We start from the raw sequence: 72089 nt of genomic DNA, 5'->3' as shown, positions 1-72089 counted from the left end.
TAACTTGTAGGAATCCCACATGCGTTCAGCTCTCACCCAGCAGGAAGTCAAAAAACTCCTCCTTTCACCCGAAAGGAGGAAAGAGAAGAACCCCACCTGAGACAGCTGTGCCACTCCATACAAGTTCACATTGGTCAGGAACTAACATGGCTAAGCTCCTCTGGCCTGGAGGAAGTCCTGTCTAACCTCCTGTGGGACACTCTGACTGAGAAGGGACTAACTATCTCAAGCACAAGCCATTACAAATTCAAGGGAAACCCCCAGTTATATCAAAGTCCATGCCATTTGGATTTCTCCTATTTTGGTCTTTTGAGGAATCCACTAATAGTTTGGGGCTGGTTGCAAATTTCCTGAACTGGAAATCTTACTTGGGTTAAATCTTGTGGCATTTGTGTGCTAAGAAGTCATTCCAACCACCTCCCTCAGCACCTGGGAACAAATTCAAAACAGAACATCTAAGGTATGGGGAAGCAAATGTCCACCACACTGAAGGGTGCACCATGCAGAACTGGAAGTTTTGTAGCTATCACCCCCGACCCCAAAATATTTAATCTTCCAATGTAATACAGCCTGGCCCCAATAGCTGCTGAGAGATGGAGACATCTGGCCCAGCAGTGGGTCTGTAAATTACAACACCATTTTACAATTGGACCTGCTATGCCAGAGACAAAAGGAACGGGATGAAATTCCCTATGTCCAGTTCTGTATGGCCTTATATCAGAACAAAGGCCTTCGAAAGGGATGCAGGCTCTCCTCCACTGAGGTAATACCAGTCCTTGACCCTCCTCCTGAGGACCTTCTAGATCTCTCTAACCCTCCTCTTGCTGCTCCCTCCCTTCCCCCTTCCCTCATATGTCCCAATTTGGGCCCCCACCATACCAGCTCCATCCCCCAGAACCCAGTCCTGAAGTGCACAAAGTAGGACTAATTACCAGCCAGGGTCCACCAACCCACCAGGAAAAGTATTCCCTTTGAGGAAAGTCCCTGATGGAGAAGGAGGGCCCATCCAGGTACACCTCCCATTTACCACTTCTGATCTGAAAGTCATAGTAAGGGGTTGAGAGAAGATTCAGAGAGGTTCCTGAATCTGATTAGGGGAATCTTTCAGACCCATGACCCCACCTGGGCTGACATGCAGAGCCTCCTCAATGTACTCCAAATGGGGAAGAAAAGGCCATGGCCTTTTCAAATGCCCAAGAGGAAGCAGACAAAGAGAACAGAAGCAATGTAGGTCCTACTATTTTCAGACCTGGGAACCAAGCAGTCCCAGATAACGAACCCAACTGGGACCTCCAAGACACTGGAGAAGCGGGTGGAACACAGAGGCTGAGCCATTATAAAAATATGATCCTAAACAGAATCCAGGCAGCTGGAAAGAAACCTGTCAATTGGAATAAGAGAAGGGAAATCAATCAGGAGGCAACAGAAAACCCCTTGGCATTCCTAGAGCACCTCAGGGAATACGTCCGAATCTATAGTACCACTGACCCCTGAGTCTTTGGGAGGGAATGTAATCCTGAAGTCGTACTTCATTTCCCAAAGTGCTCCTGAAATTAGGTGTAAATGTCAGAAACTGGAAATAGAATCAGATACCCGCACTTCTTGCCTCTTAGAGGTTGCCTATTGGGTGTTTCATAACTGAGAAATAGAAGAGAATTCAGAGGATAAAAAGGCCTAGAGACAAGCCCACCTACTGGCTGTTGCCCTCCAATGGCAACGGGTCAGCATGGGAATCTGGACTACCACCCACAGAGATTCTCGAATTCGGTGAGTGACCCCCAGCTCTCACTGAGGGCCAGCAAGCCAAAGAAATAGGACCCAATCAGCGTGCCATATAAAAACAAGAGGGACACAGGAAGGGATAATGCCCACACCACCCTTGAAGGGGGATGGAGATGGCAGATGTCCGCCACTACCCTCAAAGGCAGATGGTCCAAAGAGATGAAAAATGATGGGGCCAGGGGCTCCTAAGCTTGCATTCCAGCTGAAACCCAAGGAGCCCTGGCAGACATGAGACATAGAGGGAAAGCCTGTCGAATTCTTAGTTGACACTGGTGCCACTACTCAGTTCTGACACCAGATGAGGCAAACCTGGTCACAAGAGTTGTAAAATTATGGCGAAAGCTCAAGAACAGGTATTCACAGAACCATGAGAATGTAAACTGGATGACCACATGCTCACCCATTCCTTCCTACATGTCCCCGAATGCCCTATACCCCTGCTAGGAAGAGATATCTTACATAAATTTGGGGCTACTACCCACCCAATGGGAGAAGAACTGGAAACTGGCGTCCCCTTAGACAAAGGGCACGTGATTATTATGTCAATGGCTGAGGACAAACCTCTATGGACAGAACAAGTTGACCTCCCTGGACTAAATCCCATGGTCTGGGCCCAGGGACGGGTGGTCCAAGAGAAAACAGTACCCTCTCCATCGGGAGGCCTTGTTGGGCATCTCACCTGTTATACAGGGCCCAACTGACAAGGGCCTTATCAGACCATCCAATCAGCCTGAAGTACCCCCATTCTCCCTGTAAAGAAACCTAATGGGGAATACCTGATGGTATAGGACTGCAGGGTAGCCAATGAAGCCACCAAGGATATACATCCAGTAGTTCCTAATTCCTACACCCTGCTGGCCACTCCACTAGTGCCTTGGGCATAAAAATTGGACCTTGCATTCAGCCTGGAGACCCCAGTCATCATTGGGGAAAGTAGAGAGATCCATCCATTCAAACCTTGAAATGGGCCTTGGCCAAGCTATGTCAGAAAATTCAAAAAAATTGGATTAAGTTGCTTCCCATTGCCCTGCTCCACATGTAGTTAACCCGAAAGTATAAGTTAAAGTTAAGTGCATTTGAACTCATGTAGGGTAGACCCATCCCCAAGCTCAGAAGAAGGGACATCTTATCCGCCTTGAAATACAACAACTCAGGTGTGTCCTCCATGTAAGAGAAGACATGAAAGCTCTCATGGAATATGGTGACCAGGTGCAGCCCGCATCCACTAACCTGCCCCTCTACCCCTTCTGGCCAGAAGCCTGGGTGCACCCAAAAACCTGGAAAACTGGCAGCCCCCAAGATCAGCTCAGTCCTAAGTGGAACGGACCTCACTCAATGACCTTACCACTTACTCTGCCCTGGAGTCGCAGGGGTCACTCCTTGGGAACAACACACTAAAGAGGCCCCAGAGCCCCAACCTCTGGAAAGACAACCTGGGGCAATAGACCCCCCTGACTACACATGCAAACCACTCTCTGCCCTGAAGCTTCTCTTCTGAAAAACACAAGTGTGAGCAGGGAGATTCAGGCCACAGCAGTGAGCCTTGACATCAGCGCACACTTGCCTACAGACCAAAGACCGAGATACCTGCATTCTTGGGAAAAAGTTGAGATGTGACCACTGTTCTCTTGTTAATATTTAGGCCGCATATCTTAAATTGCCTGGTGTCCTTTGTCTCCAAAAGGATAGACAAATGGTAGTCACTCAAGGAGACGAACAGTCAGGGCCGAGGCAAACACATCTAAACACAGCTAAAGGCCACTGGCAGAAGTTCCACTCCTCCACCAGGGTTATAATGACACCCACACCCAGCAGGAAGCAGTCACAGAAGATGGACCTGCGCCTTCAGCGCCCCTCAAGAATTAGGAGCAGGACAAATGGTAGAGGAGGAATTTGTCACCAGCAGAGTCCATTAACAATTCCCAGGAAATAAAAATAGAATCTGGGTAATAAAGTCTAACCTTTTTTTTTTTTTTCTTTTCCTTTGTGTTTAGTCTAGTTTCACTGGCTCACAGGGTTCGCATGCAGAGGCCTCAGACCTGTCCCTTCAGCCTGGAGTTCCTGGCGCTAAATGGCTACACCGGCACCTCAGCTCAGGGCCGTGGGCAGATGCCGCGCACGACACTCCATCCAAGATGGTGTTGGCAGCGGGCTGTGCGCAGACGCTGCACTGGCACCGTGGTCTGGAGCCTGAGCAGCACAGCTGCGCCCCTTCCCCCTACAGCCCCGGAAGAACCCTGCCCCTCCCTGTGATAAGACCCTACCTAGTAGCCCCGACCCCTGCCTGTCAGGAGAGCCTGTGCTCTAGAGCCTGAGCTAGCCCCTCTCCACTCTCTGATCAAAGAGTCAAACTCTCCTTTGCTTCTGAACCCAACTTGGTCTTGTTCTATTGGCTCCAGCGACACTAGGCGGAAGGACACTTGCTGGGGTCCAACGCAGGAGGGTCAATAACAGTTTCACAGTCTCCTGCCAGAATCCCAAAGCTCGCACAAAAGGGCTTTTCTCCATGGATGGTTGCCAAATTATTTTTGTTGAAAAGAGGTGTGACGGGGGGGGGGGTCTTATTCAGCCATCTTGCTGAATCACTCTCATTTAAATGAGCATAAATTGCTTAAAATTCCTTTCTAAAAGACCAAGGTTCTCAAGTAAGGTTAAAAATATATGCTATCAACAAGAAAAATCAATGATAAAAATTTATAGGAAGATCAAAAATGTGTAAAATGTGTCCAAAAAATATAAATACAAAGAGAGCAGGATATAAATATAATAGCTAAAGTAGGATTCCAGGTTAAAACGATTAAATTCTTTAAATGTTAAATTTAAAGGAGTCATTTTCTGTTGATACAAAGTTCAATCTATAGTGATTATATAAAATTAGCATTTTATATAGCAAAAATGTATAAAAATTGTATCTGGTTTTCAGATGTTGGGCTTTCATAAAACTCAAACTTACTTTCGCACTCTCACATCCTAAGTCCCTTTTGTACTTTCATCTTTCACACAGCAGCTCTCTAATGATGATTTCAAGCTCCCCCAAAGTGGCACTGCCTGCCAGCCAGTGCTGAAGGGATTCCAGTCTTTGCCAAGAGAACGCGAGTGTTGCTAGGCGAGCACTTTTAGTGGCACCAGTTTCTGGCAGAGATGAGACAGCCCCCTTTACCACTGGTAGCATTTTCTAATTACCCATCAGTATCCCCCGTGAACTATAACACAGCCAGAGAATAAACAGTAGCAGCACAAAAATTACTTATGAACAAACCTATATTTTAGTCCCTAGATTGTTGGAATGCTGGGTTTTTTCTTAACTTAGTAACTGAAAAATCTGCTAAATGCTGAGTAAATTTGGGACTTGGGGAAAACATCATTATGCTTAAGTAAAAAATATTCTATTTACAGAAGTAGTCATTTGGAATGTGCGTAATAAATCTGCACTGTTAACAGTCAAATGTGTTGAACATATTATGTTCCACTGGTCTCCCCCTACCGGCAGGGGGCTTAAGCTTCTTGCGCTGTATGTCTCAGACATGGCTGTGTGCATTGCTATGGGCCGAGAGGAGGGCAGAAAGATGGCGGCAGTGCCTGCTTTGACAACTAGGTACTTTTCTCCCTCACAGTTACCACCAGTGTTCACACTGTAGCGGATACATTATTCGGGATCCCAGATTGAGGGCTCTGATGAAACTGCGCAGCACCTCCAGGCCAGCTCATCTATGCACATGGCATGGGCAGGAAATAAATTGTGGTCGCTATCTTAAATTGGTCAGGACAGCATACCTGCTATTTTGAATAATAAATTAAAAGATTGGCCCCCAGTTCAGACTAAATTAATAAATAATAAATTAAAAAATTGGCCCCCAGTTCAGACTACTGAAGGTGACTGACCCTTTCAGGCCTTCGACATTACTCAGAGTAACTGAACAGCAGCCACAATGCACTCCAATCTGTAGACAGTTTTAATTGACACGGCACTGCTTAGAGTGGTTTTGACCTTTGAGAGAGCTCTAGAATGCATTCATGAGGCACTAGGGGAAATACACACTTTCACATCTCATGCTTCACTTAGTCTGTAGTTTAAAAAAATTACAATTTGCTGTGCCCAGAATGTAAATTCGCTTTAAAGGAAAACATTTTCTATTGAGCTCTCCTTAGATTTTTATCTTCAAAGCAGAACCTCCAACTTTTAAAATTTTACTTTTATTCTTAATTACTTAGGTGACCTGCCACAATTAAAATTTAATATAATCTGGAAAGACAATGGTCACTTGTTCTATCAACCTTAGGTGTTAAAAACCATTCCATCTGGAAGCTGTCTTTTGAGAAAAAGACATGTTTTCTGGTTTAAATGTTCAGTATCTGAATTGTAAAATAATCAGGTGCACATTATCTTACAGGCTCAAAACAAAGTGGCTATTCTAAACAAATCCTGGCAATTAGGTGATGGTGGAGGCTGCATCACCTATTGGCTTAATATAGATAACTACAGACCTCTGATTTCCTGTATGACTCAAGTTCTTCTTTACACCACTCTGTCACATTTTCAAAGAACGTTCCCTTCCATTATAGTCTCAAAACAAAATTCTGAAATGGTTACCTGATGTATTATCACTACAGTTTTGCCATTAAAGAGCAATGTGACACAGAAAGATAAGATTTCTTGGCCAAGAATCCGGAACTATATGATGGGGCATAAAGGCAACACTACATATTTCTAGTCTAGTTCTTATATCTTAACAACATCCATATATTTTACATCTCTTCTTATTTTATTACCTAATTTCATAACTTTCTTTTGAAAATTCTCAGACTCACTGAGTAACAGCCAAACTTGAACTCCACTTTATTATATACCCCAACTAAGCATCTGTGACAGAATTTCATGTAAAGTAATTTGGAATGTTTTCAAGGATGTGTAAGAAATACTTGGGGGGGCTGGTCCAAGCATCACTTGAAATCTTAGTCACAGACTCCCAGTTCTTTCTGGAAGTACATCTCTTTCAAACATTTAACAGGCTTCCTATATAACTAATACCAATCTTTTTCATGTGCCTATAACCCTACTCAGAATTCTGGCTTTTTGACAGAGGTACCAAAACGGCTATATTGCTTTGCTTTCTTGCCTTCGCGTCTCTCTTGTAAATTAATGTCCAGGAGCTTTGAACTTTCAGGCTTGAGTAGAAGAACCAATATGTTGTGCTTCTGCCCTGAAGTCATTTTATCTAATTAAGAACCTTTATTTGGCCCCATTGTCTTAACTTGAACTTTGCCTTGAGGCACAATAATCCATTGAGGATAATTTACAGTAAGTGTGGAATCTAGATTCTTAACTTGGTCTTGGACAAAAGGTTGATCTTCAATAAGCAGTGGTGGCTCCAAGTGTTCTAAAGTGTTTCTCATACTCTCTTACTGTTTGGATTTAGAAAGCAGTTGCCTTTGTCAAGACCCATTTCTGAATATTCTCTTTTTATTTTCATTCTTGCTTGCAAATTGGCCAATTCTTTCTAACTTCACCTCTTTTGATGCTATGTTAAATGCAGTCAGCGGCACACAAGGCACATTCCTTGGCTGTAGCCGTCACTCCAATCTCTGACTCCATCTTCACACTGCCTTCTCTTTGTGTGTGTAATCTCCCTCTGCCCCTCTTTTTTCCAGTTTTACTGAAATTTTGGTAGAGGTTGCATAAGTCTGTAGATGGACATTTTAACAATATTAATTCTTCTGGTCCATAAACATGAGATATCTTCCCATTCATTTCTGTCTCCTACAATTTTTCATCAATGTGTCAAAGCTTTCCTTGTATAGATCAATCACATCTTGATTAAATTTATTCCTAATTAGAGTATTCTTTTTGATGCTGTTATAAATGGGATTGTTTTCTTAATTTATTTATTGGACAGTTTGTTGTTAATGTATAGGAACACAACAGATCCTGTATGTTGATTTATATCATGGAACTTTACGAAATTCATTTATCCCAATAGCTTTCAATGGAGTCTTTAGGATTTTTCTGTATGTTAGATTATGTCATATGCAAGCAGAGACAATTTTATTTCTCCCTTTTTGTTTGAATGACTTTTCTTTCTTTTCCTTGCCAAATTGCTCTGGCTAGAACTCCCAGTACTAAGTTCAGTATAAGTGACAAGAGTAGGCAGCCATGTCTTGTTCCTCATCTTAGAGAAAGAATCTTCCATTTTTTATAATTGAGTATGATGTAAACTATAGGTTTGTCGTGTACAGCCTTCATTATGTTGAGGTACATTTCTACTATACTTAACGTGTTTTGAGTTTTTATCATAAAAGGATGTTGGATTTTGTCAAATGCTTTTTCAGTGGCTACTGAGATGATCAAATCATTTTTATTTCATTCTATTAAGGTGATGCTCATATTTATTGACTTGCATATGTTGAATCATCCTTGTATCCCAAGGATAAATCCCACTTGATCATGGTATATGATCCTTTTAATGTGATACTGAATTTGGTTTGCCAGTAATTTGTTGAGGATTTTTGTATCCATGTTCAAAGGGCTACTGGCCTATAATTTTCTTTTATTGTAGTGTCCTTACCTGGCATTAATATCAGGGTAATGCTGGCCTTGTAAAATGAATTTAGAAGTGATCCCACCACTTCAATGTTTTGAAAGAATTTAAGAAGGTGTGGTATTAATTTTTCTTTAAATGTTTGGAAGTATTCTCCAGTGAAACCATCTGGTCTTGGACTTTTCTTTCTTGGGAGATAATTGATTAATGATTCAATCTCCTCACTCACTATTGGTCTGTTCAGTTTTCTATTTCTTTATGATTCAGTCTTGGTAGATTATATGTTTCTAATAATTTAACCATTTCTTCTAGGTTATTGAATTTGTTGGCGTATAATTGTTCCTAGTAGTCTCATGATACACTGTATTTCTGTGCTATCCGTGTAATGCCTCCTCTTTCATTTATATTTATTGAGTACCCTCTCTTTTTTTCTTGGCTAGTCAAGGATTTGTCAATTTTATTTTTTTAAAAAAACAACTCTAGGGGCTTCCCGGGTGGCGCAGTGGTTGAGAGTCCGCCTGCCGATGCAGGGGACCGTGCTCCGGTCTGGGAAGATCCCACATGCCGTGCAGCAGCTGGGCCCGTGAGCCATGGCCGCTGAGCCTGCGCATCCGGAGCCTGTGCTCCGCAACGGGAGAGGCCACAACAGTGAAAGGCCCGCGTACTGCAAAAAAAAAAAAAACAACAACAAAAAAAACAAACAAAAACTTTGTTTCATTAATCTTTTGTATTATTTTTCTGATCTCTATTTCATTTATTTCTGCTCTGAGTTTTTTTCTTTCCTTCAGCTAACTTGGGGCTAGGTTTGTTCCTTTTCTACTTCCTTGAGTTATAAAGTTAAGTTGTTTAAGATCTTTCTCTTTGCCTAATGTAGGCATTTATTGCTATAAATTTCCCTCTTAGAACTGCTTTTCTGTACCCCATGAGTTTTGGTATGTTGTGTTTCTATTTTCATTTGTTTCAAGATATTTTAGAGTTCCTTTTTGATTTCTTCTTTGACCCACTGGTTATTCAGGAGTGTACCGTTTAATTTCCACATATCTGTGACTTTTCCATGATTCTTCTTGTTATTGATTTCTAGTTTTATGTGATTATAGTCAGAAAAAAATAGTTTGTTTCTCTCTTCATACCTAGTAAAATTTATTTATATAATTAAGCACTCTGATGTTGGGTACACATATATTTAAAATTGTTACATCCTCTTGATGAGTTGACCCCTTTCTCACTATATAACAGCCTTCTTTATCTTTTGTTATAGACTTTGTTAAAATCTATTTTGTCCAATATATACAGAGCTACCCATGATCTTTTGTTTGTTTCTTGCATGAAATAATCTTTTTCCCTCCATTTACTTTCAGCTTATGTGTGTCTTGAAGCTGAAGTGAGTCTCCTATAGGCAGCATATAGTTGGGTCTTGTTTTATGTTTGTTTATGTATTTAGCTGCTCTATAAATATTGATTGAGAGTTTGATCCTTTTACATGCACAGTAATTATTGATAGGTAAGGACTTACTACTGACATTTTTTTCATTGTTTTCTGGCTGTTTTATATTTCTTTCTCGCTTTCTTCTTCTCTTTCTGTCTTGCTTTTGAGTTGATGATTTTCTTTAATGGTATTCTATTTTCTTTCCCTTTCTCTTTTATGTACCCACTATAGGTTTGTGCTTTGTGGTTACCATGAGGTTTATAAAATACATCTTATAAGTTAATTTTAAGTTGGTAACAACTTAACTTTGGTCACATTCAAAAACTCTACCCTTTTACCTCCTCCCTTATTTTATATTTTGATACAAAAATTTGTAACTTTTTATATGGTGTATTTATTAACAAGTTATTATAGTTATTTGTAATACTTTATTCTTTTAATCTTTATACTACAGTTAAGAGGGATTTACATACCACAACTACAGTATTAGAGTTCTGAATGTGACAGTATACTTACCCTTACCAGTTAGCTTTACACTTTTATTAGTTTTTATGCTGTCACATACATTCATTGTATTCTTCAGCTCCAGAATTTCTGGTTTTGGGTTTTTTTTTTTTTTATGATTTCCATCTCCTTGTTGAACCTCTCATTTTGTTCATATATTGTTTTTCTCATTTTGTTGAGGTGTCTCTCTATGTTCTCTCATAGCTCTCCAGCTTCCTTAAAACAATTATTTTGAGATCTTTGTCAGGCAATTCATAGACGTCCGTTTCTTTGGGAGTGGTTACTGAAAATCATTGTGTTCCTTTGGGGATATCATGTTTCCTTGATTTGCAGTGTTCCTTGAACCTTGCATTGCTGTCTTCATATTTGGAGAAGCAGTCACCTCCTCTAGTCTTTACTGACTGGCTTTAGGAGAAAATTAACTTCACCGGTCAGCTCAGCTAACAATTCTGAGGCTCTCTCAGACCTCTTCTATGGATGTGCCTGCTCTACACCTCTTGTTTCCTCTTGCAGGGGGGAGTTTTTAAGAGTGTATGCCTCCACTAAATCCTGCAAAGCCAGGCCAAGTGTTGAGAGCCTTCCGTGTGGGTCCCCTGGAGCAGTTCCCTGAAATGCTCAAGCTTGTGTGTATGCTCCCAGTTCTGAGCGCTGGCCAAGCTTTCTGCGTGTTCTCACACTCCACCTACAAAGGCTTGCTCCGACCATCTGTCGGGGTGCATGGGGGTCAGCCACGAGGCAGGAGGGGGTGAGGCACGTGGAGCATTAGGATTGCCCCTGGGCCAGCTGGGGGCTCCATGGGAGAGGTATCCCAAAAAGCTCATTGATGGTCTTCTTGATGGAGTCCGTGACACGTCCACAGTCCTCTGATGAGTTCTGAGTCCTGACTGCTGTGCTCCCAGCCTCTCCCAATCTCTCAGCTGTGCCCATCACCTCAATTTTCTTGGTGAGGTGAGAAAGAAATGGGCATCTTGGGCTGTGTCCTGCACACCTGGAGAGGCCAGGTGCTCACTCACAATGCACTCACTTTCCTCCGTGGGAGGAATTGGGGTCTGAGGGGGTTTCCCTCATCATTGAGCTGTGCTGCCTTGGCAGAGGGGTGATGCATGTAAAGTGAAATTATTCTTACCCTCTTCGACTGTCTTTTCTTGTGTTTTTTTTCTCCAATAGCATGCTATAACTTCTCCACTGGACTCCTGGACACCCACAAAAGTACTTTTCTACACAAGTGGTTGTCAAAAATTAATGTTCTAGGAGGGATAACAGTGGAAAACTCCTATTTTGTCAGCTTGCTAAAATCACTAAAAAATATCCCATTGGAAAGTATAGAATGCTCAGATGCACATATATTATGGGTATAACAGCAATGGTTTTACAATTCAACACCATTAATAATACGACTATAATTTTCTTAAGTTCTCATTTTTAATATTACATGTAAATATGCTGAATTATGTTTCAAAATTAAATGCACTCTTTTCATCTGCCAGTTCCTAACTCCTTATTTCTTTAAACTGAATTAAATAGAAGTACTCCAAAAGCTGTGACAGACATCACAATCAATATTTAGACATTATCCCATTTCTAATAGGCACTGTTGTCACATTAACAGGCAACTTCATTAGAGGCTTTGGAAATAAAATATCTGGGTTCAAATTTGCCAAGGAACCTGCTCTACAACTCAGAAATAATAATTGGAGGGGAGGTAACAAACAAATTAAGTGGTTGCTCAATAATAAAAGCATATGACATCTATCTGTATAAAATCTGACATCAAGTTGAGTAAGAGGGCAGAATTAAATAGTTAAATTCATAACAAATAATTGAAATCCACATAATCTTTCAAAAGTAACATCTTAGTTTCCCTGCTTTAACATTCACCTTCACCAACCTTGAAGATTTCCATTCCACACTTCCCATTAGATCCTCACTCAGTACTTGGGATAGTCTTTACGCCTATTTGATTTAATTCTAACGGACTCTAACATTTCTCTTAAACCATTTAGTGGAATAACTTATTCAAAAAGCATATAACAGGGCTTCCCTGGTGGCGGAGTGGTTGAGAGTCGTCTGCCGATGCAGGGGATGCGGGTTCGTGCCCTGGTCCGGGAGGATCCCGCATGCCACGGAGCGGCTGGGCCCGTGAGCCGTGGCCACTGAGCCTGCGTGTCCAGAGCCTGTGCTCCGCAACGGGAGAGGCCACAACAGTGAGAAGCCCACGTACCGCAAAGAAAAAAAAAAGAAAGCATGCTAAAAAATAAGAAAACAGCATGTATTCTATTTCTATTTGAAGTTTTCTTAAAGCCATTTGCATAAAGTCAGGGGGGAAATAACTCTTGAATAAAATAATATTCTATTCTTATTTCCATATTTTCAAATGATTGGTTTAGATGAATGACTTGCTTTCCATTCTCTTTTGGTTACAGGAATTTGTATCTTACAGTGGATAAATAACTAGTTTTTATTTTAAACTTTATAGGTTCAAAAATACTTGAAACTGTCAAACAAGTTCAAAAGCTACATTGGCATGATGTTAATGTTTAAAATACTTCAAAATGTTGGATTTTATAGAAAAATATCAAAGCAATATAAATTAATCCATTAAGGCAGGAGAAAATTAGGAGGATAGGGAGGAGGAAAGAGAGAAAGTAAAGAAGGGAATAGGTCAGGACAGTAGGTGAAAAGGAAGACAGGAGAGGAGGAAAAGGAGAGCAAGTAAATAGGATGGGAAGCAGGGCGGACAAAAGGAAGGAAAGAAACTAGGTAGCTCACCGGGATGACCTAAACACTTACACAGAGACTGTTACACTTTAAAAATGTGTCACGGACTCTGATGTATATCAAATAAAAATTTTAATCCTCTTAGCATAAAATTAAAAGTCGTGTCTTGACCGACTCCTGCCCATTTTCTAGACTCAGCTCTGAGCACTTGCCAATATAAACCCTCAAATCTAATGATAGCAAATTAGCTACAATTGATGACTACAGCAATCTTTCTCAGACCACTGGACACATGCCTTTTGGTCTTGCCTTTTTCTCCCTCCCTCTTCCCTTTTCATCTTCCTTCTCTAGTCTTCTAGTCCTACAAGCATTTCTCAGTGTCAGTTCCAACCTTGACTTCTCTCTTAAGTGTTCACTGATCTGTCCTGCTCTTCATCAGGAAATACTGTGTCCCCTCCTCAGTGCTCATTAGCAACCTGTGAAAACCACTGTTCTAGCACCTAACATGTGTATCGTGCTGTACACAGATATGAATTGCATGACTATAGAACTAACCATCACCATACCCTCAGTGATGAGTTCATTACTAAATTCTTAGAAAGTAATAAATGTTTACGATTATGAGAATTAGGAGATGTTAATTACTATGAGACTGAGTGACTGAGCAAGTTTCATTATGAATTAAATTCCCTTTAAAGAAAGTCATATAAATTAATTATGCTACTCACTTATACTGGTCAAATTTGCTTGATAATTTCCAACACTTTCCACAGTTTGTTGACTATAGTCCTAGACTAACATTTAATTATTGCAAAATGAACTTTTCATGAATTAGCCAGAATCCTGTGTATAAGAAGTCTACATAGAGTTCACAAAGTTCAAAAACATGCCAATTCTGTACAAAATAAGGTCTGTGCAGCTCAGGGTGCTGCTGCTGCAGAGGCTGCAGGAGCATTTGGTAATTAAACTGAGCTTTGGGGAATTTTAAATGTCGGCAAACACATTTTAAATTTTAAATCTGTTGTTTGAAGGGGCGTTGCTGGGTAGAGGTTATACTATAGGAAATAAAAGATGTTTCAGCTTAACTTGTACTTTTTATATGGTTAAATGAGCACAACAAATATTTGTGGAGATATAGTGTGATTTCAGTGAAATCGTGTTGAGAATTCCAGTGAATATAATATAAAACATTTCTGTATAATGATTTGATTATGCATGAGTTAGCTAGTAGCTATGAATTTGTTTTTAAATTTCTTATATTGGCTATTACTTAGTTTTGTCATTTTAACCTGGGATTCAATATGAGTAAAGTATAATAGTTATTTGGCACCATCTGTCTTAGAAATGCCTGTTCATCTGTGCATATTGACTTGGAAGCTACGACAAAATAGAACCAAATTAAGCAACTACAAGACAGGAAGCAATATGCAAAATACACAGTAAATGTAAATGAGATGCAATATATTCAACTAGGCATCTCAAAACCAGGAAGTTGGAAAAGACCTGAAGGAATTTCAGAGGGCACAGCACAACAGACTTGGGAAGAATGAGTAATTCATAAATTAGATTAAGTCCTTAAATATGTATGGCTTGAGTGAAAGGCATCTAAAATTGTGATCACTGACAACAAATATTTGAGAAGCATAAACATCAACAAGAAAAGGAAAAACTGGCATCGTCATAAAACTAAGCAGAAAACATTTAAAAACAAAACGACAATTTTAGCAAAGCTGGGTCAAATAACAATTGTTCAGTCTAACAAAAATCTTGGAGAATAGTACGAATCAAAAGCTAAAAAGTTTAATATGTAATCAAAGAAGTATAGTTGCTTATTTTTGGAAGGGACTTTGAAGGTTTTCTTTTTAATGTTATATCCAGTGCTTAATATGCTTGCAAACATAGCTTGAAGGCCTCCAGAGATATAAAGATAACCTACCAGTTGAACTCATGGGGGGGGGGGGGAGTTTCTAATTACTACTACCACTAATATACTGCTAGCAATAATGTATTAAAATAGACTTATAAATAAATGGTTACAATATAATGAGAACTTGCATGGCACTTCAGGACACAAGACTTCTTCCCTGGCACCATGACACTAGATCACTCCATATCTGCCAGAAACACACGCCGAGAAAACTGAGTGCCCTTTGACTCTTCACAAAAACAGCCCCACGCTTATTTCTGTCATAGCATTTCCAGGCTATTTTGTAATTTTTGATTGCCTCCTTCCTCCCCTCTAAATTTCAGCTGTGTGAACACTGCATTTTCATCATTTTATTTGTAGTACCTGATACAAAGCTTGGCAAACCATTAATTATTCAATAAATGTTTTTAAACTACAAATATGGGACTTTGAGAAGCTGAGCTCATTGGAAATTATAATATTCAGGAAAAGTATTAAGGAACTATTAGGGCTCACACAGATTCACAGGCATAGTTAGACGTGGAACAGTTAGAAGTAAATGAGGAGGGCGTTCCACATGAAGAAATCATAATAAAAAATGGTCAGATGTCTCTGGATTTTGTATGGCATTTTCTAACTTTAGCTACCATTAGCAAGGATAGCTATCTAAACTTTAAATGTTCTATTAATCTTTTTTCAAACTCTACTTATGTATTTATATTGAAATATAGTTGATTTATAATGTGTTAGTTTCAGGTGTACAGCAAAGTGATTCAGTTATACATACATATATATCTATTTTTTTCAGATTTTTCCTTATAGCTTATTACAAAATATTGAGTATAGTTCCCTGTGCTATACAGTAGGTCCTTACTATTTCATATATAGTTGTGTATTATATTAATCCCAAACTCCTAATTTATCCCTCCCCACCCCTTCCCATTTGGTAACCATAAGTTCGTTTTCTGTGTCTGTGGGTCTCTTTCTGTTTTGTATATAAGTTCATTTGTATCATTTTTTAAAGATTTATATCACACATAAGTGATATCATATGATAGTTGTCTTTCTTGGGCTAACTTCACTTAGTGTGGTAATCTCTAGGTCTCTCCATGTTGCTGCAAATGGCATTATTTCAATTTTTTCAGCTGAGTAATATTCCTTTGTATAACTATACCTCTTTATCCATTCAGCTGTAGATGGACATTTAGGTTGCTTCCATGTCTTGGCTATTATAAATAGTGCTGCTATGAACACTGGGGTGTAATCTTTTCAAGTTATGGTTTTCTCCAGATATATGTGCAGGAGTGGGATCATAGGGTATCTGTATTTTTAGTTTTTTAAGGAACCTCCATGCTGTTTTCCATAGTGGCTGTACCAATTTACATTACCACCAACAGCATAGGAGGGTTCCCTTTTCTCAACACCCTCTCCAGCATTTATTATTTGTAGACTTTTTGATGATGGCCATTCCAACCAGTGTGAGGTGATACCTCATTGTAGTTTTGATTTGCATTTCTCTAATAATTAGCAATGCTGAGCATCTTTTCATGTGCCTTTTGGCCATCTGTATGTCTTCCCTAATCTTTAAATTACAACATAAGCATAAAATTTTTTTCTGAGGATTCAGAAAGCTTCACTTTTTCTTAAACTGTTTAAAATAGAGCAAGCACAATTACAAATGAAAGTTTGACAAGATATTTTTCATGTCCTTCCCTACTTCCCCCCCCATTAAAAACATGAATAAGGAAGATTAACATGGGTAGCTGATAACTTATGCTAATACTAAGTATTCAGTTAATAACTTATTATTTAACTATTGTATGTAATAGACTCCTTCCCCTTACACACACACAAGGAAGAAGAAAAGGAGGAGGAGGAGGACAGAGGGGAAAAGAAAAATCATAAGATTAGTCTGAAAGGAATCCCACTCAAAGGATCTCAGCTAGGAACCTCTCATGGATCCCAGGTATCAGATGTTTTGGATCATGAGTGTCTAAGAAACATTCTTATGGGAGGGCCTTTACAGTAGTCTACCTGCACATTGATTCCTCGTGTACATTTGTTGAAGTCAATGCATTCTCCACAATTCCCCACTGAGAGTAAAAACATAAATGCTGTGATAGTAGAATGCACATGGAGGAATATAAATATATGAAGAAGGAAGATATAAAAATCAGGTCAGGTAGGGAGGAGATGAGGAAATTGGGTGAATAATTTTTATCAACTATTGGCAATCACCATGATGCATGTTTGGGATCAGCAAAGAAAGAAATTTCTAATAAATAGAGCTAGTCAAGATGAAACAGTTTCAGAAAGTAATGAACTCCGACAGCGGGAAATGCTCAAGCAGAAGCTAAGTGACCATCTGTCAGGGATGTTGTAGAAGGGAGACTCTCACTGAGTGGGAGGTTATGCTAAATTATCTCTAAGGCTATTTCCAACCCCTGAGATTCTATAATTCAATGAAGGTGAGCTTGAAGAAAACCCCAAAGAACTATTAAATAACTCTGTGTATTCAAACATATATATCAGCAGTTAATTTCAAACCAACCATTAACTTCATCTAAGAATTTAATTTGTCTCAGAAATTTGAAGAAAATGGTCATAAAAAGGAAACAGAAAAATCCCTTACCTGCATGGATGATCTATTTAATGGTTTTCAAATTATGCTCTTTATATATCTTGGGAACAGAGAGAAACCTTGCAGCTATTTCAGAGGCATCCTCAAGGCAGAAAGTATTGGAGGGCAGAAAAAGGAAGATAAGCAAGTGAGGTTTCAGATCCCCCAGATCCACTATAACCAGGGCAGTTCAACCTTTATCTCTATTTTATATATTGAATTTCTGAGTAACATATATTATTTGAATAAGATAATTCATGGCTTAGGAATTTTGACCAGAACTAACCTAGTTCATGCAAGAATAATACAATTTCTGGTTAAATCAGCATTAAAAAATAACATCAAATTACAGAATATTACAGATCCATTGTCAAAGTTATAGGAAAACAGTTTTTCCTCAGGGAAAAACTATGTAAATATGCTATTAATTGACTATTTCAAATAATCAACATTTTGGTCCACTAGAATGTATGCATCATGGGTATTTGAGGATATCAACAATTACATATTTTATTGATAAGTTCCCCAAATCAAGAAAAATACTTGGTATAGAGACAGTGATCATTAAAGTTTATTGGACTAATTAATTAATAGAAATGTCAGTGTTTTTCCAGTTTAGGCTAATTTCAAAAATACTACATTGAGAGTTCTGCTTTTAGCTAGGATGTTCACCAAAAAAAAGAAAAAATCACTTCTGCCTTAATTCTGAGAAAAGCCTAGATAAAATGAAATACTGTATATTTCTTTAAAGCCACTGAAGAACAGTGGGTACAAAAATTCCAGAGATGGATAAACTCTCCCTTAAAAGTAGCCACTTATAAGCATGAAATATTAGCTAATTCTGAAGGCCACTGAGCAAGAGTTAGCTTTCTTCAATCAGAAAAATTTTGCTGATAAAAGAACTAAGATAATTGTAATAGTGATGAATCTGCTGGTATGATGGATAGGAATCTGAAGGTATCTCAAATACAGAGTTGTCCTTCCTGTCCACTGATTTTACCCCAAAGAACATTTGTAGAAGAAGGCTGGACAGAAGGAGATGTGATCATCTAATAGTACAGGTGGAAGCAGTCTGCTCTCACAAGACACTTGAAAGCAGAGGTAAAATGATGGTCATTAACCCAATCTGGACTTGGTCCAAAACTTCAGTAGATCATAAAGATGAACCCCTCACTCTGGACACTTGGCAAAGGAAAGTGCACGAACTTTCAGAAAGAAAATATTATCTGCTTCAGTCTCTACCGTTCTTTCATATACGATAAATAACACTCAATAAAAATTTATGGCTCTTAGATAGCCTCATCCACCAGAGGGCAGACAGCAGAAGCAAGAAGAACTACAACCCTGCAGCCTGTGGAAAACCACATTCACAGAAAGATAGACAAGATGAAAAGGCAGAGGGCTATGTACCAGATGAAGGAACAAGATAAAACCCCAGAAAAACAACTAAATGAAGTGGAGATAGACAACCTTCCAGAAAAAGAATTCAGAATAATGATAGTGAAGATGATCCAGGACCTCGGAAAAAGAATGGAGGCAAAGATCGAGATGATGCAAGAAATGTTTAACAAAGACCTAGAAGAATTAAAGAACAAACAGAGATGAACAATACAATAAGTGAAATGAAAAACACACTAGAAGGAATCAATAGCAGAATAACTGAGGCAGAAGAAGGGATAAATGACCGGGAAGACAGAATGGTGGAATTCACTGCTGTGGAACAGAATAAAGGAAAAAGAATGAAAAGAAATGAAGACAGCCTAAGAGACCTCTGGGGCAACATTAAATGCAACAACATTCACATTAACGGGGTCCCAGAAGGAGAAGAGAAAGAGAAAGGACCTGAGAAAATATTTGAAGAGATTATAGTCGAAAACTTCCCTAACATGGGAAAGGAAATAGCCACCCAAGTCCAGGAAGTGCAGAGAGTCCCATACAAGATAAACCCAACGAGAAATACAAGACACATAGTAATCAAATTGGCAAAAATTAAAGACAAAAATTAAAGAAAAATTATTGAAAGCAGCAAGTGAAAAATGACAAATAACATATAAGGGAACTCCCATAAGGTTAACAGAGGATTTCTCAGCAGAAACTAAACAAGCCAGAAGGGGGTGGCATGATATACTTAAAGTACTGAAAGGGAAGAACCTACACCAAAGATTACTCTACCTGGCAAGGATCTAATTCAGATTCGATGGAGAAATCAAAAGCTTTACAGACAAGCAAAAGCTAAGAGAATTCAACACCACTAAACCAGCTCTACAACAAATGCTAAAGGAACTTCTCTAAGTGGGAAACACAAGAGAAGAAGAGGAGCTACAAAACCAAACCTAGAACAATTAAGAAAATGGTAATAGGAACATACATATCAATAATTACCTTCAACATGAATGGATTAAATGCTCCCACCAAAAGACACAGGCTTGCCGAATGGATACAAAAACAAGACCCATATACATGCTGTCTAAAAGAGACCCACTTCAGACCTAGGGACACATTCAGACTGAAAGTGATGGGATGGAAAAAGATATTCCATGCATATGGAAATCAAAAGTAAGCTGGAATAGCAATACTCATATCAGATAAAATAGACTTTAAAATAAAGAACGTTACAAGAGACAAGGAAGGACATTACATAATGATCAAGGGATCAATCCAAGAAGAAGAAATAACAACTATAGATATAAATGCACCCAACATAGGAGCACCTCAATACATAAGGCAACTGTTAACAGTTATAAAAGAGGAAATCAACAGTAACACAAAAAGAATGGGGAACTATTATTGGGCAGATCATCCAAGCAGAAAATTAATAAGGAAAAACAAGCTTTAACCTATACAATAGACCAAATAGATTTAATTGACATTTATAGGATATTCCATCCAAAAACAGCAGATTACACTTTGTTCTCAACTTCACATGGAACATTCTCCAGGACAGATCACACCTTCAGTCACAAATCAAGCCTCAGTAAATTTAAGAAAATATAAATCATACCAAGCATCTTTTCTGACCACAGTGCTATGAGACTGGAAATTAATTACAGGAAAAAAACGTAAAAAACACAAACATATGGAGGCTAAACAACACGCTACTAAATAACCAAGAAATCACTGAAGAAATCGAAGAGGAAATCAAAAAATACCTAGAGACAAATGATAATGAAAACACGATGATCCAAAACCTATGGGATGCAGCAAAAGCAGTTCTGAGAGGGAAGTTTACAGCTATACAAGTCTACCTGAAGAAACAAGAAAAATCTCAAATAAACAATCTAACCTTAAACCTAAAGAAACTAGAGAAAGAAGAACAAACAAAACCCAAAGTTAGCAGAAGGTAAGAAATCGTAAAGATCAGAGCAGAAATAAATGAAACAGAAACAAAGAAAACAATAGCAAAGGTCAATAAAACTAAAACCTGGTTCTTTGAGAAGATAAACAAAATTGGTAAACCATTAGCCAGACTCATCAAGAAAAAGAGAGAGAGGACTCAAATCAATAAAATTAGAAATGCAAAAGGAGTAGTTACAACAGACACCGCAGAAATACAAAGCATCCTAAGAGACTACTACAAGCAACTCTATGTCAATAAAATGGACAACCTGGAAGAAATAGACAAATTCTTAGAAAGGTATAACCTTCCAAGACTGAACCAGGAAGAAACAGAATATATGAACAGACCAATCACAAGGAATGAAATTGAAACTGTGATTAAAAATCTTCCAACAAGATTTCACAGGTGAAATTCTATCAAACATTTAGAGAAGAGCTAACATCCATCCTTCTCAAACGCTTCCAAAAAATTTCAGAGGAAGGAACACTCCCAAACTCATTCTATGAGGCCACCATCACCCTGATACCAAAACCACACAAAGATACTACAAAAAAAGAAAACTGCAGACCAATATCACTGATGAATATAGGTGCAAAAATCCTCAACAAAATACTAGCAAACAGAATCCAACAACACATTAAAAGGATCATACACCATGATCAAGTGGGATTTATCCCAGGGATGCAAGGATTCTTCAATATACGCAAATCAGTCAGTGTGATACACCATATTAACAAACTGAAGAAGAAAAACCATACGATCATCTCAATAGATGTATAAAAAGCTTTTGACAAAATTCAACACCCATTTATGATAAAAACTCTCCACAAAGTGAGCATAAAGGGAACCTACCTCAACATAATAAAGGCCATAAACGACAAACCCACAGCAAACATCACTCTCAATGGTGAAAAACTGAAAGTATTTCCTCTAAGATCAGGAACAAGACCAGGATGTCCACTCTCGCCACTATTATTCAACATAGTTTTGGAAGTCCTAGCCATGGCAATCAGAGAAGAAAAAGAAATAAAAGGAATACAAACTGGAAAAGAAGAAGTAAAACTGTCACTGTTGGCAGATGATATGATACTATACATAGAGAATCCTAAAGATGCTACCAGAAAACTACTAGAGCTAATCAATGAATCTGGTAAAGCTGCAGGATACAAAATTAATGCACAGAAATCTCTTGCATTCCTATACACTAATGATGAAAAATCTGAAAGAGAAATTAAGGAAACACTCCCATTTACCATTGCAACAAAAAGAATAAAATGCCTAGGAATACACCTACCTAGGGAGACAAAAGAACTGTATGCAGAAAACTATAAGACACTGTTGAAAGAAACTAAAGATGATACCAACAGATGGAGAGATATATCCTGTTCTTAGATTGGAAGAATCAATATTGTGAAAATGACTATACTACCCAAAGCAATCTACAGATTCAATGCAATCCCTATCAAATTACCAATGGCATTTTTTACAGAACTAGAACAAAAAATCTTAAAATTTGTATGGAGACACAAAAGACCCCAAATAGCCAAAGCAGTCTTGAGGGAAGAAAACGGAGGTGGAGGCATCACACTCCCTGACTTCAGACTATACTACAAAGCTACAGTAATCAAGACAATATGGTACTGGCACAAAAACAGATATATAGATCATGGAACAGGATAGAAAGCCCAGAGATAAACCCACGTACCTGTTGTCAACTAATCTATGACAAAGGAGGCAAGTATATACAGTGGAGAAAAAAAGTCTCTTCAATAAGTGGTGCTGGGAAAACTGGGCAGCTACATGTAAAAGAATGAAATTAGAACACTCCCTAACACCATACACAAAACTAAACTCAAAATGGATTAAAGACCTAAATGTAAGGCCAGACAGTATCAAACTCTTAGAGGAAAACATAGGAAGAACATTCTTTGACATAAATCACAGCAAGATCTTTTTTGATCCACCTCCTAGAGTAATGGAAATAAAAACAAAAATAAACAAATGGGACCTAATGAAACTTAAAGCTTTTGCAAAGCAAAGGAAACTATACACAAGACGAAAAGACAACACTCAGAATGGGAAAAAAAATTTGCAAACGAATCAACGGACAAAGGATTAATCTCCAAAATATATAAACAGCTCATGCAGCTCAATATTAAAAAAAACAAGCAACCCAATCAAAAAATGGGCAGAAGATCTAAATAGACATTTCTCCAAAGAGGACATACAGATGGGCTAGAAGCATGTGAAAAGCTGCTCAACATCACTGATTATTAGAGAAATGCAAATCAAAACTCCAATGAGTTATCACCTCAAAGCAGTTAGAATGGGCATCATCAGAAAATCTACAAACAACAAATGCTGGAGAGGGTGTGGAGAAAAGGGAACCCTCTTGCACTGTTGGTGGGAATGTAAATTGATACAGCCACTATGGAGAACAGTATGGAGGTTCCTTAAAAGACTAAAAATAGAATTACCATATGACCCAGCAATCCCACTACTGGGCATATACCCAGAGAAAACCAGAATTCAAAAAGACACACGCACCCCAATGTTCACTGCAGCACTATTTACAATAGTCAGGTCATGGAAGCAACCTAAATGCCCATCAACAGACGAATGGATAAAGAAGATGTGGTACATATATACAATGGAATATTACTCAGCCATAAAAAGGAATGAAATTGGGTCATTTGTAGAGACGTTGATGAATCTAGAGACTGTCATACAGAGTGAAGCAAGTCAGAAAGAGAAAAAGAAATATCGCATATATGTGGAACCTAGAAAAATGGTACAGATGAACCGGTTTGCAGGGCAGTAATTGATACACAGATGTAGAGAACAAACATATGAACACCAAGGGAGGAAAGTGGTGGTGGGGGGGGGGGACGATGGTGGGATGAATTGGGAGATTGGGATTGATATGTATACACTGATGTGTATAAAATGGATGACTAATAAGAACGTGCTGTATAAAAAAAAAAATTTATGAGACCAACAAATGAATAGGAAAACATGACCCATAATCAAGAGAAAAAATGATTAACAGAAACAGATCCAACAATGACCCAGACTCAAATTTAACAAGAAATATATATATGTGTGTGTATGGGTATGTATATATATAATTTAGAGTAAATATTTTTCAAAATGGATTAGAAAGATAAGAATTCTACAAATTCTAAAACTAGGAAATCTAAAAAATAACCAAAAGAGAATTATAGAACTAAAAAAAAAGCATCTTTGAAATAAGAAAATCATTATATGGGCTTAAAGCAGACTAGACACAGTGGAAGAAGAGTAGTGAACCCAAATATAGGCTAATAGAAATTATTCAAATGGAAGCACAGGGAGAAAACAAAAGAGAAACTCAGAGACCCATGCAATAAGACATATGTTAACATTGAAGCCCCAGATACGGAGGTAAGAAAGGGAATGGGGAAGAAATTTTTTAAAAAATTCCATGGCCATGATTCTTCCACTTTTCCAAAAATAAAGAAATTCATCAACCCATATGTCCAAGAAGCTCAGAGAACACTTTACAGGACAAAATAAAAAACAATAAGAACAAACCCACGTGCATATCATAGGGAAGCTGGGGTTGGGGGGTGGAGAAGAGGACAGTCATACTATGTTCAGGGTGATGAGAATAAAAGCTAAAACACAAGAGATTTACAACTTAAAAATGCTGAGAGAAAAATTATTCGTCTTGAATTCCACACCCAATGAAAATATCCTTGACATATGAGAGCAATTACAGACACTTTCAGACAAACAAAAGCTTCATAACTTCCTTCCACAAAGCTGCACTGTTAGAACTCTAAAGAGCATTCTTCTGCCAAAGGAAAATGATCCAAGATAGAAAAAAGGAATAAAGAGAACCAGAAAGGGATAATAAATGGGTAAACATAAAATATTATTTTAAACATTTATTTAGAGGACTATTAACTATGTAAACCAAATATAATAATATATTGTGGTATGTACACTATATGCAGGAATAAATTCCATGCCAACAATAGCTCAAAGAATAGCAACAGTAGTGCTGCATAGTTATTTTGGTGATTGTGAAGTAGAATATTAATTCAAAGAAGACTGTGATAAGTACTTGATCTCTTGTGCAACCACAGAATACAAAACAAAGAGAAACAGCAGAAGAGCCAATGGAGGGATAAAGTGAAATACATATATATACAAGAAAGGGAGAACAGGAAGCACGAAACTGAGAATAGATGACAGAAGCAGAGAACAAATAAAAAGAAGGTGGACTTAGACCCAAACCTATCATTAATCATATTAAATATAAACAGACTAGTCATTACAAATAAAATATGGAGATTATTTGACTGTTATTTACAATAAACATGCTATTTATGAGACAATTAAATATAAGGATATGGATGAAAAGGATGGAAAAGATAAACCATGCAAGTACTAATCATGAGAAATAAAGTCTGACTATATTAATAATACCAAAGTAAACTTCAATACAAGAAGTATTGCACAGATAAAGAGGAATATTCATAAACTACAGCACTCAAGTAATCCAAAGGCATTTTCCTCTCTTTGCTCTCAACGTCCTGGATTTGCCCACATCCCCTCTCTAGCGCAAAAACAATAGTGTGTGAGCTTCAAGGTTGCTTCAACCTCCACGCAAATCAGCGACTGAACATCCAAGACCACTGAAAGAAATTTTGAGACATTTTCCCTCTCTTCGAAAGTAACTTTGAACTAACTCTTTTTTTTTTTTTTACTTAGAAAACTGCTTTTGTCTGGTACTTACACATTTTCCCCAAATTAAAGCTTTATTAAATTTTAATTCTCAGGATAATATTTTGTAAAGAACGTGGATTTAAATATTAGGAAATATGTCGGTTGCTGTACCTGTTAAGTGACTAAACCGTGGGGAGTTCACAGACAGGTAACACTGAGTATAGCCCACAGTTTAGCTGCAGAGACAAATAAGCGAGTAATTGCAATGCTTCACAAAAGGTATACAAGGGTTGCTCACTAGAAGCTATGGGTGCACAGGCAAAGCTTCTGATTCCTTCTAGATTCTGAGAGGAAGGGTGATCAGGGAGTGTGCAATCTTGTGTAAGAGTGCCCTTTGCAATACATTGTAAGTTGGAGGAAACCATCATGAACCGCTGTTCCTCTCTGTGTCCTCTTGGAAGTACTTTACGATGATTTTTAATTAAGTGAGAGACAAATTTAAATATCTGGTCTGAATTCAACATGCAAGATAATATCATGCAGAGAGATTCTGACTGATAGAAAACAACATTCACAAAAATTATATTTAGCTTACTGAATGTACACTCTGAATGTATACTTTATCATCCTCTATGACAATTCATCCTCATGCCTGCAAATTACTATGAATAACCAAACTGTATAAATCATAATAACCTTGAACTAGTTAGAGGTTCTACATTTATACATTTTTTCTTTTCAACTGCTATAAATAGCATTAAGAATATATCAAAGGTGATAATGAGTATAAAATTTTTAATAATGGGCAACTTTCTTTTAACAGGAACAAAATGAAATAGCACAGATATATAACTCGAAATACTCACTTTGGTCAATAAATTCAATCTCCAATACAATTAAGCTAACAGAGTTTCACTTCTTCCCTCTGTATTTCCCACTATCTTTGAGAGGATAGAAATAACAGCAAAGTGGCCAAAAATATGTTAAAAACTGATAGATGAGAAAATTACTTGGCATAAACTCAAATTACATATTGATAAATTATATATATTTTTAATTGAAGTATAGTTGATTTACAATATTATGTTAGTTTCAGGTGTACAGCAAGGTGATTCAGTTATATCTTTTTCAGATTATTTTCCACTACAGGTTACTGCAAGATATTAAATATAGTTCCCTGTGCTATACAGTAAATCCTTGTTGCTTATATTTTATATATAGTAGTATATCTCTGTGTATATATTTCATATATAGTAGTGTGTATCTGTTATCCCTCCACCCCCATCTCTTTCCCCTTTGGTAACCATACATTTGTTTTCTATGTCTGTGAGTCTGTTTTTGTTTTGTAAATAAATTCATTTGTATTATTTTTTAGATTACACATCTAAGTGATGTCATATAATATTTGTCTTTCTCTGACTTACTTCACTTTGCATGATAATCTCTAGGTTCATCCAGCTGCTACAAATGACAATATTTCATTCTTTTTTATGGCTGAGTAATACTGGTAAATTATATTTTAAACCCAACATAAATTTATCCCTTGTATTAAACTGGTTAAAGACATTGCTACCCCAATTCCAAGTCTATTTATAAGTAATAGTGCTCCCAGATGTTACAGCAATTTGCACTATAGTCCTGCAACAGCTGTCTGAGAGCCGAGACCAAGTCTGGCATGTCTTTATACCTACTACAAACATTAGTGCACTGTCTTGAATATAAGAAGCTGTCAACAGTTTTTTGTACTACATACCATGCTGCATACATAAACTTTCTTATTCTCTCCTCCATTCATCTCAGCATTTAATATTTTCATTTCATGATCTCCATGCTGAATAATGGATACATTCTTTTAATATTTCTTTCAGTTCACCAATTCTCTCTTAAGCTGTTCTTTTTCCTTCAGATCTGTCTACTAATTTGATATCATGTAGCTCATTCCTCAGAATTCAATCTGCTCTATGTCTTTTAATATTTTAACCTACTGATTTTGCATTCTGTATCTTATATTTCCTGTATCATGATACTTTCTGGGTCTAACTCTTCTGCCTGCTCTATCTGTTCACACCGATGCATAGTAACCTGCTTTTCTGTGCACTTATTTTATATTATTTGTTAGTGAGCACATATTTCTTGGGACTTTATTGCGGAGATTCTTCAAGGCTTAGTTTAAAGGTGGCTTCTCTCAGATAGGATATGTATTTGGTTCTACCATGCAAGAGCACATCCAATTAACATTAACTTTTTGGCTTAAAGGTTTTAGGGCCAGGTACCCGATATCAGGAATTCATTACTGAGGGTAGGGATCTGGCTACCAAATAAATGCAGAGATTATTATTTTCATTCATCAATTGCTAACATTAAGTGGCTGGCATAATTCCAGCTCACTCTTACTCTGAAGAGATGCTTTATATTCAAGCTCTAAAGGGTTGGTATCAAGGAGGATGTATTAGTTTCCTGTGGCAACTATAAGAAATCTAGTGGCTTAAAACAATATTTACAACAATATAAACAACTATTTATAATAGTTTATTATCTAACAGTTCTATAGTTGAAAATGAAGTTTGAAATGGATCTCATCTAGCTAGAATCAAGGTGTCGCCAATGCCAAGTTCCTCTGTGGAGACTCTATAGGAAAATTTGTTTCTCTGTCCTTTCCAGCTGCCTAGATTCTTGAACTCCTGAACCTTTCCCTCCATCTGAAAGCCAGCAATGGCTGCTCAAGTCTTCCTTACATTACATTGCTCTGTCACTGACCCTTCTGCCTCCCTCTTCTACTTTTAAGGACATTTTGATTACACTGAGCCCACCTGGATGACCCAGGATAATTTTAATAATAATTATTTTAAGATCAGCTAATTAGCAACCATAGCTCCCCTTTGCTATATAACATAACCTATTCACAGTTTCCAGAAATTAGGACATGAATATCTTTGAGTGGGGTCATTATTTCTGCCTATCACAGACAGGCTCTTATTAGAGTTTTGTCCTTGAGTGGGGTCATTATTTCTGCCTATCACAGACAGGCTCTTATTAGAGTTTTGTCCTTGAGTGGGCACCTTCTCTCTGGTCCTGAAAGCCCTGAAAATCATGAAGAGTGAAGTTCGACTTCACCAGATTTGTTAAATGCCTTCAAGGCTAAAAGTGGCTTCTGTGGTCTGCTTACCACCCTAGGTTTCCTAATTGATTAATATTTGCTTACATCCTGCCAGTTTCTTCCACTCATGGTAGCTCATTGATGCATTTAACAATATATTTTTTATAGTTTTTCTATAACTTCAGGTGTTTGGGAGAAAAAAAGTTGGTCAAGTTACCCTGTCCACTATACTACCATAAATGGGTGATACAGCAGCATGTTCTTCTAATTTCAGTTAAAAATGAAATGTAATAACTAAGTACACTTTTACTAGAGTGAGTATATTTATATATCATCAGAGTAAGCTTTTTATCTTGTCTCGTCTAAAAATATTTTTCATCTTCAGTTTTTCATGAGCATAGGCTAATCAAAGGGGAATCTGTCTTCTAGCTATTTCCTGGTTGCCAAGGATCTGCTTAGGTACCATTTCACCACCAATTCCTGACATACTCCTTGACATATAGAAGGAGCTCTGGTTTCTTCTTCAATTTAATTCTACCCCACAGATTTTTAATGAGTACCTCTCTATGCAGTTAACCTACTAGGATTAAAAGAAAACTAAATTAAATAGAACATCACCTCTACTCCCAAGGAAACTCTGAACCTAATAGCAAATACAGCGTGTAAGCATAATTAGGCTACAGTGCCATACATGAAATAATCAAAACATTGTTGCTGGGTAAAATAGTGACACAAACACAGAGTTATCAATTGCACATTGGTGTAATAGGAAAGAAATCACAAGGGAAAAAAGCTCATACTGAGACTTTAAAAATGAGTAAAAGTTTACCAAGTGAGAGAAGAGGAAAATCACATTCCAGGAAAGGCTAGAGGATGAGAAAAAGGGTGAATGTCAAGTAGCTTAACATAACTTGAAGGCGTATTGTTTTACAGAGTGGTGAATAATGAGGTGAGAAAGGGGAGGGAGGTAGGCAAGGGTCATATCTTAGAAGGTATTAACCATACAAAACAATGTAAAAAGAAGTTCTTCCAGTAGTGGTTCCCAAACCTGGCTGCTCATCAAAATTGTTACATATATAGATTGCTGAGCCTTATCGCCAAACTTCCTAAACCAGAATCACCTTGGGTAAACAGGGTTTTGTTTTTGTTGTTGTTTTTGCGGTATGCAGGCCTCTCACTGTTGTGGCCTCTCCCATTGAGGAACACAGGCTCCGGACACGCAGGCTCAGCGGCCATGGCTCACGGGCCCAGCCGCTCCGCGGCATGTGGGATCTTCCCGGACCGGGGCATGAACCAGCGTCCCCTGCATCGGCAGGCGGACTCTCAACCACTGCGGCACCAGGGAAGCCCTTTAACAAGCTTCCAGGTCTCTGATATAAACTGTATCAGGCTTCAGGCAACAGAAAACTTAAGAAGTAACTTTAAAAGATGTAGCATCTTATACAGTAAGTAGTCTCAAGATAGGATAGCTCCATTGTTGAGTAATTTAGTAGCCCAATGATGTCAACAAAGATTCAGATTATTTCTGTTTTTCTGCTTTGCACATTGCAGTGTATCAGCTACTCCACCTCTCAGTTCTGAGATGGGTTCAGTAGGCTTCGGCTTCATATCTTCATACAACAATACCCAATGAATGAAATCCTTTTTTCTTCTCTGTATCTCTTTCTGAGGGCAAGGAGAACTCTTGCAGAGATGCCCCTGCCAATAGATACTTCCTCATGTTTCATTACCCAAAATTTCCTTATATTGCCACTTTAAACCAGTCACTGTCAAGGGCAATGGATTTACCATAACTGCTAATCAGTATTCATCTCTTTTTCTGAGAAGGGGCATGGGCTTCCATGAAATACGTAAACACACACAATGTGAATAAAATAAATGAATAAAATCAGGGTTCAGATATAATAAAGTATAGGATATTGCTTTGGAGAAGTCCACAGTATCTACCACAAACAAGGTCATCGGACCAATAGTTTGGAATCATTGCTTAAGCAACATGAGTGATTTAAATTAGAGATAAATACGACTAGGTCAGCATTTTCAAAAAAATCAGTGGGCATTTGGAGAATCATTCAACTAGAAGTCAGATCCTTTCTATTTTTCAAGTACAAGATTAGTTAGAAAAATATTTTAGTAAGCTAATAAAAAAATTTGGCAATATTTTTACCTAGGGTAGTAGTATTGGTGATGAACAGATGTGTAGGAAAGGGATTATATCAGAGTAGAATCAGCAGTACTTAGGATGCCAGTGAATTTTGGTGGTAATGGAGGGAAAAGAATTGAGTGTTTCTACCAGGCCCCTCACTGGCTGTATAGCTGGAGCATTAACCAAAGGATTACAAGTGGTTTGTAAAATGAAATCCATTTTAATAAGGGTGCAACCATTAAGCAAAACGCCATGAGGAGGTCAAGTAAGATAAGTACCAAGAAGTGGCTATAAGCAAGTCACTATTGACACTGCAAGAGCCATTTTAATGCAGTAATAAAAGGAGAAGCCAAATTACAGTACTTGAAATGGACACTGAAAATGCAGATGATCAGACAACTCTCTCTTCAAGTACTTGATCGCAAGGGTAGGAGAGCAATAGGTTGACAATTCAAGTGGTCAGCTTTGAGGAGGGCTGTATGTGGATGGTAGCTACTCCAGCCACTCAGGAAGAAAATTCAACAGGTAGAGAAAGTCTGAAAATGTAAGAAAGACTAGATAATTCCTGGAACAAAAGTCTCTGATGATACAGATGGGCATATGAACTAGAATGTAAATAAAGAGATTTTATTTTGAAGTAGAAGGGCCCTTTTTTCATAAAAACTAAATAGAGGAGGTAAAGATGGGAGTACATGTGGATATATTTGGAGGCTGAAATACATTAAGGGGACTGGAGGCTCTTGATGAAGTACAGGAACACACACTGCTAGAGAGAAGAGTTGGGATAGGGACCATGAGAAAAATGATTAAAGCTGGAAAAATAAAGTTCTGCATGGACAACAGGAGAACGAAATTATGAAGACTGCTGAGTGGGCCTGAGTATCCAGATAGACTAGAAACCACAATTTAGATCGATAAGTAGGTAGGTAGATAGACAGATAGACAGACACAGAGAGAGAGAGAGAGATGGCCAAGGGGCACATGAAAAGCTGCTCAACATCACTAATTATTAGAGAAATGCAAATCATACAATACAATGATACAATGAGGTATCACCTCACACCAGTTAGAATGGCCATCATCAGAAAATCTACAAACGACAAATCCTGGAGAGAGTGTGGAGAAAAGGGAACCCTCTTGCACTGTTGGTAGGAATGTAAATTGACATAGCCACTACGGAGTGCAGTATGGAGGTTGCTTGAAAAACTAAAAATAGAATTATCCTATGAACTAGTAATCCCACTACTTGACATATACCCAGAGAAAACCATAATGTAAAAAGACACATGCATCCCAGTGTTCACTGCAGCACTATTTACAATAGCCAGGTCATGGAAGCAACCTAAATGCCCACTGACAGACGAATGGATAAAGAAGTTGTGGTACCTATATACAATGGAATATTACTCAGCCACAAAAGGGAATGAAATTGGGTCATTTGTAGAGACGTGGATGGACCTAGAGACTGTCATACAGAGTGAAGTAAGTCAGAAAGAGAAAAACAAATATCGTATATTAATGCATATATATGGAATCTAGAAAAATGTTAGAGTTGAACCAGTTTGCAAGGCAGAAATAGAGACACAGATGTAGAGAACATATGGACACCAAGGGGGGAAAGTGGCCGGGGGGTGGTGGGATGAATTGGGAGACTGGGATTGACATATGTACACCAGTATGTATAAAATAGATAACTAAGAAGAACCTGTTGTGTAAAAATAAAATAAAATAAAATTCAAAAAAAATGAAAAAATAAAATAATTAAAAATTAGACATTTCATGATCAAAATTCTGTTGTCAGAGTAGTAGGATACAATTTTTAAATATCTTCTTTTCTTCCTTTCACGCTGGAATTTGCCGTTGCTTCACAGACCATATAAACTGTCCACTTACTAGAGTGGACACATATAAAAAGCCATATACCAAATCAAAGTATCTTCTGTGATGGTAGGTCAAAATAAAAGTGGCCAAAGTGTGACATTACAAAACTTTGTCTGAATCAGAAATCCAACAGCAAACTTGAACACTCTGAGTATCACTTTGATTTACAAAATCTCCAGGGAGCTTTTGGTCAATAAATCAAAAGATTACACTGGAGTATTTTCAACTGTGACAAATGTAACTTTGTTCCATTCCCTTGAACATTATTTAAAATACAATGGCACTCATTTTGCTGTACTCAGCAGTCTTAAAGGTCAAAATCTTTTAGATTTCTTATTAGGAATATACTGGAAATTAATGTAAAAATTAATATATAACATCAAATATATTTGAAATAATTCAATTTACAAATTTATTCAGGATACACTTCTAGTGAAAAACTCAAACACAAATATTTAGAATAAGTTGTAAATAACTGCAGAAGAAAACGCTTTTAATATACATGGGACAAATATGATTTTGACATATGGTCATTATGTGAAAACTTTTTCAGATTTTTTAATGCTGATCAAATTTCAAACAATCTCTTAAACTGGAGTTACTTTTATGAGTGGATTTCTTTGACTTCAGATTTGATTAATTAATCTAAATAAAATGAAGTTTTCTCACAACCAGATTTGATTGTTTACTATTGATTTTTTCCATTTAATTGATAAGGTCAGTTAAAATAATCAATGTAGTTTGGTCAAGTAAACCCAGCTATAATTTCGGTTAATTTTCTATGATTAAAAAATAATAATCATTTACTCCTACTTTGAGTAAAGCTTTTATAAATGCTTGATATAAAAAGAAAACATGTATTGCAGTTAAAAGTAAGAAAAGTAATAAGTAAAAATGTAATTTATTAAGTAGAAAAAACATAGATTTTGAAGTAAAAGTTTGGTTTGAATTCTCACTCTGATACTTAATATATGTGTAATCTTAGGCACAATACTGAAATTTGTAGCCTAAACTCCTCCACTTTTAAAATGGGAACATTGGTAGTTACTCTGAAGGTTGTTCATGAGGAATCAGGATACGTATCATGTGTATAAACTCATCACATATTTGACAGCTAGTAAGCAAATGAAAGTTATTATTTGAGTAGAACAAGGTAATCATGGATGAGACTAAAAAACCCACTCTTAACAAGTTTTTATACCAAAATGTACCCAAGTTCAATGATTTAGCCATTGGGCTAACTCATGATGATGTTTGCCCTAGAAGGGAAATTGATATATCAATCACCCTGTGCAATAATTAATCTTGACGATACAAGGAAAGGCGGAAGCCTGAGGGGAAGAATGGATCTATGGTGTCAAGGCCCAGGGCAAGAATCCAGACTATGGGAAGGATTAACATGTTTCTGGTGGGGACAGGGAAGAGACCAGGGACTAGCCTGGTGGAGACAGTCAAGGACAAGACAGAAGAAACAAGGGCAGATCTGGACTTCTGCAGTCCTTGGAAGATGCCATGCCTATGCCTGCTTGGAGCAAAGCAACATCATCCCAACGAGACTGGGTGGGGCGAGAGGGGCGTCCAGGTTAGAGAAGGCCACTAAACATGAGCCCTCAGGTGGTACAGAGATGGCCAGTTTCTTATGCTGTCATCAGCAGAATTCTGGAGTCCTCCATCCTCCATCCTCCATCAAAACACATCAGAATTCTGTTTCCCTCAAAGAACAGCAAAAGAAAAGAGGAAAAGACTGAATTTTTGAATTGATTCTTATTTGTAAGAGGAGAATGGCTGAGCCACATTTTCAAATACTGGCAAAAGTTTAGGAAACTTAGGGACACATGGCTAAGCAAGGCGGGGTGGGGGGCGGGGAGCTCGACTTTAATTCCAAGTCCATCTCCAAACGCTTTGTTCTTACAATCCTGTAAGTCAAAATAAAATAAAAGCACACTTCCTACAATGACCAAATTGGGAAGACATCCAGAACCTTTATGGGACTTCTTAACAACAATCCATGAACCGCCCCCTCTCCTAAGTAGCCTGCTGATTCTCCCAGAATTTCTCACACTCAGATGTAGAGCCTTGAGCCATCAATTTCCATTCAGGCCCAAGTATCTGTGTTACATTATGTTGAGTGTCACTGTTGTATCTCTGGTGTCACAACAGTGGTCATTCACTGCCATTCCAGACTGCTGGTGATAAACAGAGAGGGATGGAAAATGAGCAGTGCATCTGACCTGATGGGCCTGGCGCTGGATTGCTGTTGCCCGTCCTGGGATGACTGCCTCTGATGATTCATCCGGGCCCTTTCCTCAGCGCTCACCTACCTACGGAGAGCTGGCTGGGACCCTAGGTGTTACAGCTCTGGGTACTACCACCTTTTCAGCTTACATCTGTGTGATGTTTTCTCCAGGAAGCTTAGAGCATCAAGAGTCTGAATCAGGAACCACACGCTGTATGGTACTGAATTAGAAATATGATAGGATAACCTGTGTCCTTGGGTTGAATCCTGGGGACCAGTTCAAACTTCATTTTTTTTACATGCTAAACTGTATGATGCCATTTGGAAAACTGTGTTTAGATGTAAAATAGACTTTGGTGTGTGGAATTAAATAGAAATCCTACCTGTATTAATTTAGGCTAACCAACTGTCCTAGTACCATTTATGAATAATTTCTCCCTTCCTTATTGATATGAAATTGCATCTGTATCATATAACAAATCACATGAATTTAATCATTAAATCTGTTTATATATATGAGACGAAATGTAATTGTCTGCTTAGATTAAATTCCACTGTTTAGAATACTTTATAAAGGATCTGGGAAATATATTAATTCCAGGTGGGATCTTCCCAAGCCTTTTGGGATAGTACAAGGTCACAGACTCCCATCACTTGGTACGTGATCTAGGAATATACCATGTTGAAACATAATGAGGAAAGTAATTAGAATACAGGCTTTAAAATACGCTGCCTAAGTTTTCTTTATTTTAATGTGTCATTAATTTCGTATACAAAAAAAAATCTAATGTGTACATGCCTGCCTTTGCCACTACTAATGAAAACTCCACACTACAGTTGGAGACTTGATTGGATGTAATTGAGTTTCTCTGCCTTGCATAATCACCATTGGAGAGGGCACTGACAGTTTAATCACTCTCAATTCTCTTCTAAATTATGCAAATGCTATTGGTTCTTTTAAATAGTCCCCTGCATCATCCCTTATAAATTGCTTAGAAACCCAAGACTGATTAACCAACAGGATGAGCGAAAATGTCAGGACTGGCATTAGTTAACCATTATGCTCAGCTGCTTCTCAATTAGCCCAAGATAGACTCCAGCCCACTCAGCTGTGCAGCCTTGGATACGTTCCTTAATTGCTCTATGCTTCATTTTCCTCATCTGTAACATGGGAATGATAATAATAGTATCCACCTCATGTGATTGTTATGATGATTAAATATGTTAATATTTGTAGAACATTTAGAAAAAAGTCTTGCACACACTACGTATAGACTCTCCGTCATCTAGTTGATTTAGCTTGAATATTCTGCCTTCTGTTTTCTGCACCTATATTATTCCCCATCCCATCCCCACACTCCTCAGTATTCTCAACCATCACATTCTACCTCGGAAAAATAATGTCATTAAAACGTGAATGTCCAGGAAGTCTACACACAATTGTCCCTGCATGGTGAATTTGGATTTAAAGAAAGAATAAAGAAATTATCCTGTAATGTATAATTAAACGTTTAAAGGGAGTCAGTAGAGGAGGTAGGGTCACAGGTAGAACTTTCCACCATTTGACACCATATCGTAAAGCAACTGCCAATTTCAAGGCCCCTAAAATGAACAGTGCAAAGGTTAGAAAGGTCCATTTCTATCCTTATAGAATTCAATAGTATTTATAGTAGAATCAAAATACCTGGAAAAGAAACTTTCTGAGAAGCAACCCTGCTGTTCCAAGGACCCAACACAAACACAGCCTTTCTTGGGACCAGTGCCCTAACAGATAAACCAGGATGATTCTGCCCAGATAGACCTATGTTCCCAAAGACCATAACTATTTCTACCCCACACAGAGAAAATGGACAAGCAAATAATCCCCTGGCCTACCTGCTCACCTGAGCTGGAGTTCCTCGAAATCTCAATCTCATCGGATAGCAGCTGACCTATAGGACAGCAAAGTCTTCCCTCATTTCCCTACACTAACTCTTCCCTGCATTCTCTCAAGGACCAGAGGAGCAGTGAAGATTCATTTTTTGGGATCCCCCATGTCAAATGCTGTTCTTGGTCACCTCTGCTGTTATCTAACCCCTTCCACATTCTTCCGCATGTTTTCTCATCTGGCTCAAATTCTCATAGCTTCCCCCTTCCCTAAGCCTTTCTTTAGTGTCCTGTGAGCCCCCCAGTTCAAAGTCACCAATGCTCACCTCCCATCTCCTCACCTGTCTCTCTTCAGGGCCCAGCTGAAGGCTGGCCTTCCCTTTCAGCCTTCTCAGAGGGAAGCTGCTCATCTACGAAAGCTGTTGTATTTAAGGTGCTGCTTCTGGGTCCCTTTCTCTCCACTCTCAGCTAAACTCCCTGTTGCTTTGAGGCTCGTGCCATCTTGCCAGATGACCTTATCAAGGTCATCTCTTGCCCCTCTTTTCTTCAGCCATTCCTCTTTCATCAGATCCTGGATTCCTTCATGGTCTCCGTATATCTGTCAGATCCCTTCCATCTTCATTCTCTTCCACATTTAGCCTATACTTGTCATCATTTGCACCAGTCCTATCTATGCCAACATCTTCAGTTTCCATCTTCTATCTGCCACACATACTCCTGACAAAACCCTGACCATCACTGAAAGTGCTGTTGGAAAAAATAACAAAAGCAGGAAGTTAGGTGCCTCCACAGATTCATAAACTCCTCCTGGAAATGAATATGGACCAGGAAATCTTACATTTTTCCATAGGCACCTTTTCCTGATCATATTTTTCTTAATAGAAATTATTTAAGAAATAATTTCTCCATGCCCCTCTCTTACTATGCCCACTTGCTCTCACCAGATAATTGTGACATCTTTAGTTACAGAGGAAATTATATAATATAGTAAAGTTCCTCACTTTCTTCCCCAATCACATGTACCCAAGACTCAGCTTATATTTTATTTAATTTTTGAATTTTATTTTTTTAATTTTTTATACAGCAGGTTCTTATTAGTTATCTATTTCATCCCACCACCACCAACCCCCCCCACCGCTTTCCCACCTTGGTGTCCATACATTTGTTCTCTACATCTGTGTCTCTATTTCTGCCTTGCAAACTAGTTCATCTGTACCATTTTTCTAGATTCCACATATGTGCGTTAATATACGATATTTGTTTTTCTCTTTCTGACTTACTTCACTCTGTATGACAGTCTCTAGATCCATCCACATCTCTACAAATGACACACTTTCGTTCCTTTTTTATGGCTGAGTAATATTCCATTGTATATATGTACTACATCTTTTTTTTAACATCTTTATTGGAGAATAATTGCTCTACAAAGTTGTTAGTTTCTGCTGTATAACAAAGTGAATCAGCTAGACATATACATATATCCCCATATCTACTCCCTCTTGCGTCTCCCTCCCACCCTCCCTATTCCACCCCTCTAGGTGGTCACAAAGCACTGAGCTGATCTCCCTGTGCTATGTGGCTACTTCCCACTATTAACTTATATTTTTATTGTGCTACTTTCAATAAGAGACAAGACCCTGTCTCTCCTTGGTGGCCTTTGATTTACCTTTTAAACTGTACTTGGAGAAGACAATATGCTTTTGTGCTTACAAACAAACAAACAAAAAAAGGTTGCCAGGTGAGTGAAGCCACCTTATGACATTTTGGAATTTCAGGTCTTGACAATTAGCCTTTATGTCCCCAGAAAAGGAGGGAATGAATGATTGCAGTGTGGAATCAACCTAAGTCCTGCATGGATTCTGGGGACCAAAGAATAAGCACAAATATTACATGTACTTTGGAGACTAAAATCGGAGCTTTTGAGGAACTCTGAGGAAATGGCTAATTTCTGGTTCAGGCAAATAATCTAGGGTAAGTGTGAAAAGGAGGCTGACGTGAAAAGACACTGAAGGGCCAGGCTTCCTCCCTTCTCGAGAGGTGGGGATTTGGGGGAATTCCTCTTTGCAGAACAGCATCTGGGACTCTGGGAACTGCGAGAGAGTGAGTTTCCAAAATGGCTGAGACTGACTTCCCAATAGCATTGATGGCTGCCTCTCCAAGCTTACTTAAATGAAACCCAGCATGATGTAAGGTGCATGGCTTGGACCCTGAATATCAGGAACACTGAGGTTTATTCCTCCACCCTTGCTCTCTGTCTCATTTCCTACTGACTCTTCAAGCCTTCATTCATTATTTTTGTTTTTAATATTTTCAGCCTCTCACTTTCTACCATCTCCATGCCATCAGCATTTAAATGTATTTGTCTCGCAATCTTAAAATAAATAAGCTCTCCCTTAAAGTCACATCTCCCTTAAAATATGTGCCCTCTTTCTCTTTAGCCATCATGGCTAAACTTAAAAGAATTACTTTCCTCATGGTTTCTTTTATTTTTAATTAATTTTTATTGGAGTATAGTTGATTTACAATGTTGTATTAGTTTCAGGTGATTCAAAAGTGAATCAGTTATACATATACATACATCCACACTTCTTTAGATTATTTTCCCATACAGGTCATTACAGAGTACTGAGTAGAGTTCCCTGTGCCATATAGTAGTAGGTCCTTATTAGTTATCTATTTTACATGGAGTAGTATGTACGTGTCAATCCCAATCTCCCAATTTATCCCTCCCCTCTTCTTTCCCCCTTGGTAACCCTAAGTTTGTTTTCCACATCCGTGACTCTATTTCTGTCTTGTAAATAAGTTCATTTCTACCATTTTTTTAGATTCTACATATAAGCGACATCGTATGGTATCTGTCTTTCTCTGTCTGACCTCCTTCACTCAGTGTGACAATCTCTAGTTCGTTGAACTGTGGTCTCGTTTCCCACCACTGCACTCACACTGTACCCACCAAGAACCCAAGTCTGTTGCTCAAACTACAGGAATCTATTTTGGGTCTTATCTCATGGACCTCTGCAATATTAATATACTGTGGCCGTTCATTTTGTTTCTGAAAACCCTTCCCTTCCTTAACTTCTGTAAGTTCACAATTTCTCCTTTTTACTACTTTTCTAGCTTTTCCTAAGACTCCTTAATGCACTTCTCTTCCTTAAACCTCCTTAAATGTCAGTGTTCCCCAAGGTACTTTCCTGTGTTCTTTTTTTCCTCACTTTACACTCTCCTGGGCAATTCATCCCTTCCCGTGGCCTCTGTTACCCTCTATATGTGAATGAGGTCCAGACACCAGTCTTCAGTCCAAGGACCAGACAATGAAGGACCACTCCTACAGCTTAGAGCAGGCCGAATGACTCAAACTAGCAAATCCTGAGCTGTTTACCCTGCCCTGCCTCGCCCTTCTAATGGAGACTCCAGCAAAGGCCATGGGTTTACGATACCATACCAACATTTATGTTCTTAGAACACTGAGTAAGGGAAAAATACGGCATGACATGTTTTAAAGATACCACTCAGGCTGCTGTCTGGAGGAGAGAGTACAGAAGACCATGGAAGGCAGCAGGGAGCAGACAGTTAGAAGGCTCCTGCAGGGATCAATCTAGTTAAGAAGGGAGAGGTGACCAGCTGTTCAAAGGTCAATGTGGAAAGACTGCGTTGCAAGAGAACTGAGAATTGACCACCAGCTTTGGCAATATGGAGGACACTGGCGAAGTGGTAAAGAGTCATTTCAAGAAGTGAAAGCTTGATATGTGGAATCTTAAAAAAAAAAGAAAAGAAAAGAAAGATACAATTGAACTTATTTACAAAACAGAAACAGACTCACAGACATAGAAAACAAAATTATGGTTACCAAAGGGGAAAGGTGGGAGGGAGGGATACATTAGGAGTTTGGGATTGCCATATACACACTACTATACTTAAAATAAATAACCAACAAGGACTTACTGTATAGCACAGGGAACTCTGCTCAATATTCTCTAGTAACCTAAATGGGGAAAGAATTTGAAAAAGAATAGATATATGTACAACTGAATCACTTTGCTGTACACATGGTAAATCAACTATAATCTAATATAAAATAAAAATTAAAAAAAGTTGACAGCAGACCTCTGATTGTAGTAGTTTCAAAACAAACTGCAAGTAGAAAAACTAGAGATAGGTAAGCTAACTCTTACGTTTTGCTCTGTGAGAGAGAGAGAGAGACGTTAAGTTAGCTGTAGGGAGTGTTGGGTAAGGAGTATTATTTTTCAGTGGTGGATTACATCATGTATGTATGCTGATGAGAACGATCCTGTGAAGAGGAAAGCAATAATGATGCAGGGACGTGGAGGGAACATTGCAGGATCAAAGTCACTGGCTAGAAGAGACTGGATGGAAATTGAACCACAGATGGAGGGTTTAGCTTTGGCCGCAAGGAAGGACAGTTCCCTCCTGGCAGCAGGAGGGAAGCTGGGAGTGGGGGGCAGATGCAGGAGGAGGTAAGTCGGTAGATTCGGTAGTGTGAGTATATGGATGTTTTCTTCAAATTGCTTCTAATGTCTCAGTGAAGAAAGAAGGCAGGTCATCATCTGGAAGTGAAGAAAGGGGAGATTGTTGCAGGCTTGAGGAGAATATACTCAGCGTGGTGGCACTGGCTCCTTGGAGCCCCGAAGAGCTGAGTGTCTACATCTCTTCCCAACTCCGCTTTCAGTGATGTCCTACTGGGAACCTGGGATCATCCTAATTGCATCACAGAAATCAGCAAATGTTACAAATCAAGGTTGCCATCCCACTCCCACCACTGGAAAGCTAGTATTTAAACATGTCTCAGCACATGGAATTAGTCATCTGGAGAGTAGCAATGTGAAGTCATTAGGGGAATACAGTATGATAGGATTGCCAGGTAGCACTGAGGGCTCACTTGAGGTTCACAGTCATGGATTCAAGGTGACAAAAGTCAGCATAGGGGTGTGTGTGTGTGTGTATTTCTCCAATCATGTCTAACTGCTCAGGTGAGGCTCTGGGACGATTAATTTAGCCAGAGCTGGGGTTCTGTCAGTACAAGAGAGTAAAGGGAGCTGAGGAATTGAGGGAGTGATTATAAGGATGGATCACAGGGCATATAATGGGAAGGAAGAAAAGAGGATGAGAAAGATATTACGCGTCACAACAAGATACAGGCTCAATCAGGTGGAAGTCCTGACGGGGTCAGGGAACTGCTGGGGGAGAAGGACTCGTGCGACTGAGCTGCCAGAATCATAAGTTCAGGGATCCCGTCCACGTTCTCTGTATCCCGAAATCTAAGCCTAGTGCCTCACACATACGAGTTCTCAATATACGTTTATTAAATGGAGTAGATAAATATCATGAAGAACGAGGTGCCACAGTCTTTGCTTTAAATTATATAAATGTTTTCTGTGGCGGACACGCTGTACATTACCCAAAACCTCTAAAGAAGGACTGGTTGTTCCAACCACTGAGAGTACAGCACCTTCGGGGACATCCTTGGCAACAGACCGCCACCTCACCCAGGGTCACATCCCTTCCACGGCAGCCCACATTCAGTAAGTATTCGATGAAGTGGTCTGACCACTTCAGCCTTGATCCCAAGGGGTCAGCTGAGAAGCCTGTCTGGACTGCACTGCAGCTCAGCTCCCCGCTCTGTCACACTCAGCGTTCTTCCCTCTCTTCCCCAGGGATGTGTCCCCAGGACACTCCCTAACGCACATCCTGCACATTGAACTCTGTCTCAGTCTGCTTCCTCTTAGAGAATCTAATCTAACACCTCTCAACTTAATAGAGAAACGTATTTTCCTAACATGAGAGCATGCATACATACACCGTAGCATTTTTTTTTTTTTGTGGTACGCGGGCCTCTCACTGTTGTGGCCTCTCCCGTTGCGGAGCACAGGCTCTGGACGCACAGGCTCAGCGGCCATGGCTCACGGGCCCAGCCGCTCCGCGGCATGTGGGATCTTCCTGGACCGGGGCACGAACCCGTGTCCCCTGCATCGGCAGGCGGACTCTCAACCACTGCACCACCAGGGAAGCCCCCCACCATAGCATTTTTAAGCCCCAAATTAGACCATGTTTGATACATATGATTCCAGTGTACATGTGGTGACATCCCGGATGATCAATAGATGTTTGAGGGATCACATTCATTCACTTTTTACTGAAAAGTGAAAGAATAGAAAATAAGTAAAAAAGTAGGGTTAGAAGGGAACTTAATGGCAACATTTTTCTTCCAAATACTTCACCTCATCTAATTGCTTCAATTTATCTTCTCGAATGTTTTCCTTTGAGTAATGATATTGAGTAAGCAGTGGAATTCACATTATGCAATAGGCATGCGTTTAGTCCATGCAATATTCTTTTTATTATTATCCACTTAAGAAATCTATTAGGTGTCTTTGAATTTCAGAGCCAGAGGGTAATATAATCTGTAGATGGATTTTTTTCCCCATTACACAACTACTAAACATTCAATAAATGTCTTAATCACAGATCTTTATTAACTAAAATCTATTGGGAATTAAAAGAAAACCTCCTAAGACAATTACATCACAGGTTAATTTTACTATGGCCTTCAAAGAAACTAATATTTCTTATTAATGACTCAAATATCAAATACAAAAGACAGGTTTAATAAAATAGTTTTTGGTAATATTTGACTGTCATTACAAGCAGTACCTGACATTAATCCTGTGCTGTGAATGATGATTAAGCTAGAGAGTTTACATTTGGCATGGTACAACAGTTCCAAAGCACAGAAATAATACTAATAGCTTTTTATTAATCTATGCAACTGGTTTTAGACACAAGAGAAATATTCTCTTAAAATATATCAGTTTGGAAAATATCTTTACCAAAATGTTCTCCATATAGGCAAACTACTCCAGGACAAGAAAACAGACAAGTTGAGTAAAACATGGGTTATGTAAGGACTGTACTTCCCTAAGGGTGTGAAACCAGACTTACAATTCAACCATGGAACATTCAGGAAGTGAAACGACCTTACAAATCAATTAGACCTGAACACTTAGGACGCTGAGACCATGACAAAGAGCTTGTTAGTGGCAAATACAATTACGAGATTCTAAACCAGCCCTGTCCAATAGAAACATCATGCCAGCCACAGATGTGATTTAAAATGTCCCAGTATCTACAATTAGAAGAAAAAATAAATACGTGATATTAATTTTAATAATATGTAATTTAACTCAATATATTTGAATTGTTATTTCATCATGCAGTCATATAAAACACTATAAATTAGATATTTTGTATTATTTTTATAAAACTAATTCTTCAAAAGCCAGTGTTTTTCACACGCATAGCACATGTCAGTGTGCATTAGAATATTCCAAGTGCTTCAGAGTCACCTGTGGCTAGTGGCCATCTATACAGGTGGCCTAATACAGGTAGCCCAGCACAAGATACATGGATTGGCCTTTCAGTACTTCTTAAATCACCAAATACCCACAATCCATTGTGAAGGCATACTTTATTTGCAAATAATTTTTTCCCATCTGTCAACAGCCAGATATATTCTGTTCTCTTCTCAAGAAAAACTCCTCTATCTTGTAAATGCTATTTTAAGTGTATTTTTTTAAACCCGATTTATGGATTCAGATTAAGTGGTATTGCCTTAATAAGTGTTCTTGATTATAACTATTTTACTTTTCTAACCTTTTGACAATGTTTGTGAATCTTATATATTTGTAATTTATTTGGAGTTCAATTGAAGATATGCCATGGAGGCAAGAGGTGCTTCATTTTATAAGCTAATCTCACGGTTATTCATTTCATTTTCAAAGACCACTGTCAGAAAAACAAGTGTTTGAGTCACAATTGCTTACACTGATTTCAGACGGCTTTGAATAGTTCTCCAAAGATACGGTCTAGGAGTCAGGTGGTAGGGTACAGGTGAGTCTGTTAAAAGCATCTGGGTACTTAAGCAAAAAGAATGCTCTTCATCGTCATCATTCCTAAACTTTCCATAGCACTTTGCACTCAACTGTGGTAACAGAGAGGAAGAGGCAAATCCCAAAGGCATTTCAAATGGTGTACAGAGAGACCGAATAGGTGGGAAGAGTTTACAATGCCATCACATGACGTGGCTTTCCATACCATCCGTGTCATCATCAGAAAATGGAAATTACAAACTATTATGTGTTGGCTGTTGTAATCATTTTTTGCATATATTATTTTACTTATTCTGTATGATCAACATTGTAATTATTGTGCTATACACATTGTTTTATGTATTCTTTGTAATAAACTTTAATAAAATTCATACAGAGAGATGAGAATTTTAAAGAGGAGAATATTTACTTGAGAGGTTAAAAAATGCGTCCAAATCACATTAAGGAGGAAGAATTCAGAGGCATGTCTTCAGAAGCAACGTAAGAAATTAAGAGAATTCATACAGTGCTCTTCCTCTTTTAAATCCTTCTTTAAAAAAGGATGATACACAAATACAAGCTTGGGGAGATTAGCAGAATCTAGTGGTTTAGCGAAATGAGTATGAAGTGTATTTACCTACCTTACACATTTGTTCTGGGGATTAAATGATATAACAAATAATACACTGACTTGAAACACTGTACAAAGGTACCCTGAACACAGCAGACACTCATTATATATGTGCTAAAATAAAAGCAACTAAACAACTATGTGCTCAAAAACCATTACTCTATTCCCCTAATAATTTTCAAATTTTTTAAATACCCCTTGAAGGAGACATCAGTGCAATAAACATCAATCTGATGTATGGTGATATAAACAGTCTACCTGTCTAGTGGTATTATCATTACCCAGGCTTTATTTAACCATCTTGTGCAGAAGTTATATTATGAAATTTGTCAATGAGAAATACTGAGAAGATATTTTCTCAGAAACCCCATCACAGACACCATAATTGTTTTCTCATTTTTAAAAATAACTCTATTGTGATATAGAGACAATAACACAGTAGAAACTAGAAATCATGATGCATAATGTTGGCCCAATGCTATATTCAGAAGTGCACAGTTCCGGGAATATGGCAGAAGAGTAAGACGCAGAGACCACCATCCTCCCCACAGATACACCATAAATACATCTACACGTGGAACAACTCCTACAGAACACCTACTGAATGCTGGCAGAAGACCTCAGACCTCCCAAAAGGCAAGAAACCCCCCACATACCTGGGAAGGGCAAAAGAAAAAAGAATAAACAGAGACAAAAGGATAGGGACAGGACCTGCACCAGTGGGAGGGAGCTGTGAAGGAGGAAAGATTTCCACACACTAGGAAGCCCCTTCGCGGGCGGAGACTGCGGGTGGCGGAGGGGGAAAACTTCGGGGCCGCGGAGGAGAGCACAGCAACAGGGGTGAGGACGGCAAAGCGGGGAGACTACCGCACAGAGGATCAGGGCCGACCAGCACTCACCAGGCTGAGAGGCTTGTCTGCTCACCCGCCGGGGCGGGCGGGGCTGCGAGCTGAGGCTCGGGCTTCGGTCGGAGCGCCGGGAGAGGACTGAGGTTGGCGGCATGAACACAGCCTGCAGGGGGTTGGTACGCCACGGCTAGCCGGGAGGGAGTCCCGGGAAAAGTCTGGAGCTGCCAAAGAGGCAAGAGACTTTTTCTTCCCTCTTTGCTTCCTGGTGCGAGGAGACAGGATTAAAAGTGCTGCTTAAAGGAGCTCCAGAGACCGGCGCGAGCCGCGGCTAAAAGCACGCACCCCAGAGACGGGCACGAGATGCTAAGACTGCTGCTGCCGCAACCAAGAACGCTGTGTGCGAGCACAGGTCACTATCCACACCCCCCTTCCGGGAGCCTGTGCAGCCCGCCACTGACAGAGCCCCGTGGTCCAGGGACAACTTCCCTGGGAGAACGCACGGTGCGCCTCAGGCTGCTGCAACATCACGCCGGCCTCTGCCTCCGCAGGCCCGCCCCTCACTCCGTGCCCCTCCCTTCCCCCAGCCTGAGTGAGCCAGAGCCACCGAATCAGAGGCTCCTTTAACCCCGTCCTGTCTGAGCAAAGAATAGACGCCCTCTGGCGACCTACACGCCGCTGAGCCCCGGGAGCTGTGCGAACAAAGAAGAGAAAGGGAAATCTCTCCCAGTAGCCTCAGGAGCAGCGGATTAAATCTCCACAATCAACTTGATGTACCCTGCATCTGTGGAATACCTGAATAGACAACGAATCATCCCAAATTGAGGAGGTGGACTTTGGGACCAAGATATATTATTTTTTTCCCCTTTTCCTCTTTTTGTGACTGTGTATGTGTATGCTTCTGTGTGATATATTGTCTGTATAGCTTTGCTTCCACCATTTGTCCTACGGTTCTAACCGTCCGTTTTTTTTTTTAATTTTTTTTCTTAATAATTAATTTTTATTTTAATAACTTTATATTTATCTTACTTTATTTTATTTTACTTTATCTTATTTCTTTTTTTCCCTTCCTTCCCTCCTTCATTCCTTCCTCCCTCCCTCCCTCCCGCCTCCCTCCCTGCCTCACTCCTTTCTTTCTTTCTTTCTTTCTTTCTTTCTTTCTTTCTTTCTACTTCTACTAATTCTTTCTTTCTACTTTTTCTCCCTTTTATTCTGAGCCGCGTGGATGAAAGGCTCTTGGTGCTGCAGCCAGGAATCAGTGCTATGCCTCTGAGGTGGGACAGCCAACTTCAGGACACTGGTCCACAAGAGACCTCCCAGCTCCACATAATATCAAATGGTGAAAATTTCCCAGAGATCTCCATCTCAACACCAGCACCCAGCTTCACACAAAGACCAGCAAGCTACAGTGCTGGACATCCTGTGCCAAACAACTAGCAAGACAGGAACACAACCCCACCCATTAGCAGACAGGCTGCCTAAAATCATAATAAGTCCACAGACACCCCAAAACACACCACCAGACGTAGACCTGCCCACCAGAAAGACAAGATCCAGCCTCATCCACCAAAACACAGGCACTAGTCCCCTCCACCAGGAAGCCTACACAACCCACTGAACCAACCTTAGCCACTGGGGACAGACACCAAACACAACGGGAACTACGAACCTGCAGCCTGCAAAAAGGAGACCCTAAACACAGTAAGATAAGAAAAAAGAGAAGACACAAAGACACACAGCAGATGAAGGAGCAAGATAAAAACCCATCAGACCTAACAAATGAAGAGGAAATAGGCAGTCTACCTGAAAAAGAATTCAGAATAATGATAGTAAAGATGATCCAAAATCTTGGAAATAGAATAGACAAAATGCAAGAAACATTTAACAAGGACCTAGAAAAACTAAAGGTGAAACAAAGAACGATGAACAACACAATAAATGAAATTAAAAATACTCTAGAACGGATCAATAGCAGAATAACTGAGGCAGAAGAACAGATAAGTGACCTGGAAGATAAAATAGTGGAAATAACTACTGCAGAGCAGAATAAAGAAAAAAGAATGAAAAGAACTGAGGACAGTCTCAGAGACCTCTGGGACAACATTAAACGCACCAACATTCGAATTATAGGGGTTCGAGAAAAAGAAAGGGACTGAGAAAATATTTGAAGAGCTTATTGTTGAAAACTTCCCTAATATGGGAAAGGAAATAGTTAATCAAGTCCAGGAAGCACAGAGAGTCCCATGCAGGATAAATCCAAGGAGAAATATGCCAAGACACATAGTAATCCAACTGCCAAAAATTAAATACAAAGAAAACATATTAAAAGCAGCAAGGGAAAAACAACAAATAACACACAAGGGAATCCCCATAAGGTTAACAGCTGATCTTTCAGCAGAAACTCTGCAAGCCAGAAGGGACTGGCAGGACATATTTAAAGTGATGAAGGAGAAGAACCTGCAACCAAGATTACTCTACCCAGCAAGCATCTCATTCAGATCTGATGGAGAAATTAAAAACTTTACAGGCAAGCAAAAGCTGAGAGAGTTCAGCACCACCAAACCAGCTCTACAACAACTGCTAAAGGAACTTCTCTAGGCAAGAAACACAAGAGAAGGAAAAGACCTACAATAACGAACCCAAAACAATTAAGAAAATGGGAATAGGAACATACATATCGATAATTACCTTAAATGTAAATGGAGTAAATGCTCCCACCAAAAGACACAGATTGGCTGAATGGATACAAAAACAAGACCCATATATTTGCTGTCTACAAGAGACCCACTTCATACCTAGAGACACATACAGACTGAAAGTAAGGGGATGGGAAAAGATATTTCATGCAAATGGATACCAAAAGAAAGCTGGAGTAACAATTCTCATATCAGACAAAATAGACTTTAAAATAAATACTATTAGAAGAGACAAAGAAGGACACTACATAATGATCAAGGGATCGATCCAAGAAGAAGATATAACAATTGTAAATATTTATGCACCCAACATAGGAGCACCTCAATACATAAGGCAAATACTAACAGCCATAAAAGGGGAAATTGACAGTAACACATTCATACTAGGGGACTTTAACACCCCACTTTCACCAATGGACAGATCATCCAACATGAAAATAAATAAGGAAACACAAGTTTTAAATGACACATTAAACAAGATGGACTTAACTGATATTTACAGGATATTCCATCCAAAAACAACAGAATACACTTTCTTCTCAAGTGCTCATGGAACGTTCTCCAGGACAGATCATATCTTGGGTCACAGATGAAGCCTTGGTAAATTTAAGAAAACTGAAATCGTATCAAGTATCTTTTCCGACCACAACGCTATGAGACTAGATATCAATTACAGGCAAAAAACTTTAAAAAGAAACAAACAAAAAAAACACATGGAGGCTAAACAATACACTACTTAATAACGAAGTGATCACTAAAGAAATCAAAGAGGAAATCAAAAAATACCTAGAAACAAATGACAATGAAAACACAATGGCCCAAAACCTATGGGATGCAGCAAAAGCAGTTCTAAGAGGGAAGTTTATAGCAATACAATCCTACCTCAAGAAACAACAAACATCTCAAATAAACAACTTAAACTTACAACTAAAGGAACTAGACAAAGAAGAATAAACAAAACCCAAAGTTAGTAGAAGGAAAGAAATCATAAAGATCAGAGCAGAAATAAATGAAACAGAAACAAAGAAGACAATAGCAAAAATAAATAAAACTAAAAGCTGGTTATTTGGGAAGATAAATACAATTGATAAGCCATTATCCAGACTCATCAAGAAAAAGAGGAAGAGGACTCAAATCAATAAAATTAGAAATGAAAAAGTAGAAGTTACAACAGACACCGCAGAAATACAAAGCATCCTAAGAGACTACTACAAGCAACTCTATGCCAATAAAATGGAAAACCTGGAAGAAATGGACAAATTCTTAGAAAGGTATAACCTTCCAAGAATGAACCAGGAAGAAATAGAAAATATGAACAGACCAATCACAAGGAATGAAATTGAAACTGTGATTAAAAATCTTCCAACAAACAAAAGCCCAGGACCAGATGGCTTCACAGGCAAATTCTATCAAGCATTTATCCTCAGACTCTTCCAAAATATAGCAGAAGGAGGAACACTCCCAAACTCATTCTACGAGGCCACCATCACCTTGATACCAAAACCAGACAAGGATGTCAAAAAGAAAACTACAGGCCAATATCACTGATGAACATAGATGCAAAAATCCTCAACAACATACTAGCAAACAGAATCCAACTCATTCTACAAGACCACCATCACCTTGATACCAAAACCAGACAAGGATGTCAAAAAGAAAACTACAGGCCAATATCACTGATGAACATAGATTCAAAAATCCTCAACAAAATACTAGCAAACAGAATCCAACAGCACATTAAAAGGATCATACACCATGATCAAGTGGGGTTTATTCCAGGAATGCAAGGATTCTTCAATATACGCAAATCAATCAATGTGATACACCATATTAACAAATTGAAGGAGAAAAACCATATGATCATCTCAATAGATGCAGAGAAAGCTTACGACAAAATTCAACACCCATTTATGATAAAAACCCTGCAGAAAGTAGGCATAGAGGGAACTTTCCTCAACATAATAAAGGCCATATATGACAAACCCACAGCCAACGTCGTCCTCAATGGTGAAAAACTGAAAGCATTTCCACTAAGATCAGGAACAAAACAAGGTTGCCCACTCTCACCACTCTTATTCAAAATAGTTTTGGAAGTTTTAGCCACAGCAATCAGAGAAGAAAAGGAAATAAAAGGAATCCAAATCGGAAAAGAAGAAGTAAAGCTGTCACTGTTTGCAGATGACATGATACTATACATAGAGAATCCTAAGGATGCTACCAGAAAACTACTAGAGCTAATCAATGAAGTCGGTAAAGTTGCAGAATACAAAATTAATGCACAGAAATCTCTGGCATTCCTATACACTAATGATGAAAAATCTGAAAGTGAAATCAAGAAAACACTCCCATTTACTATTGCAACAAAAAGAATAAAATATCTAGGAATAAACCTACCTAAGGAGACAAAAGACCTGTATGCAGAAAATTATGACACTGATGAAAGAAATTAAAGATGATACAAATAGATGGAGAGATATACCATGTTCTTGGATTGGAAGAAACAACATTGTGAAAATGACTCTACTACCCAAAGCAATCTACAGATTCAATGCAATCCCTATCAAACTACCACTGGCATTTTTCACAGAACTAGAACAAAAAAATTCACAATTTGCATGGAAACACAAAAGACCCCAAACAGCCAAAGCAATCTTGAGAATGAAAAACGGAGCTGGAGGAATCAGGCTCCCTGACTTCAGACTATACTACAAAGCTACAGTTATCAAGACAGTATGGTACTGGCACAAAAACAGAAAGATAGATCAATGGAACAGGATAGAAAGCCCAGAGATAAACCCAGGCACATATGGTCACCTTATCTTTGATAAAGGAGGCAGGAATGTACAGTGGAGAAAGAACAGCCTCTTCAATAAGTGGTGCTAGAAAACTGGATAGGTACATGTAAAAGTATGAGATTAGATCACTCCCTAACACCATACACAGAAATAAGCTCAAAATGGATTAAAGACCTAAATGTAAGGCCAGAAACTATCAAACTCTTAGAGGAAAACATAGGCAGAACACTGTTTGACATAAATCACAGCAAGATCCTTTTTGACCCACCTCCTAGAGAAATGGAAATAAAAAGAAAATATACAAATGGGACCTAATGAAACTTCAAAGCTTTTGCACAGCAAAGGAAACCATAAACAAGACCAAAAGACAACCCTCAGAATGGGAGAAATTATTTGCAAATGAAGCAACTGACAAAGGATTCATCTCCAAAATTTATAAGCAGCTCATGCAGCTCAATAACAAAACAACAAACAACCCAATCCAAAAATGGGCAGAAGACCTAAGTAGACATTTCTCCAAAGAAGATATGCAGACTGCCAACAAACACATGAAAGAATGCTCAACGTCATTAATCATTAGAGAAATGCAAATCAAAACTACAATGAGATATCATCTCACATCAGCCAGAATGGCCTTCATCAAAAAATCTAGAAACAATAAATGCTGGAGAGGGTGTGGAGAAAAGGGAACCCTCTTGCACTGTTGGTGGGAATATAAATTGATACAGCCACTGTGGAAAACAGTATGGAGGTTCCTTAAAAAACTACAAATAGAACTACCATATGACCCAGCAATCCCACTACTGGGCATATACCCTGAGAAAACCATAAGTCAAAAATAGTCATGTACCACAATGTTCATTGCACCTCTATTTACAATAGCCCGGAGATGGAAGCAACCTAAGTGTCCATCATCAGATGAATGGATAAAGAAGATGTGGCACATATATACAATGGAATATTACTCAGCCATAAAAAGAAACGAAATTGTGCTATTTGTAATGAGGTGGATAGACCTAGAGTCTGTCATACAGAGTGAAGTAAGTCAGGAAGAGAAAGACAAATACCATATGCTAACACATATATATGGAATTTAAGGGAAAAAAATGTCATGAGGAACCTAGGGGTAAGACAGGAATAAAGACACAGACCTACTAGAGAATGGACTTGAGGATATGGTGAGGGGGAAGGGTAAGCTGTGACAAAGTGAGAGAGAGGCATGGACATATATACACTACCAAACGTAAAATAGATAGCTAGTGGGAAGCAGTCGCATAGCACAGGGAGATCAGCTCGGTGCTTTGTGACCGCCTGGCGGGGTGGGATAGGGAGGGTGGGAGGGAGGGAAACGCAAGAGGGAAGAGATATGGGAACATATGTATATGTATAACTGATTCACTTTGTTATAAAGCAGAAACTAACATACCATTGTAAAGCAATTATACTCCAATAAAGATGTAAAAAAAAAAAGTGCACAATATGAAAAAAAATCATCATTATGGGAAAATCTAATATTCCCAATGGATATTCTTTTCCAAATTCAAGCTTTAACCTTCTTTGTATTGTCATTACATTTAAATAAAGCATCTTTTTGGTGTATTTTTTAAAAGCTTGCTTTTTTCCCCACTGAGAATGTACTTCTTTATGCAGTCATGCTGTAACACACTGAAAATCAATAAAAGTACACTTTAGAATGGCTTAGTGAGATTATAGGCAATTGAACTTTACAAGATTCATTTTTTAATGTAAATTACTCATCACCTTAAAATGCATATTTTTCACCTTATTAAGCATATGATTCATTTGAAAAAAATTGTGTTCATACCAAGGAAAGCTAGGTATATAATGAAATGTGATTTCAACTTTCTAATAAAAACATAAATACATTTTTGCATGAGCATTTCTGGATCTAACATAATAAACCATAACATGTGAAGCAGAGGGAGCTCTTTCTCAGCCTTCAGGTCTTAGCTTACTGCTAAATGACCATCTTATCAGATTAGGCCTCCTCATTACATTCACCACATAATCATATTTATTTTATTGAAAGCATTTATGCAATCTGTAATTACACCATCTCCTGACACTAGAATGCAGGCTCTCAAGAAGTAGGGAATTTCTAGGGCCCTTCATCATTAAATTCTTGAAACCAGGACCTTTCCTGGCCCTGAGCAGACATTTGTGAATGAATAAATTATAAGCTAGAAATTACTTTTTATTATTTTCAAGGAAATAGTACCAATATTATTAAATATTATTTAAACTTACTATTTTGTTTTCCATAATAATTCAAGTCTCAAAAGAATGCTTTTAATACAATTTTATATCCGTATTTGTTAGCCATTAGACATTAATATCTAAATGTATCTACTTCCCAAAAAACAGTCTATTTTAAAACTTTTCACATTCATTTATGGGATAAAATTTAGGTTTCTAAATAGTTTTTAAATTGATTTTAAATTCTTACATAGATTAAGTTGGCCTATAATATGAATGATTGTTTTTCTTAGCATTTTTCTTAGTTCTCTGTAAGTTTTTTTAATTGAGCATTTTCTTTTTTTTTCAGTAAATTCCAAATGAAAATATATATATTTTTCACTTTTAAGCAAATGTAAGTGTCTTTATCAATATACTTAGTTTTCTAGAAAACTAAAACCATCTGGAGATGGCATACATAGTAACAACAGTGATGGTTAGGTCACTGCAAACAGAAACCGTACCTGCCTTTTAAGAATAATAACATGTAGGGCACATCTTAATGAATTAAGATGATTAAAATGTTTTTGAGTGTTATGTTCATCATGAAAAAAATCTCTTTCTATCTTTGGAACATACATAAACTCCCTGCTATTATTCTTTGTCATCCTCTGTATTTAAGACCATGAACTTAGGGGCAGGACCCATGACTGCCCTCACTCCTGGACTCCCCTCAGTGTATGTTTTGTGTTTGCTTTGTACCCAGCAAAGCACTGAGTACAAAGGGGACATTCAGTAAATGATTTAAAGTGTATGGATACAGCCTTAAGTTAAAAGAAAATGAAGCTTTTCATTAAGATATTATTTAGAAAAAAAAACACAATAAGCAATGTACTGCTAATAATAAACAATGCCAATCTTTGGAGACCATATTGCTAGCAACAAGTTAAATCTCTTGGCAAGATTATTACAATAGTCCTAAGCCACAAATGAAATTCTTATAGAAGCTAGCTTGTTTCAGTGTTTCAAGGCTCTTGGTTTGCACCATTAAACCTGGCCAGCCATATGACCAAGAAATTATTGGCAAAAGAGAAGATATAGTTTGCTTTTAATATATCTTTTTCACTACAAAAGCAACCAACCATAACAAGTCTTTGTCAGTAGGTTTATCTTCCCATATGAACTGTAAAACATAAATATGACAGCAAGCTGTCACCAACTCAATTCTAAAAATGTTTATCAAGTGTCTACTCTGTGCAATGCAATGTACTAGACTCAAGAGAGATCCAAAACTCTATATGACCAATTCCTTCACTGACTAGGTCTTACAGTCTAGCTGGCATGACAGACATGTAGACTACACCTAACTCTAACAGAGGTAAGAATGAAATCAACTGAATATAAAGGAATCCTGTGGAAATACAAAAATGGAGCAAATAATTTTAAAACAGCTTTTCTGAGATAACTACACATGAAGGATCTTCTTGGATAGACTGTCAGTAAAGACAGAAGGAAGGAAAGAAAATTTCCAATTAAAAAAAAAAAGACCAAGGGCACAGACATATGAATTTTGATAGGAAATTTTATGGAACACCAATAACTGTGTGGCTCCATTATGGACTGACATTCCAACAGAAAATCTGAAGATGTAACTTGCACTGGGATCACCTGAAGGCCATTCCATGGAATCTGAAGTTAGAGGTCGTAGTAGCAGATGGAGGCCTGGGTAAATTCATGACCACAAACCTCGATTCTAATACATTTTGTCACTCTCCATGCCAGTCCTTTCAAGGTGTATGTTAACCACATTGAAATTACATGCTTCTCAGACTTAGCTGATGAACCTGCTTCACACACACACACACACACACACACACACACAAAATATAGAAATCATCACAATAAAACGTCCTACCAACACGCCTACTCCCGTGGGCACTCATCTTTCCTCCATTTCTGTCTGTACAGTGGAAGCTGCAGTGAGTTGAATAGTGACTCCCCAAAATTCAGGTACATGTGAAACCTCCTGGAACCCCTGGAACCTAATGAAATATGATTTTACTTTCCAGCAAAAATATAAATACATGTCCTTACTGGGAAATAGGTTTTTCGCAGTCATAATTAATTAGGGATCTTGAGATTGAACTCATCGTGGAGGTAAGGTGGGCCTGAGTCCAATGGCTGGTGTCCCTTTGAAAGGAAAAGATACAGAGGAACACACGGAGAGACGCAGAGAAGAAGGTGATCTGAAGATGGAGACAGAGATGAGGATGATTCACCTACAATCCAAGTATCACCAAGGATTGCCAGCAACCGCGGTAAACTCAGAGGCACGCGACCGTTTCTTTCTCAGAGCCTCCAGAAGAATCCAGCCCTGCTAGCCCCTCAACTTGACCACCCCCCTTCAGACTACATCTCTCTTGTGAGAGAATGGATTTTTGTTATTTAAGGCATCTAGTCTGTAGTAATTTGTAATGATAGCCTGGGAAACTACTACAGATTTTGATACCAGGAAGTAGAATGCTGCTGTAACAAGTACCAAAAATGTGGAAATGAATATAGAATGGGATAAAGGCAGCGGCTAGATAAATTTTGAGAATCATGAGTGACACAGCTACCTGCCAAGGAATGCCAAGGATTTCCAGGAGTCAACAGAAGCTAGTAGAGAAAAATGGGGTGGTTTCTCCCACAGGGTCTCCAGAAGAACCAACTTGGCTGACACCTTGGTTTCAGAATTTCGGCCTCCTGAACTGTGAGAGAATAAATTTCTGTTGTTTTAAGCCACCCAGCTATGGCAACTTATTATACATATAACAGTAGATAACTAGCCATATCATCATTGGATGGAAGCACGATACTCATAAGGTTTAAAAGGTAAACAAGTGGGCAAGGGAAGTACCTCACCTATCAGGTATAACATTAAGTAATCTGGTGACAGAAACTCTCCATTGGATTTTGTTTAACTTGATTTTTTTTTACTCAGTTGAGCTAAATGAGAAATGATTACCAAAAGGAGCTCACTTTCAAAGTAAATTATTTCCAGGTATAGCATTAGTGTTCAGAGAAAAACGCAGCGTCATAAAATATAACCCTTTCTTATATTCAAAATATCTAAAAAATGTTCAATGAACTTTATACGATTTGTTTGGCGCTTTCCAATTTTACCATATATTTAACACTCATTTAATATTTTTTGAAATATAGTTAACCTACAATATTACATTAGTTTCAGGTGTATAACATAGTGACTCAACGTTTACTTACATTACAAACTGATCAGGACTGTAAGTCTAGTAACCACCTGCCACCATACAAAGTTATAACAATATTACTGACTATATTCCCTTTGCTATACATCATTGTGACATTTATTACATAACTGGAAGTTTGTACCTGTTCATTTCCTTCACCTTTTTCACCCAACCTGACCGCCCCCTCACCATGGTGACTATTAATTTGTTCTCTATATCTATGAATCTGTTTATTTTTGTTCACTTGTTCTTTCGTTGTTGCTTTTTGGATTTTTTTTTTTTTTTTTTTTTTTTTTTTTTTGCAGTACGTAGGCCTCTCACTGTTGTGGCCTCTCCGGTTGCGGAGCACAGGCTCCAGACACGCAGGCTCAGCGGCCATGGCTCACGGGCCCAGCCGCTCCGCAGCATGTGGGATCTTCCCGGACCGGGGCACGAACCCATGTCCCCTGCATCGGCAGGTGGACTCTCAACCACTGCGCCACCAGGGAAGCCTGCTTTTTGGATTTTTAAAGATTTCACATATAAGTGAAATCATACAGTATTTGTCTTTCTCTGTATGACTTATTTCACTCAGCATAATAGTCTTTAGGTCCATCCGTGTTGTCACAAATGGCAAGATTTAAATCTTTCTTATGGTTAATATTCCATTATATACGTACATACACGCACCACATCTTCTTTATCTATTCCTCCATCAGTGGACACTTGGGTTGCCTCCATATCTTGGCTATTGTAGATAACAATGCAATGAACATAGGAGTTCATGTATCTTTCTGAATTAGTGCTTTCATTTTCTTTGGATAAGTACCCGGAAGTGGAACTGCTGTACTGGAGAGTAGTACTATTTTTCACTTTTTGAAGAGCCTCCACACTGTTCTCCACAGTGGCTGCACCAATTTACACTCCCACCGACAGTGCACAAGGGTCCCCTTTTCTCCACAACCTCACCAACACTTTTTTTTGGTCTTTTTTATAATAGCCATTCTGACAGGTGTGAGGTGACATCTCATTGTGGTTTTGATTTGCATTTCCCTGGTAACTAGTGATGCATCTTTTCATGTGTCTGTTGAACATCTATATGCCTTCCTTAGATAAAAGACGATTCTGTTCCCTGCCCATTTTTAAATCAGATCATTTGTCTTTTAGATATTGAGTTGTGTGAATTCTTTATACATTTTGGATATTAACCCCTTATCAGATAATATCATTGGCAAATATCTTCTCCCCTTTTCGTTTTGTTGATGGTTTCCTTTGCTGTGCAGAAGCTTTTTAGTTTGATGTAGTCCCATTTGTTTATTTTTGCCCTTGTTGCCCTTGCATGAGGGGACAGATCCAGAAAAATACTGCCAAGACTGAGGTCAAAGAGCATACTGCCTATGTTTTCTTCTAGAAGTTTTACAGTTTCAGGTCTGACATTTAACGCTTTAACCTATCCATTATGAATTTATTTTTGTATATGGTGTAAGAAACTAGTCCAGTTTCATTTTTTTTTTTTTGCATATAGCTGCCCAGAGTTTTCCCAATACCATTTATTGGAGACTTTCTTTTCCCCACTGCTCCTTTGTCCTAAATTAACTGATATATAAGTGTGGGCTCTTATTCTGTTCCATTGATACATCGGTCTGTTTTTGTGCCAGTACCAAACAATTTTCATTACTATAGCTTTGTAATACAGTTTGAAATCAGAAAGTGTGATATCGTTTGCTTTGTTCATCCTTCTTAAGATTGCTTTGGCTACTTAGGCCTTTTGTTGTTCAATACAAATCTGGGGATTATTTGTTCCAGTTCTGTTTAAAATGCTGTGGGTATTTTGATAGGGATTGCACAGAATCTGTATAAAGGTTTGGTTAGTGTAGATATTTTAAAGTCTGTTTAACATTTCTTGTAAGGCCATTTTAGTAGCTATTAATTCCTTTAGCTTTTGCTTGTCTGGGAAAATCTATCCCTCCTTCGATTTTGAATGATAACCTTACTAGGTAGAGTATTCTTGGTTGGAAGGTTTTCCTTTCAGCACTTTGAATTTATGTGCCACTCCCTTCTGGCCTGTAAACTTTCTGCTAAAAAATCAGCTGATATAAAACTAGTTGTTTTCCTCTTGCTGCCTTTAAGATTCTGTCTTTAAATTTTGACATTTTAATTATAATGTGTCCATCTTGTTTGAGACTCTCCATGCTTCCTGGATTTGGATGTCTGTTTCCTTCACCAGATTAAGGAAGTTTTCAGCCATTATTTCTTCAATATATAAGTGTGGGCTCTTATTCTGTTCCATTGATACATGGGTCTGTTTTTGTGCCACTTTTCTCTCTTTTCTCATTCTGGGACTCTTGTCATGCAAATATTAGTATGACTGATGTTGTCCCAGAGGTTCCTTAAACTAACCTCATTTTTTAAAATTCTTTTTTCTTTTTGCTGTTCTGATTGGGTGATTTCCCCACTACCCTGTCTTCCAGATTGCAGATCCATTTTTCTGCATCATCTAAGCTGCTGTTGATTCTACCTGGTGTACTTTTGTTTCAGTTATTGTATTCTTCAGCTCTGATTGGTTCTCTTTAATGTTTTCTACCTCCTTGTTCAACATCTCACTGTGTTTATCCATTTTTCTACCAAGTTCAGTGAGCATCTTTAGGGCCTTTACTTTGAACTCTTTATGGGATAGATGACTTATCTCTGCTTTTTTAGGACTTTTACTGAGGTTTCATCTTGTTCTTCTGTTTGGAACTTATCCCTTTGTCTTCTCATTTTCCTAATTCTCTGTGTTTGTTTCTATGTCTTTGGTAGTTCAGCTACATCTCCTGGCCTAAAGGAGTGGCCTTTTGTAGATCTTCTGTGGGGCTCAGAAGAGCAATCTCCCCCTTGTTACCAGAGCCAGGAGCTCCAGAGGTAACCCCTGTGTGGACTGCATGTGCCCTCCTCTTGTGGTGGTGCTGTGGTTGCTGTAGGTCTACTGGCGGATGGGGCTGGCCTCTGGTCCAGCTGTCTGTGAGGCGCAGCTATGACTACTGCAGGCACCCTGGTGGACATGTGGGGTCTAGTGCAGAAGACATTTTGTGGAGGTGCCAGTCCAAACTGAGGCCGCCCATTGAGTGTGGTGGGACAGGAGCCACTTTGGAGGAGGGCCAGCCAAGGCAAGTGTGTTGGGTTGGGCAGGTCCGCAGCAAATGCCAGGGCAGGGCGAACCGTGCTAGCAAGGAGATGACAAATATTAGAAATGGCATCTGCCTGCTCCTGGAGAGCTGGGTGGAAGGAAATTTTTTTTAAATGGTGCCCACTAGTGCTTCAGTGTCTTAAGAAAGTTCCAACAGACCCCTGCCCCTTTGGTATTCGCCCTAGACAATGAATCTCCTTCACATATAGCTTTTCAAGCTATTGCCTTTACACTGGGACACAGAGCAAGCGAGTTAGTGCAAGCGTCCTTTCAGAGCAGAGTTTCAGTTTCCTACTGCCCTCCAGCGCTCCTGAAGCCCCCCTTGTTTAAAAAGCCAGACATTATGGGGGATCATCTTTCCAGAGCAGGTCCCCAGGCCTGGGGTGCCTGATGTGGGGCTCAAATCCGTCTGTCCTTAGGGAAGACCTTCCGCATATGTGATATCCCCTCCTGCTTGTGTGTCTCTGCACCAGGTGTGTGGGTCCTGACTAGACTGTGTCTCTGCTCCTCCTACCAGTTTCAATGTGGTGTTTTCTTTATATCCTTAGTTGTATAAGAGCCATTCTGCTAGTCTTCAGGTCATTCTCAGAGAGAGTTATTCTCTGTGCAATCATAGTTTTGCTGTGTTCATGGGAGTAGGTGAGCTCAGGATCTTCCTACTTGGCCATCATGATCCCACCCCCAACACTTATTTGATCTTGAACTTTCCCTTGACTAATCATAGCCTAGAGTTACATTTTTTTTCTTTTTTCTACCTGCATACTTGGTGTTGGTATAGGTGTGGGTGGGCAGGGAAATAGTGAAATACTCTCCAAGAACACTTACATAAAGCCAGTAACTTTATCCTGTGAAATGAAATCAAAATGTCAACCAAAAAAACGAAATATTTTTATCAAAATAAACCTAAATAAAACCAGTGTCTCACAGAACGAAGTCACTTAACTGTGGCTATTTTAGCAAAAATAATAACTAATATTTGAGTTCTTAATGTCTGCCAGGCATTATGCAAAGCTTGTTTAGACATATTCACTCACTAAATCATTATAACAATACTGAGAGGTAGGCACTATTATTATTCTTTTTATAGATGTGGCAACATCCGTGGAGAGGTTAAGCAAGTTGCCCAAGAAACCTCAGTGGCGTTAGAACCTAAATTAGAACTCACACGGCCTGTATTCTTAACCACTAAGAAAAGTTAACGGCTCATTCCAGGAAGCCTAGGAAAAATTATAGCTGAATGAGAAGCACAGACAGTTCCAGTAAATGCAAACCAAAGGAAAGGATAATAATGCAAGAAGACCTGCTATATCAGGTGGCAGTGTACACCCCTACTGCAGAGAAGGATGCCTCAAGTTCTGATGGCTTGACATCATCAAACATCAAATTCCTAGAGTTATCCCAGGTTGTTCTGATCCCATGCTCATCAAACAACAGTCTGATTTTAATTTGGCTTCCAATATAATGTTCATACAAAGAGATGTGTTAGCCAGGGGAACTGAATATATATTCCATTAGCAGGTTTATTTCTCACTGTAAATGAATAAATCGGCATTCTGGTTTCATACAGTAGCCTCAAGTAAACTTCATTAGAGTGTGTACGCTTTCCTGAGTCGGATTAACACTGGCAGAATGATAAAATCATCTTTGTGCTCTGCAGAGCTGAGGTTTAGATGGGGGTGGATATGCCGAAGATCATACTGAACTATGAGACCTCTGTCTGGGATGTTTCGGGTGACTTCAGTTAGCAATGCCCATGATCTTTTATGTACTATGCCCACCTTTCCACAGCACTCTAGACTGTATCGCATAATCTAAATCACAGAATTAAGAGATTAAGAAGTCAAGGTTGGAAGAAATTTTAGAGATATCCTAGCTGCTATCTGCTACGTGAGTGTCCTCTAAAATATCACTTACGAACATTTGCTCAATCACCGCTTAAAAACCTCTGGAGGTTTTTCACCATCTCCCAAGGATACCCTTCTCATGTGATGGAAAACAATAAACTGGAGCCAGATCTGCTTCCTTGAAACTTGCAAAATAGTCAGGAGCTGCTCACACAAGGTCCATTTTTCTTCCGTGTGATGAATGCGCAGGATCAGAAGAAAGAAAATTCTCAAATTCCCATAAATCTACCCTTCTCAAAGCCAAGCATCTCTAACTTCTTCACATATATTTTCAACGGCCAAAGGTTTTATCTTGTCATTATCCAAGTCACTTTCTTTCAAACCAGTTTTGGTTTAACCAATCATCTCTTGAGTTTATCACTGAAGAGTTTAGCAACAATAGGTCTACAGTGAACTGACTGGCACAAAAATCATTTTCTAGATAACATACTTCTACCAATAGGCTAAAATTGCATCAGCATTGCTCAGGGAACATGACTGAGATGAAATGAAACACCTACATCTTTTTCTCAACCCCATGTTTCTCATGGAGTGTTTTTGTTTATCTACACTTGAAGAGTTACGAGGTGGGCCCTAACAAAAGCATCTAGATACTTGGGTTTCCAGGAACCAATAAGTAACACTGTTTCTCTCATCAAGAGTTTGCAACCAATTGAGAGACACATATAGAAAAAGCATTTAAAGATCAAAACATCAGTTTTGTTACCAATGAAAACTGAAAGTGAGGGTGTGGCTCATGTATGTATCAGCAACAGGTTTCAGCCCAGAGCCCAGAATTAGAATTCTCAACCAGAGACACAAACTCAGACCTCCCCACTTAAGGCACAGAGAAGCACACCAAATTGTATGCATCCCATAGGCAGCTGTCATACAAAATGAAGAGCACACAAGGGTCTGAAACATGCAAATCTAGTCCTCCCTTGCCCCCGACACTTCCGGTTCGAGTGTGAGGTTAAGAAAACCTAAGGGATTTCAAGGAAAACCTTGCCTCAGAAAAATCAGAATAGGAATACCACCAATGTTCCTCCAGTTTATTTTCTGAACACATAGGTTTAACCATTATGTTTGTGCTCCAACAGGGCCATGGATATGGTGGAGTTAAAGTGAGAAATCTTGTAGAGCCTTTGTCTTAGTCAGTTTGGGCTGCTGCAGTGAAATACCATGGACTGGATGGTTTAAATAAAAATGTTATTTCTCAGAGTTCTGGAAGCTGGGAAGACCACGATCATCATGCCAGCAGGTTCTGTCTGGTGAAGGCCCTCTTCCTGGTGTGCAGACTTCCTTTTTACTGCGTCCTTACATCATCAGCCCCATATCCCTTCTTATAAGACACTCATCCCTTTCATGAGGGCTCCACCCTCATGGTCTAATAACCTCTCAAAGGTCCCACGTCCTAATATCATCACATTGAACATTACAGTTCCAACACATGAATTTGGGGAGGACACGCATATTCAGTCCATGGTAGCCTCATTCCACTCCCATCTTCATGTGCATCCTTCCAGGACTGCAGTATTGTTTGGGCAAAGATAGCCAGAAGGTGGGACTCAGCTAGGCTCTTCCTCTCCATGTGGTCTCAGGGCCTCTCCACATGGTCCCTCCAGCAGAAGAGTCAGATTTCTTACATGGCTGCTCAGGGCCCCAAGAGGAAGAAAGTAGAAACTTCCAGTCCTCTCAAAGCCTGGCCTGGAACCCAAAGAGTATCACTTCCACCATAGATTACTGGTAACACCAGCCCAGCCCAGCCCAGATCAAGCAGAGGGGACACAGACGTCATATTTTAATGAGAGTAATACCACAGGATGTCCAGTTATCTTTAATCTGCAATAGTCTGCTCCTTGGCCACAAATTGCATTCCCCCTACTTGTGTAACTGAGCAGGACGCTATGAGGCCCTCCCAGAACAGACCCTCCCCAACCCATGTCCTCTGCCTGCCTTGTGTCTGTAGAAAAACTTTAATCAAAGAATAAATTTAATCAGAGGAGGGAGAAAAACGCAGAAAAAAAGTCAAGCAAGACAAAATAATAATACTTTAGCCATCAAACAAAGTCAAGGACCTTTAGTTCCTCCTCAAGGGCCATAGATAATATTCTGAGCCATGTCCTTTGAGCTGTTTTGCAGATACTGAAACCCCCACCAGGTGGGAGAAGTTAAGTGTATGCTGTCCACAAGCATGGAGACCCCAGACCAGTTGGAAGGAAAAGGTTGATGATGCTGACTCCTGATGACCTCACCACCAACCAATCAGAAGAATGTCCACGAGCTGATCACACACCCCACACTCCCTCTCCCTCACCCTGTCTTTACAAACCTTTCCCTGAAGGCCTTCAGGGAGTTCAGGCTTTTTGAGCACTAGCTACCTGGACTCCTTGCTTGGTGCCTGCAATAAATGTGGACTTCCCTTCACCACAACCCACTGTCAGTAGATTGGCTTTACTGCATACACGAAAGCGGACCCAAGTTTCATTTGGTAACACTTGCAAAATGTGTTTATCTGCTCCCAAGAGCCCCAGCATCAGGTTCTGGCTTGTGGTCCTAGATCTCATTCTCCAAATCAGGACCAGACATAGATGAGGTTTCTGCCTTCTATAGTAAGTCCCCCTAGATAAGAATCTTCAAGTTGAGAACTGTTACATCACATAAGTTAGTTCACGTGTCTGACATACATTGTCACATGTGTGCATCCTCTACAAGTGGTTGTACTTTACTGTACAGTACTGTATAGAGTACAGTGGTATGGTATCTTTATTTCAAGCCCAGAAGATCTGGAAGCAAGAGTAAAAGCAGCAGTGATGTAGCTGGTACTACTGTACTTTTCAAGGTAGTGCACTGTAAGATTAAAAATGTTTTCTTTTTTTGGGGGGGGGTTGTTTTTTATGTATTATTTGTGTGAAAAGTTTTATAAACCTATTACAGTACAGTACTATATAGCCTATTGTGTTAGTTGGGTACGTAGGCTAAATTTGTTGGACTTACAAACAAATTGGACTTACAAATGTGCTCTCAGAATGGAACTCGTTCGTATGTAGAGACTTAACTGTATCCTGGAGTTTGGTTCCTCCCAAATAAAGACCTGTGAACCAAACAAGTTCCCTGCTGCCCATAAACCTAACAGGCAATGATGATACAGGAACAGGAGAAATGAAATTTAAACAAAGCCCCAAACGTATGCTCCTCAATATTTTCTTTCTATCTGCTCTTGGTGGGGCTGTGGAGGTAGAACTGGGGGTTTTCAGTGCTGCATCCTGGGCTGCCTTTCACTGGAATGCGTGTGGTTCCTTTAAGGAAATTTCAGCAACTATTCAGTAACTATTCTGTAACTGAATAGTTCAACGTGACCTTAAGGGTGACAGTGCTGACCCAGCAAACCAAAAGTTTAGGCAACGTGCCATCTCTACAGCACTTATCTCTTGAAAACTGTGTTTCCAGTACAAGAGCTTAGTTTCATTAAAGACCACACGGACACTAGCTGGTACCAAGTAAAGGAAAAAAACGGTTTTAGTTTTGGCCACTCCTGCTTTCCAATCCACTTGTGCATTATGCAGAATTTAATTGTTTATCATAGGAAAGAGGAAAAAATACTCCCCACAGTCCACAATCAAACCTGTTACTACTTCCTCTTCACTCTCGTAAAGAGCAAATTTATTTCTTAAAATTTCCCCAAAGGTTGAGATGTTCAGTATTTTTGTACGTTTAGCATTTTTTTCTTCACTGCTCATCTTACGAACTAAGGGTTTTGTGGTTTTGTCTCATACCAAGAAAAACAAGGAAATGTGTACTTTCTGGGACTGTGTGGTCTCTGATCCAATACTGCAGGCCCAAATGAAAGGATAAGGGAAAGTACAGATTATTGCAGTTTAACCTATTTGCAGATGCGCTGGTCTGGGAAAAGAGCTAAAGCTGTAGGTGGCCATAATACAGAAGTTTACCTTTTGAGCCAGTTTGAGTGTCCCTGCTTTACCGAGCCAAGGTTGCTTCGGCACCTGTGGGCTCTGTCAACTGTTACGTATCCAAAGATCTTGGTAGGAGGGGAAACTGCCCAATTATCTGCTCCCCAATCTTCCCTCATATCCGCTCTCTCACCCAGGGAAAACTGTTAGGTTTATTCTAGGGTGTTTTTATAGGAGAACTTTTCTTTCACACATTGTATCAATAAATTATTTATGTTCGATCTTTCTCCCAATCTGAACTTTCTGGCACCACATAATAAAGAATTTCAAAGTCTCTCACATGTGGATAACATGCTACATTAGGGTCCAGCATGTTATCCACATGGGATATCAGGTCTCTTAACATATTCCGCTAGTTATTTTACTAAGAATTTTAAAGCGAAGGAAAGGTATAATTTGGACTACTTAAAACTGCCAGTTTAAATAGGAAATCTAGACTTCCTTTTTGAAAACTCACAAATGATCTTTAGTAATTCTATATTTCACCCAATCTCTATGGAACGTTTACACATATATTTGATCCAATAAAAGTTTTGGTCCATCTCTAATCTGGAACTCCTTTTGTTTACCTCTATTCCACCAAAATAACTGATAGCAGTTCACCAATTTCATGCATTTTCTGTGTGCTTGGGGATAAAACGGGACCGTTAGAAGAAATGAACCCACACAAAGCACCAATGAGTCCTCTGCTTCTTCTCAACTATTTTGGGCTTTGTAATCATCTTACCAATGGTACTCCTGGCCGTAAAAATTTGACAATCAGGGCTTCCCTGGTGGTGCAGTGGTCTCTGGTTAGAATAGCAAGATTCCCATGGGGGACGGGCAGCAGGAGCCTCCAAGATGCCTTTGTGTTGCAAAGAAGTGGCCCCAGGAAGGTGGAACTTAAAGAGGAAATATATAAAAAAGCTGTCGGGCTTCCCTGGTGGCACAGTGGTTGAGGGTCCGCCTGCCGATGCAGGGGACGCGGGTTCGTGCCCCGGTCCAGGAAGATCCCACATGCCGCGGAGCGGCTGGGCCCGTGAGCCGTGGCCACTGGGCCTGCGCGTCCGGAGCCTGTGCTCCGCAGCGGGAAAGGCCACGGCGGTGAGAGGCCCGTGTACCGCCAAAACAAAAACAAAAACAAAAATTTGACAATCAGTCTCCACAACAGAGAGAACTGGACAACACAAGAGTTGAATAGTGATGCTTCTCATCATCAATTGCTCGTATTATGTGACCGACCTCGAGACACAGGCCTCATTCGTCTTTATTCTTCCCTTTGCTTGGTGGAAATTTTTTAAATTTTTGTTTTATTGTTTTTAACATTATGCAAGTTTCTTCCCATGGAGTCCTTATCTTAATGACGTCATTCTCAGCATATATATTAGAGCACAAGGCCATCCGTCTATACGCTCCCTCTCCATTTAAATTATGTCCATACTATTGTCAGCATTCCTCAAAGAAATTATTTATTCAGCTAAATCACTTTCATCAAATGTCTCTTCCTTTTCTTTCTCATCTAATTAGCTTGTGATTTATCAAAATTTCATTTTTGAGGACTTATCTTTAGTCCTTACTAACATTTTTCTATCACTATCAAAATTTACCTTTTTTATTGAAATATATTTGACATATAACATCATGTAAATTTAAGGTATGCAGCATGTTGATTTAATACGTGTCTATATTGTGATACGATTGTCATTGTAGCACTAGCTAGCACCTCTGTCACATCACATAATTATAATTTCTTTTTTGTGGTTTGAATAATTAAGATCTAGTCTCTTGGCAAGTTTGATGATTATAATAATACAATAGTGTTGTCTATACTTACCATACAGCACATTAGATCTCTAGGACTTATTTATTACTCATTGCAAGTTTGGACCCTTAAACAATCTCTCTTCTCTCCCTCCATCCTCCAGCCCCTGGTAACTACCATTTTACTTTCTGTTTTTACAAGCTTAGTTGTTTTTAATTCCACGTATAAGTCATGCCATACAGTATTTATCTTTCACTGTCTGATTTATGTACTAAGCATATGTCCTCAAGTTCCACCCATGTTGTTGCATATGGCAAGATTTTCTTCTTTCTCACAGCTGAGTAAAATTCCACTGTCTACGTATAACACACGTGAGAATGCCTTTCACCAAGAAGAGGTAAATATTGGTGAGGATGTTGAGAAAAGGAACTCTTATACCTTGTTAGTGGGAATGTAAATTGGTGCAGCCATGAAAGTTTCTTCTAGCATATGATCCAACAATTCCACCTTTGGGTATATACCCAAAGGAAATGAAAATAGGATATCAAATAGATATACACCCAGCCATGTTCACTGCAGCGTTATTCGTAATAGTCAAGATATGGGAACACTCTTAAGTGCCTGTCAATGGATGAGCAGATAAAAATCTACCTTCTTAAAATCTGCAGCCATGATTCTAGCCTGCACTCTTCGCTCTAGCAACAGAAATTTTCAGATAATGTCACTTTTGCCTTTCTGTTCATTGTGATTGATCATCATAGATAAATCCAAGATGCTTTCTGAGAGATGAATATATTTGATAACATATTTCCTTGTCTTCAAGAACAATGTAATTTACAATCTGAAAGTAACCTTTCAGAGCAAGGTTACACATGAAGAAACTGAGTTTCAGGGATTTGGGACTTGTCTTTCTGACTTAACAGGTTAGTGCAGACTTGTGAATTGAATGTTATCTCCCCTCCTAAATTGTAAGCTTCCTCTGAACAGAAGCCATCAGATCTTCGTTTATTTCACGAAGTCCATAACAAATTATCAGGCCTAGAACAGCCATCCGATTCTTGTAAATAGAGATAATATTTCCTTAATAGGAAAATCTAATTTATAGTTCCATGCTATATATTTCTATATGTTTAATGCTTCTTATTGAATATTCCATTTCGTTAGAGGATATCTGTGCTACTTAATTTTGTGATTTTGAGTTACTTGATCAGGAGATCAGTAGAATTATATCTTTGCCAAACATCCTATGAAAAAGTGTTTTCTCAGTCTTCTCAAAACGAGGAAAACGACGCTCCAGAATTTTATTTACCTCTCCATTTTGTTTCTTCTACTTAAACCAGAAAATAATTAGGAGATGGAAGCAAAGAGTTGGGAAGAAAAGGAAGCCCCACCCACCGTTTTTCTTTGATGACATGATTTCTTTTCCTTTTGAGTTTTCTAAGATTTCATCTCAGTTTATACTTGTAGAACAAAACCTTTCCCTTACAACCTGAGGCATCTGAGTGCCTACTCAGAGAACTAAGTGGTAGCTCTCAACTTCCTCATCCACCCACAGTCTTTGCATCAGAATCATACTGATGTTCTGAAAACAGATGACATCACTCCATTTCCTCATCTGCCCATATACTTTGGCTTCTGTTCTATCTTCTGTTAAATAACTGTCTCTGAGATCCTAAAATGTTGTCTAGAATTTGTGTTTACATGCCTGTTCTAACTTTGTCTTGCAGGTCCAAATTTTTACTTGCTATTCACCAGGTCCTACAGAAGTAACCATCCAGTTCTCCTATCCCGGTACCCACTGGACATCATCTGCCCTACTGTCACCTATGAATTTCACTGGGCTAATTTAAGGCTGGTACATAATATTAATGGGCCATTGACCTATCACTCGATAAGTATAATAGCAATGCTATTATTTTTCCAACGCCCAGCAAGAAGGGTTCTTACTAGACATTTCTCAGAAATAATTTCTTCCTCTATACCTAGTTTTATTAAGACACCTTTTTTTTCATTTATACTCTTGTCAACATCACCATAACACTAGAATATAAAGTCAAATTTAAAAAGTTAACCCACACTTGAAAATCACAGCAGAAAAATTAAGCCACATTTAACATGGCAGAAATAAAGTGCAAATTTTACTTGAAATTTTAAAGATCATTAGGTCTTGGCATTGGTCTTCATTATTAACCTATTTTATATCATTAGATTATATCATAAGCTCATTGAAATCATATGATTTGGCCTGATTTAGTAGCATAATATAGATAATATAGGCTAAATCAAGTTCAGCCTATAACAGTATCACCATTCTCCACTTCACTCAAAATTAAAACAAGGCAAACACAGGATACGGGGACTGAAGAAACATCTATTAACACTTAGAATCCAAATTTTCCATAACAATCTCATTTTCCCAAAGTCTGTGAATAGGAAGGTAAGAGTTAAACCTCAGTAACAGGACACAGGACATGCAGCCTAACGGAGCCTATTAAACTGGAGGGGTGGGCTTCCCCAAAATGGGAAAGTGAATCCCACTCACATGAATCTATTCTACGGAGAGGAAGGGAAATCTGCTGCAGAACATTTGGGAAATACTTTGCTCCCTGATTAAAACAGAAAAGAGAGCTGTCTAGCTACTCTGACCCCATAGCTGCAGGCCTCTGAACTTGACAATAGGAAGATATGATGGAAAAACTATAGCAGCCAACTTGCAACCATGAAGCAACAAACCTGAGAACAAAAGACTGATATCTTAATGATGGTGGAGCATTAGGATATCGGAGCTGTTGACCCAACACTGAAACCACTGACTCTACACTTCTGTTCTGTTGGATAATTAGTGTTATTTTCTTAATCATGTAAACCACTGTTTATTTTGGTTACTGTTACTTACAGCCCAATTTTCTTAATGAATAAAATTGGGAAATGCTAGCATCTAGATAGCATCCCAAACCACGGCCTTTTTTTTTATTCTTTTTGGCTGCGGTGGGTCTAGTTGCAGCACGCGGGATCTTCATTGCGACGCGCAGGTTTCTCTCTAGTTGTGGCGTGCGGGTTTTTTTCTCTTCTCTAGTTGTGGCACACAGGCTCCAGGGCACATGGGCTCTGTAGTTTGCAGCACACAGGCTCTCTAGTTGAGGCGCGTGAGCTCAGTGGTTGAGGCATGTGGGCTTAGTTGCCCCGAAGCAGGTGGGATCTTAGTTCCCCCACCAGGTGGGACCACATCCCCTGCATTGTAAGGTGGATTCTTTATCACTGGACCACCAGGGAAGCCCCAAACCACAGGCTTTTATCTTGTAATGGAAACAATATTAAAACAGAGTTTTAAAAATAAATAATGAAACTTTAATTAAAGAATAAGCACACGTGAGATACTTTGTCATTACGTGTAAAAAGCCTGAAATTAAAGACCGCATCACACATATACTTTGTTTACATGGATCTCTGTGCTCATGTTAAGGAAAATAACCACTTTTAGAATATGTCAAAATGTAAAAGGCTGAATAATAAGAAAGGTCTGAGTTAGACATGTATTAACACAATCAGGTTTTTATTTCCTTCATCATTAATATACATTCAGAGTGAATTCTAGAACTAAAATTCCAAAAATAGAAACAAAGCTCTATAAGCCACATATTCTGTAGTCTAAAGCTCCATAAACCAATTCACCCCACAGGAAAAACCTAGAGAAATAATAAAACCTACACTTAATGCATATTTCTAAGTGCTATTCAGAAAATCCTGTGTATACTCTAGTCCAGGAAAATGTGGTCCTACCAGTCTCAACTTTCAAGATCAATGATAAAAGTAATGAGAGTAGGTACTTATATTTGAAAAAAGAGAGAGGAATAAATACCTAAATAGAGGAATGGCAGCAGTGGCTATAAATCCCTTTGCTTTGTCAGCTTGAGTAGAATAATGTAAGATATAATTCATGTTATTTTAATGTTGCTATTTGTACTCAGTGAACTCACAGTCTGACTTCATAAAAAATGGCAATAAGATGTCAATTACATTGTCCTCAGAAGTGTAGATTTTATCATTTTCTATAGGTATAGCCCTCAAGCTAATACTATAGTTGATACTATTACAGAGAGAAAAGATATAATAAAATTGCGATGGAATTTGTGTTGATGAGAATCAAACTTAAAAGTTGTGGCTATAATCCATTAATCATTTTTAATTGAGAAATGTTTCAAGAAAACAGTAAACTCAAATAAATAGGCATAGGGCAAGGAGGTGTTGAGAGGTATGATATCACTAGGTTTGCCAGATAAAATA

The sequence above is a fragment of the Orcinus orca genome, chromosome 1, assembly GCF_937001465.1.
Source record: "Orcinus orca chromosome 1, mOrcOrc1.1, whole genome shotgun sequence".
Lineage (NCBI taxonomy): Eukaryota > Metazoa > Chordata > Mammalia > Artiodactyla > Delphinidae > Orcinus > Orcinus orca.
Note: the sequence above shows the minus strand (reverse complement) of the source record.